Raw genomic sequence first — 69,771 nt, 5'->3', positions numbered from 1 at the left:
GGCTAGCTATTTTTGACTCACCGCCTGTTTTGTGCCTCAATGTTACTGTTTTAAAGGAGAGGCACTACAGGTTGTAGGCACAGGGGGAGTTGCAGTGACGGATTTATAGAGGGACCCATCTGCCTGGGCTGGGTAGGTGCAAGATGTACCATTTTCTCTGAACAAGAAAATGACTTGTTGATCAGATGGCGAAGCAGTGGGGTTTCAGGTGGAGGGGGATGTGCTTGGAGGGCAGTGTGCACAGCAAGGCAGCAGACCTCCCCGTCTGTCCCTGGTCTGTCTCTGTTTCTGGATGAGTCACATCCCGTCTGTCCCTACATGCAGCCAACAGGAGATGGGATTGAAGTGGAAATTTGGGCCATGCTGGTACAGTTCACACTGGCACCAAGAGTCGATTAGAGCCAAAGGTTCCTGCTCCTTCTGGACAAATAACTTCGTCTTCAGCAGGGAGGAACATGCTGAGCCCCAGGCTGCTTACTGCATCCCTGCCCTTTCCTGGCCGTATCCCCTGGGATAAGCCACCAATTCATGGTGTTCCATGGAGGCAATACCCAAAACAAGGTCATGAAAAGGGGAGGGAGGGAGGGATGAACCCTGTAACATGCTGGCTGGTGCACCTGGGGAGCTGTTTGTAGGAAGAGCATACAGACATGCTCAGACTAATCGATAGACTGAACAGCCTTTACTCCCATGGGATGCTGGGGAAGCCCTGGAGTAGGCTGCATAGAGAGAGTGAGAGCTTTGTCTCAGCCAAGGCCAGCAGTGCAAGGGAGAATTGGCTCAGGGCTTTAAAAAGTGATCAATTGCCGGATGAAAAAGGGTTGAGCCCAGTGGGGGTTGTTGCAGAACTGGTAGTGATGTGTGTGGTTTTTTTTGGAGAGGTGATGGTTTTTAAAGCCCTTCATTTGTGCTCAGGCAGTCTTTAGTGATGCAAGTTGGGGACAGTCACCAGCTCTTGGTGTCTCTGCCTGGGAATCGAGGTAGCGTGGGATCGTGGGTTTGCAGAGCTCTAGTTGTGGATTTCTGCAGAGCTTCACAAGAGGGCAGAAAACAGCTGCGAAAAAGTATGTGGCTCTGGGAGCCTGACAGTGACTTTCTGGTGGAAAATTCTTAGGGACGCTCTGGTCTGCTTGGAGGCAGAAGCGTATTGTGGATTTGCCAGGAAAGCTGGCATAAACATGTAGCAGAAAGCAAAAACGAGAGAAGCATCCCTGCCGTGAGCACCCTGTGTGAACAGTTGTGCATTTCATATGAGCAGTCACAGCTATCCTCATCCTTCTGTCTGCTGGGGAGGGCAAAGGGGATTTATTCCAGATATAAGTATGGGCAAAGTGGGAAGGAGAAATGTAGCTATGGGAGGAGATGGGGGGGAGGGGGTGTTTACTCAGGGTTGTGGGAGGCTGGACAAGGAATGGTTGACATGGTTGTGTGGCTAGTTGTTTCCTTGCTCAGCTTCTCTTGTCCCAGACATGCTGCTTTTCCTTTTTCCAGCAGTTTCTAAACAGGAACTGTAGTTTACACCAGTGCACTGGCCTGGAAATTGCTGTGATAGAGGGAGAAGATGTATGTTCTCCCTGGTGTATGCTATCTGCCAACCATCACCAGAGGTGCATGGTGGAGTGTCCAGGGACACCCATAACCTCAAGCTGCACGCCGGCTCTTGGGGAGGATGCTCTTTGGTTTCCTTAGATCTTGGCCTAGGGATAACCCTGTTGTGGCCAGATCGGAGCAACCAGCCTTGGCTCTTGGGAGCTCCGTGTTTGCCAGCATCAAGGAAGCCGTAAGAGGAATTTGTATGTGCAAAACTAAAGTGATTGCCCATATGAACAGCCTAACCTCTGCTTTTCCAGCTCCTATCAGGGTATCCAGGGTATTTTGAAACATGCCACATGTCTGGCACCAGAGGGAGAAGCAGCCAGCAGTCCCAGCTTGTCCTTTCCTACAGGCTTCAGCTGAACCCCAGGCAGCCCTTCTCCCAGTGCCAGGGGTCAAATGAGCATCTTTGAATCTCGACAAGAAGGAAGCTTGGAGTGCTGATTTTTCACTCCTGTTCTTTTCCTAACAAGCTCCTTGAACCCTGGGCTCTGACTACTCAGCAACAAGTTTCTCCAGGGCTGGGATGGGTGTTGCCTGTTATTTTCCTTCTTTCCCTACTTCTGAGGCAGAGAGGGCAACCTTGGGTGCTGGATATTTATGCTCCCCTCTGTTGATTTGTCGATAAGAGCAGAGTCTCGGAGTCCTGGCTCGCATCCTCCCCACCGCCTGTAACCCCTAGACAACACCCACCCACTCACCGTGGGAGCAGATGGTAAACGGCGCAAAGCAGACGGCTGCCTGAAATGAGCTTACAGTGTAACCCTGCATGGCAGCGCAGGGCAGCCCTTGGGTGGGGAATGTGCGGGGTTGCGAGCTAGCACAATGGGGAGCGCTGCAAGGATGGATCCAGCATGCCAAGAATTAATTCTACACTGCTGAAGTGCTGGGAAGAGGTTGGGGAAATGCAGTAGGGCTGTTTGGGCCTGGGCTTGAATTAAACATCCTGCAAAGCTAAGTCTTATCTCTTAAACCCTCATCTGTGAGGGGGGGTTTGCCTGGGATGTCCTGGCAGTCAGGCTGACTCCCAGGGGAACCCAGAGCCAGATCCAGGGCTGGTGGCACCTGGGCCACCAGTTTTCCTTAGTGGTGACTCTGGCATGGAGGTGGGACTTGGTCACATAGATCTACTTTAGGGAATCAGTGCCAAAGTGTTTAAAATAATTTACAGGCCAGTTTCACTTTTCAGTTGTCTTTTTTTTAAGGAACTAAAAATAAATCTTTAGTTGTAAAGCAAAATAAAAACACTGCCATCTTTCATTCCAGTCATTATACAGTAGCTGGCATTCTTTAGACAAAGCTTAAAATAACCATGAACATACCAGTGAAAATAAATGGGTGAGTCATGTTTGTTAATGCAGGATTAGAAGTATTGCTCTTGGCTCTCCTACTGTGTAATATCGCATGTTTCCTCAAGCAGATACAAGGTTTTGGCCAGCCTGGTGAAAGAAATATTGGGATCCATCAATTCCAGGTCCTCCTAAACGGGACCTGTGTAAGGAGGTTTTAAAGCAGGGACTATTTTTTATTTATTTGTACAACCTCTGGCACTGTGGTGGTGTAAGCACTGTGCAGTATGAACTGTCAGTAGGAATTAGATGTATGCCTCACTCTTGGCTGTGCAAGCCTGATTTTGAGGGGTTAAATGATGAATCTCACTCAAAAAAACTCATCTCCAAAGGTGCTGTGAGCGGGTCTGGCTCCTGCACTCCTGTCTGCTCCATCTTTGCAGCTTTCTTCCCTGGGTCTGGAGTTGAGAGAGCAGGCAGATATTACCAGCGCAGCAGTTTTGGAAGTTGCTCATGGGTTTCAGGCTGCACAAGGTCTGTCATCTGCTCTTTGACTACAAAGACCCCAGATTTCCCCTCTGGAAGAACTGCTAGTGCTGGCATTTGGATCTCTGCCTCATGCCTGCCGTGGAACACAGGGGGTGGCCAGCAAGGTGTCATTAAAATCACATCTCAGCCGTTTTGGGGGCTGCTGGAGAGGGTGGACAGAGCAGCTATGGATGTGGAGAGCAGTGATCCATGGTGATGTGCTGTTGGGCATGGCCTACCAGCTTGATGTCTGTCAAAGTCAACTCACTGCAGCCAAAGCAAAGGGAATTTGTGACCAGCAGGACAGATGCTGCCTTTTTCCCTGCAAGTTGCACTCATGGAGGTTTCAGGGTGGTTTAAGGAGACATCAATGAACCTATGTGGAGCAGCTGTGATCTCCAGGGCATAAAGACTTTGACAGCCCAGCTCTGGTGAATCTTGATGGTGCTCTGGAAGGAGCTACCTTTCTGACTGCCTGGAGGTGACTGTCCCTGCAGGAGGGACAGCTTGGTGCTCACACGTGTCTGCATCCCGCTGCCATGGTTCACAGCCAGCCCTGTTAGCACAAGCTGCAAGTGACAGTGATTGAAGTCAGGCAGTGACATACGGCAGTTGGGGAGGTGAGAGACGGTGGTGGTGGCTGTGTTACGTGGTGGGGGCAGAGAGCCGCTGGAGGTAGCGAGTGCAGCGTACCGGCCTTTTGTGAAAACACAGATCCAGGCAATCAGAAAGGACTCTGGGGGAGACTACCTGATGTGGAAGATGCAGAGCAAGGATTCAAGCAAAGAAACTGGTCAAGGATCTTCCTGAAGGACCTGTAGTGAGGCATGAAGCAGTCTCCGCTGAACCATAATCCATCTGCTTTCAGGTACAGGCCCACAGCTGCCCCAGACGTAGCCCAAGATCCCTCTGCAAGGGTCTTGAGTGGTGTAAGGTGGAGCTCAGCTCTGCCTTGTGGTGCTTTACACTGTGTCTGGGTATGGACTTCAGCATCATCATCCTCTCATCATCCACCCGTGGGCTGGCAAAATGGGAAATAACGAGGTACATATTGCCCCTCCCCTTTAATCTTTTCTGATATCAGCCTCCCCCAGGGGGACTTCCCTGTGTTCCTATTTTCATGCCTTTAAATATCTTAGTCCAAATATAGGCCAGCAAGAGGGATTGCTTATACTTCTAGTTAAAGTAAAAAAACCCCACCCACCAGGGGTGGGTAGCATGCCTGGCACAGTGTGATTGCTCCTGTATTTCTAGCATGATGCTCTTTCTTAGGTATTGTGGCTCTGGGTCCTTAGCTTGTGCTGTTCAGGACAGACACAAGCTGAGAACTACCACCTTGGGAGGAAAATCAGAAAAAAAAAAAGACCAAATTATAATCTCAAGAGTGCTGCTGCATGTTGCTGACAGAAAGCATTAGTGTTCAGTTCCTGGGATAGAGCTTGGCTTCATTAGAGAAATTAGTAGTGATGCATATTAATTGAGGAACACATTTTTGTTATTTATGAAGGAGAGTAATGCTTTTTCATATGAATATTTAACAAAGCACCCCCCTCCCCCCTGTTTAATTTTTCCTCGTCAAGTTCAAGTGTGTTCCTGGGAAGAAGGAGCCAAATGCGTTGCTGTGGCATCTAAAAAGCCAGCCCTGGGTTGTGACCTCCCCTGTCTCAGGGGCTTAACATTTCTCTTTGGGCTCTGTAATTTTTTGATTTTTCTTATTGCCAATGCGCAGAGGGTCAGAGCATACAGTCTGATGTGAACATTCCCCCCATCCTGCTCCTGACATTGCCTGTGAGTGGTGCCCAGGCACTGCAAGGCTGTGCAAAATCTCTTTATTCCTGCAGAGATTGAAAATCACAGTTTGAAATCCCATTCCCAGCCTGAGTTTCCGTATCAGTTGGAGCAGGACCGTGGCATTAAGGTCAGCAACAAAGTGGGTTGAGATGCTTTCTACAAGAGGTTCAGCCAATGCTGGGTGTCTCCTAGGAGAACAGGTCTGTTGTCTGCTTTCTTCAATGCCAGAAACGATTTGAAGCCAGAACTCCCGAAGTAATTTTCAGTAGAAATGTCTCAAGAAATTGTTCCTCTCCTTCTACCTCTAGACTTTGTTTTTATCCCTTTGGAGTTCTGGTGGTGGGTGGAGGAAGCTGCAAGAAATGTCAGGGCAACCCCACTTGGCTGGAGGCATAGCTGAACAGTTTGAGATGACAAAATGGCCTTTTCCGATGTCCCCTGGCAAAGCAGAGGCAGAGGAGAGCTCCTCATCTTGCTCCTAGCCCCTGGCTGCCTGGCCACGGCCACCTTGCATCCATTTCAGCTTGGTGCTGCGGTGTGTAGGGCTGCTTTGTGTTGATGCAATCAAGTTGAATTGGACCTTTGGCCAACAGGGCAAGCAACTCCTTCCTCTGTTTTCCTTTGGCTCCATAACAAAAGGGAAGAAGCCAGAGGCTGCTTTATAGTTGAAGTCATTAGGGCTGTGCTCCTGCTTCCTTGACAATGTGTTAATTGCTTGCCTGGCCAGCGGGTCTGCTGGGCTGCTTGCTGTGGGAGACTGCTGGGGCTTTTTTGTTTTTGTTCCTCTTAGGAAGGCAAAATAAATATCTGCAAGGAGCCTTGTGCTTTTCCTCATCCCCCCAGGGTTCAGTGGGAGATGGGGTGTATTGGAGTTGTGCTCCAGATGCCCTCTGAGCAGGACAACCACTAAGCACCCCTATGTGCAGAACTTTGGGGAGTAGAGGAGATAAATTCCCTCTTTGCCAGGACTGAGGATGGGTGCCGCTGCCTCCCCAGACTGGGGCAGTTTGGATCCATGTGCAGGATTCCCTTTTCCCCCTTGCTTAACTCCTGTGGAGTAGACAGAGGCTGGCACCTCGCACTGAGCAACATCTTGCAGAAGAGGAATTTAAACTCTGCTGAGCAGCTCTCACTGCAATAAGCTCCTGATTGCATCCCCTCTGCTGATGCAATGGCCCAGAAGTCATCCGAGCTGTCTTGCCAGTCAGCCTTGCGTCCACCAGCCCTGCCTGAGCAGGGGCTGCACACTCGCTCCCGCCTTGGGTGACTGTCAGCACACAACAGGCGAGGTTATTACGGGTGACAGCCTTGTCACCCCTCTGATAAATCACACACCAGTGCAGTATTGATTGTGGTTAAATTCACTGAAGACAATAAATGACCCATCTCTCTATTTAGTTTTTTTAATAGAGAGAATGGTCTTGATGTTAAAAATCCTGCCTTGAGTCCATCGGCAGCCAGCTGTGTGTATCACCTTGGCCGGCAGCTTATTTTCCTGCTGACCTGGAGCTGTGGTGGAGCTGGTGGGTGGCTGTGTGCAATGCTGCATGGAGGTGGCAGAGCCCTGCTTTGCCCACAGGCAGCTCTGATGAGGTTTGGCAGTCCAGAAGAGCAGCCTCTGACTCCTTGCCAAGCATTTTTCTTGCGTCTTCACATGGTTTGGCTGGATTGTAACCCCCAGAGGTGGAGGCAGACTGAGAAGACTTTCAGAGACAGGAGCCCGCAGGAAGGGGCAGTCTGGGTGTCTCTTCACTCCTGTTTCTTTTTCAGGGCTGTACTAGGGTTTCATTTGTCCCCCAGAGGGCAATTTTTCTCCTGTTCCCCTTCCCAGCTGGTGCAAATGCTTGCCGTTTTCTCCTGACATGGGTTTTGGGGACAGATTCCCATAAAACGTGGAAGCACCTGAAATCTAGAGGAAATGGTGAAGCTGTCTTGGCTGGTCTGAGCTCAGAGCTTCTCCATTGCATTGACCTCTTTGGGGTTTGCAAACCAGGGCACTGTATGACTAAGTCTCAGGAGGACCATGAGGTAAAAGGCTGAGATCACACCCAAATCCCACAAAAACCATCAGCACTTTTCCTGCAGACTCTGCAAGGCAGGCAATACCCTTTTGTCCCATTTATAGCTGAATCTAACAGTGAAAACACTCCGCCAGGAAGCAGAGGTCAGACCCCAGCCCAAGGGTGTTGAAATTCATCCCTGCCAAGGACGGAGAAACCTGGAAGGACCTCACTTAAACAGCACCCACCCCAAGCAGATGATACAATTTCCCGGGTAGTTCTTTCATGCAGAGACCTACTAGCCTTATAGACTTCTATAGGGAGTGTTTGCATAGGTGCTACTAAAAGATTGACATTTGTGAGTATATAGAAGAATGGAAGTCGCTGTCTCCTAGTCTTGGATGAGTCTGGATGCTGGACTTCAAATTTGAGGATGGATCCTATATACTTTTTGCACCAGGGCTTGCACCAGCCTTCCTGCCCCTGGAGCCGGCCATGGGTGGTGAGGGTGGCTGTGCAGAAGGCGACTCCGTTCCATGCCCCACTGGAGTGAATGACATGGTCCTGTCGCTTTTGCTAAAGTGACAACAAAGTCCTCAGCAGGAGGAGATGTGTTATGGTGTCATAGCTTAAATGGCAGCCTGCTTGGTGCTCATTGACTAGTCTTGTTAGCACTAGCTGTGAGATATGGAGAACCCCCTCCTCCCTCCGCGCCCCTGTGAGCGTGCACCGTGAAGGGTTTCATATAGGAAATAGAGCAGAAGGAATTGAGCATAGCATGTGTTACTTCTAAAGATAGCACGCTGTAGCTTGCATCAAGGATCCTGCCACACTCGGCATCCACAGCAACTCCATCGCCCTCCCTTCATGACGGGTCTCCCAGCACGCTGGAAGGATGCCAGACCTGGAGTTCCTGGGACTTTTCTACCCTGCTGCAGTGGACTAGAAAACGTATACATAGAGCAGGAAAATGCAGGCGGTGGTGGTGGCTCAGGTGCTGGCTGGCCGCTGGCACTGCAGGTGTAGTTTGGAGGGTCGGTGGCATGCTACCATAAAGCGGGGTGCAGAGCACAGGGCTGTTTCAGGCTTATCCAAGCCCAGCCCATCACCTGTGTCACAGCACTGATATGCAGCCTCTGCCAGAGAACAGCAACACAGCCCTGTTTTATGGCCTTGATGCTGACTGGTGGCCCCAAGTGTCATTTAAATCTGCCCCAAGGCTACCATAATATGTTCCCGAGGTGTTTTTTTTACAGGAATAGCTTGATTTCCCCAGCCGAACCCTGTTTGCTCCCACCACCCTTGGCATTGGTGTTGTGCTGGGATTCCCTACACGCAGGGAACCCCGCGGAGGCTGGCTGCAGGTGCCGTGGGGCTACCAGAGCAGATGTAGGATCTGGGCTCAGGATTTCTATGGGATTGTTCAGCACATTAAATCCAACCATGCTTGCTCGCCTGAAGGTCCTCCATCTGGCACGCTGAGTCTGAGCTCACTAGGCTGTTGCTGCTGAGAAGGGACGTGGCAAAGGGGATGGGAGCCAGGAGAGTTGTTTGTCTTCAAAGTAAATCTCAAGCCGTACAGGTCATAAATCTTGGGGTGCTGTGTGTAACCCTGCACCTCTGCAGCTGCAACAGCAGAGTATCACAGGGTCTCTCCAGCTGTTCAGCACCCTATTTTGCATCAAAATCTCTAGGGTCTGGAGTTTTTTGGGGACTTAGCTGTGATTTGCGGCACCCCTGTGCAAAGTGCTGTGGAAATACCTAGTCCCCATGAAGAGCTGGCCCTATGAGAAAGATGGGTGCAGAGGCTGACCCCCCTCTTGTAATGAAAGGGAAGAAATCTCGTAGCTCTCCCTCTTATGAAAGACACCCAGATATTGCAGAGTTCTGCCCTCTCCAGAGAGCTGGGCCAGCCCCTGCCGCAGAGCGGGATGGGGCTGACAGCTTTGCAGTGATCAAAAACCAGAAAGAGAGAGGAAAAGACAGACAGTGTACCTGGGAAAAAAAACCAATCATGTCAAATCACGTTAAAGCAACAGAATCAGTTGCTGCAGGCCTGAAAGGAAAGCACTGTCTGGGGTGAGGTCTCATGGGGTTTGAAACACATCCAGCCATGCCTGCAGAATGGATTTGCATTCTTCATGTGGCTGCAGGCGCGCTGGATAGTGGCACGCTCTTTCCATTTTGAGAGCCTTGGGGTTGAGATGGGGAAGGAGCATCCCTTGCTGTGGGTTTCCTTACAGGGAAAGCATGGGTTGGGGTACGGCAGAGAGCAGGAGGTGTTGGAGCACGTAGAAGGGGACTGGAGACATCCCTGGGGTGTCTGGTCCATCAGCCAAGTTATTAAATTCATTCTCAGTAGCAGCAGTGCTGCACTGAGGGTACTGAGCATTGCTGGGTTTTCACATTGAAGTTTGCCATGAAGAGGTGGGGAAGCATCTTGTTATGTGAAGCAGCCCCATCTGAATGTATTTCTGGTAGGCTTTGGGTCCAATACAACCTCAAATAAAGTCCTCAGTCCCATTTCTCTTGCTTTATGAGGCTGTCACAGAGCTGAGCATTAAATGCACAGCCAAGTGTAAAGGCAGCAACCCTGAAACCTTCCCTCAACTACTTTCATCTACCATAAATTATCCCCTAGGCTCAATTTTTAGTTGATTGCTGGATTTTAGTGTTTACCATCACCTGCCCTCACAGCCTCTCCCTGTTGGGATCAGAATATCCACACCTCTGCTTTTTGTCCTGTCTTTTATGCTTGGCTGCTTTCTGAATCCAAACATGGTGCAATAAAACTGCATTTACCAGGGATTAGCTGAGCTAATCCCATAAATGTAGTTTTACTTAGTTATCAGAGGCAGGTCAGCATATAGGGCTTTCTCCTTTGCTGTACCAGGTCTGCCAAAGGGTTTGTGGATCCCTCCCACAAATGAAAGGACAGGCTGCTGGGGAGACAAGCTTTTTCTTGTTTTTAGGATTATTTTGATGAGGGTAGGAAAAACAGTGGAGGTCCCTGCCTGGGCTCCCAGGTTCAGTATCCCCTTTTTTAACTTTCCTGTCTCTGCAGCTTCCAATCACTGCAGATTTCATAGAAGAATTAGTATTAAAAATAAATACAACCCCGCTTAACTGGGCTGAAGTCCCTGTTGACAGGATTTTTAAGTTTCCTGAAACAACATGTGCTTCTGCTCTAGCACTGTGGGTTTATTGTCTGCTTAGTTTTGCTTCTGTGTTAATAACCCTCCCAAACGCCAGAAGACAAATAACTCCCAGCCAGGAGGGAGCTCAGCACAATGTGTCTTCTCATGGCAGGGCTGGTGGGGCACATACCTTTCCCCTCTGTGAGTTCAGCTGCGCGCCTGGGTGTGCAGGTTGGTGAGGTGGGTAGGAAGACAAACGGAGCCGCTGGAATGGGGACGGGAGCAGCCACCTCTAAACTGGCTGCTAAGATTTGCACTTGCAAATCAATTGGTTTGGGGGGGGGTGTGTGGTCTCTAGGTGGCCAGGTAGAGGTGGTTGAAGGTGCTGTCATCTGGCACCAGTGACACTGAGAGGTGATGGAGGTTTGCATGTTACTGGGCACTCAGTTCTTTCACACTTGAGAAATCGTCAGCACTCCCATCCCAAGCTCTCCTTCACATCCCAGGCGGGGCGGGGCGGGATGGGATGGGATGGGATGGGATGGGATGGGATGGGAAGGCTGCTTTCTCCATGTATCTATGATGACTCAAGTTGAAAATGTGAGCATTGTTCCCATTGCACAACTAAACCCGTGACTGCACTCTGATGGGGTGGCTGTCTCCACCTTCTCCCTGACACTGTGTTCACACCGCTGAAGATTTGGAGAAACACCTCCAGCAGTTGCACAGCAGCACCTTAAAATAGAGGCGTGCTGGTTCATCACATCTCACCTGGTAAGATGGTGTTGTCCAGGCACTTGGGTTAGAACTAGATCCTGCCGCAGCATGAGCAATGAAAACAGGGAGAATTCAGCTGTCCTTGTGCAAAGGCAACCGAAATGAGCTGCTGTGCAGCTCCCCCAGCAGCTGTAAGCACGTGCCTTGCTGGGCTGAGAGGTGCCTGTGGTTCTGTGGCGGGGACGATGAGGTCAAATGTGAGAGATCTGCTTGTAGTTCCTGAGATGAGGCTGCTGGAGGAAATGTTATGCCTCAGTTTCCTATCCCTGAAGCGAGGCTGGCACTTTCAACTGTAGCTTTTTGAATCAAAAGTGGTCTCTCAGTAGGTGTGTAGGCACGACTTGACACAGTGGGCAGCAAAGCCTGGTGGAGGGATTTGGGGTATTGCTTTAAACTGAAAGAGGGTAGCTTTAGATTGGATATTAGGAAGAAATTCTTTACTGTGAGGGTGACGAGACACCAACACAACTTGCCCAGAGCAGCTGTGGGTGCCCTATCCCCTGGAAGTGTTCAAGGACAGGTTGGACGGGGCTTGGAGCAACCTGGCCTAGTGGAAGGTGTCCCTGCCCATGGCAGCGGGGTGGGAACTGGATGGTCTCTAAGGTCCCTTCCAACCCAAATCATTTTATCGTTCTGGACTACAGATGGATACACTGCTGTAAATGTGGCGGGGTTGCTGATGTTCCCAGCATCAGCTCACAGAAGAGATTGACCCATTGTACGCAGACTGATAAAAACACCCAGAGGTGTCTCCTTACCGTGCTAGGGATGCATGTTGGATGCTGGTGGGGATACAGTGCTTTCCAGGAAAGCTCTCCAGGAGTTATAGGCACAGCTTGTGGTCAGCCAGGACCTGTGGCAAGGAGGGACAACCTCTCCGTGGCATGGGGTCCATGGCAGGAGTTTGGGGCGTTTGCTGAAGTCACTTTGTGCCGTTCAGTGCCCCATCTTCATCACAGTGCCAGACTCACTACTGAAGACATGGGTGGTGGGTTTGCTTTTGCTACCCTTTATTTCTGGCTCTTGCTAGAGAGTTTGCAAGGTGTTTTGTTAATCTGGGGAGGGATTAATGGGTTTGGGTGGAGGCTTTGCCACAGCCAGGCTTCCTGATACTGCGTGACTATCATAGATGTATTGTAGATGCAGGGACCAAATCTCAGGCTTGGCCCTGGGTTTCTGTGTTGGGGCTGCTCAGCTATGTTGCTGAACTTTTCAGAAAGGGTTTTTTCTCAAAGCCACTGCCTGGATCTCTCAGGCTTTTGTGCCTGTTGGTTCGAGGCAAGCAGGGCTGGCAATCAATGGTGCCAGCTTCGGTTCATTTCAGCTTGCTTAATGGAATTTATAATCAATTTTCTTAACAGTCTTGGGTCTGAATGGCCTCCTAAGGACTTGGATTCTGGAAGTGCCAATTCTCTGAGCACCCTAGGAAGAACAAAGGCTTGTCATTCTCCTAGAAGCTTCCTTTGCAAAGCAAAAAACAAACCTCCTTCTGCCAGCTGTAACTATAAAATGAACAAAAAACCAAGGTGCAAAACATTTTGTCCCAAATCTTGTCATTAATGATGTTGGTAGAAATGACAGGCTTTAAATAGATATAAAAGTGGGCTGTTAGGACCTGGAAGGATGCAGCTGGTGCTTTGTACGATGGAAAATAAGCTGGCTGGCAGCAGGCTAGCCGTGGGGTTACTGATGAGAAATGAAAGATGGTATCAGCTTCCTTCAGTGTTTCCCTATCAGCTGCTGCAGATGGACATATGGAGTTTAACCACCTCTAGATAATGTGGAGGTTAAATAGACATTTCTCTTAGATGAGAGCATTCTTCAAATTGCAATTATGCCTGGGAAGGAACAAAGGCTTGTATCAGTTGGGTATTTCTGCAGTGGAGAGATTTGCATCTGATTTTAATGCACGTGGCTCTGTAAGAGAGCCTGGTTGGGAGCTGAAGGCGTCTGGGGGAAGACTTGGGGAAGTCTGTGAGGTTTTCTGCTTTCTGGAAAACATCTCCATGCTTGTCACACACACACACCGGGCGCATGAGCAGAAGCTGAGAGGCATTGGGGCTCTGTGTGTTGCCTCAGAGACAGGGGTAGTGCGTGTGTGTAGGGAGCCCTCTGAACGTGCAGGTGAAGGGACCAGGCTGGGTGTCTGTGTGTCTTCACAGCCTCCCCGAGGACAGACTTCCTGACTAGCCAGGCAGAGAGCCGAGTCATGTAGCCTTTGTATTAAAGCAGAGCTAATAACCACAGGCAGCAGGTTTTCTGGATGAACTTGTTACGCTCGGCTGAGCTCCAGTCCCTGGACCTACAAAGGTCCATCTTTGAGCCTTGGAAGTGAATGTTCCCATCCATCCAGTGATGGCTAAAAATAGTCTTTTTTCCTCTTATTTTCTCTGCATATATTTATGGTTGGGTCAGTCTGAGATGAGGAGTGAAAAGGCTGCCCAGGGGGGCTCTTCGTCCCCAGCATTGCTCCTGGGTGCTCACCTTGCTGATGGGGCTGGGAGCTGGTGTGGCAGTTTCCCCCAAACCCCATAGCTCCCACTATTTTCAGTCTCCAAAACCAGAGGGGGGGTGGGGGGAAGGTAAAGAAGTGATTGTGGATCTGAAGCCAGGATTTTTAACACATCACCTGGGTATAGGCCTGCTTGACTGAAAAATTCACAAATGTAATCCCTGGCTTTCCTAGACTGGGGGTGCAGGAGAGCCTGTATAGTTGGAGGTCAGCAGAGCAGTATAAATAGAGCAACGCAGAGATTATTAGGTAAAATGGAGAGAGTGGGGATTAATGGAAGAACCAGAAAGGATTTGGTCGCTGCTGAGCTTTCTTGGATAATGCACAGAAGCTCTTCCCAAGAAGAACGGTGCAGCGTCTTTGTGGGATGTATCAAAAGTAATAGGTTCGGCATCAAACAAAATTGAAGGAGACAAAGAAATTAAATCAACAGCTTTGGCCAACTGCATTTGTTTTGTCTTTCTGCCACCTGGACCCAGCCGGTGTTAAAATAGGATCAGAAACAAACTCCTTGACCTCAGATGGCCGAGATCGATTGCTGTGTTTGCTCCAGGATGGTGCTGAGGGCAGTGGTGCAGTCTCTGCTTGGCTGGCTCATGGAGATTAAGTTTTCTTCCTAAGCAAAATTGCATTTTCCATTCAAACTCTGCATCTCAAAAAGAATTAATAAGAAGCTGGGCTAAGCCATGTGTATGTAAACGGTAGGCTCAAGTGCTAAAATCCTTGGCAGGGAGTTGCTTCTCCTCTTGTCTCCTTCTTTTAAATGGTGGCTAAATTGCAATCGTGTTTGGAGCTGAGGCCCTAAGATTTGCAGTTCAAAGAGTATCTCCCGCAGCAGTTAAGGGGCTCTTTATGGGAGTGTCTGTAGGATGTAGCTAAACAAACTCAGCTGTGGAATAAAGAGGGAATGGAAAAAGTAGTGGAAATTTTGCACTGAGATGAGGTGTAACGTTAAAGATCTCCTCCAGCTCTGCTGCACACCAGGCTTGATGTGGGAATTACAGGGCAAGAAGTTGTTTTATATTAAACACAACGAAAAGCCTTCCTGCTTGCCTTTAAATCTGCGTTTTGTACTAACATCGAACCAGATGTGGAAAAGCCCAGATCATTGTCTTAAACTGTTTGTCAAACAAGAATGGGTTTAGCCTGTTCTTTGGGGACACAGTTTGGGGAGCATTTCCCAAGAAATGGCTAAGCGGAGGCTCTTCGTGTTTCAGAGCAGTCTTTTCCCAGGGGCAAGAATTTTTGGTAGCATGAAGCTCTTTTTGGTTTCTTTACTAACAAGTCAGCTTTTTAGAAGAGCTCAGTGTGGAAGACAGTGGGTGCCAGAAGCGTCACCCTTCCTAGTTCAGAGCACCTTTCAGGATGGTCTAATGAAGCCCAAGGCACCGGCTCGTACAGTGCATGCCACAGCTGGATCTCCAAACTGTGTCACCTTCCCTTGTTGCTCTGGAGGAGGGACAGCTGGAAATAAGGTCAACTCCTTTCCTCAGCAAGGGAGAGGACATCGATTTGTGTGAGTGGGGAGGGGATGGAAGGGCAGGTTCTTAGAAAGCGGTTTATAATCGTTTGCACTTACAGGCCGAACACATGCAGCTGGGACTTGGCTTCTCTCAGGATCTGGGATTTGGGGAGGGTTCAGGTTGAATGTTCAGTGCAACAAGCAGGACCTGAAATCTGTCTTGACCTTTAACTTAAAAAAACCCCAAACCCGCATGCTGGGGAGCTAATGAACACCCCGCTGTCCATTCTTTTCCTTCTGCTGTTCTGAGTGCCTGGGGTGAGCCCACACTCTTTGTCATGCCAAGAGGGACATCCCCACTGTGGGTGGCTGTGTTCCCCCCTGCCCTGCCATCCCCATGCCGTTCCCTGTGGCCGTGTGCCAGGACAGCTTGCTGGGGACGCATGGGACACATGGGAGTCTGTTCCAGTGGCTGCACACAGACTCCAGGGTCATGCTGCCTGTGTGGCTCAGCAAGATCAGGAGGCTTAATGAAGTCATCAAGAGATGTGTTGGGTATCCCTGAGTGCAGGATTTGGCCCAGATAATCCATCTGCCAATGAACATGTTGCAGCACAAACCTCAGTAAATCAAGAACGCTTTATCAGCGTTGGAGCCTCCCTGGAGGCTGCGTGTCCTACATAGCTGCAAAATGGCAGGAGGAGGTTACGTGACAACCTACAAACCTGCTGTCATTTTGGGTGACACGGGGCGACTTGCTGGAACCACAAAAGATGCACCAGTCCTGCACTGTCTGGGCTTGGTTTTCAACTGGGAACAGCATCATGACCCTGAAACCAACCGGGCATGCCTGTGGAGAACCCAGCTCCTTAGGTCCTAGGGAGAGCAGTCCCCTCTGCATGCTGTCTACAAAATATTAATGAAGAACCGTCACTGGAACACATTGATTTCTAATAAAATGTCCACACTTCACGTGTCCCAGTAATCCCCTGTGAACACGTGTGTGCATGCACACACACACACTCCCTCGCTGCCTTAGGTAACCAAGTTCACCAATTTCTATCCAAACTCTGATCTCACCAGAGATGCTCTATGTCCCATGTTTTCACTGGAGACAGTCTCTGTGTTTGCAGTACATCCCTTAGAACTGGATGTGAACCAAGTTTTCTGTTTCCCATGATTTCCCCCTTGGATTTTTTTCCTCTCCAGCTTTTCTGGGGATTTCCTAGGAATTGTGGTTTTCTAAATAAATTTATAAGGATGGGCAAACTTGGATGAAATCAGAATATTTCATTCTGGCTTTGACTCGTGTGAAGTATTTTAAGTAGCAATATTGTGAACAGATTTTGGGGAATGAACTTCTCTCATCTTCTATTGAGTTGTATCAGATTTTAGAAGCAGAAAAAAACTGCCTTTAGCAAAGAAACGTACCTAAGGGTTTTCAGCCAAAAAGAGTCATTTTGGGAAAAATGTGGAGGCAGGAAAGGCTTGCTTCTAGGCATTTGACGTAAAGTTCCTTATGGATCCAGCTGCCCTAAGGGAAGATATGAGCAAAAACCTGGGCAGCAGGAACCTTAATTTTGCTAAAACTTTGGAAAGTTGCTGTGACTTCGGGGGCAGCTTTTCGGAGATGATGGGGCCATTTCCCAGCAAAACTTTATATTCCTCATATAACATTTATTGTTCTGTCTCAACTGTAACATGCAGCATAGCACAGAGAAGGTTTGAGAAGAATATTGTACAAAACAAGACCGGTATAGGCTATTGCATTGTTGTTGTAGTACTAAGAAGAGAATGTTTAGGTGCTGTATGTTGAAAAATAGACTAAATAGCCTTATAAAGGACCATGTAACTTCATCCATGCACTGTAGGATAAATCCTCAACCTCCAAGAACTTAAACATTAATTAAAAAAGTATACATATCTGGGGAAACTTAATGCAGCAACTTGATTTGTCACAACATGCAAGTCTCCATGAATATTTTTTGTACAATGCTTGACTGCTTTAAGGGTTCCCATGCACTTGCACAGCATCCTTCCAGAGATGCCTTTCAGCCAAAATTATTCCACCGTGATACTGGATAGGATGCTGTTCTTTTAAATCTCTTTCATTAAATGTTCATGCACACACAGATCTCAGTTTTTTTCTGAGAGCTTAAAAAAACCCAAACACATTGGAGCTGCTACTGCACATACCTGATAGCTATATCCGTAGCACTGGGTAACTTCAGCAGCACTGGGAGTAGCAGAGGATCCCAAATATTTTTCATAGTATGATTTACATTATAATGCAAAGATTAAGGATTGCATCTGCCTTTCAGGAGCCTAGTATCTTCCTTTTGTCCCCCTGTAGCAGCAGCTCTATATAACTGGGAATTACTACATGGAGCAGCAAGGTTGGAAAGTAACTTTTAGCTGACCTATGCTGTTAAGCCAGAAGCTGGGATGAGATGTCAGGCTGAGCACAAGGAACAGAGAATTGGAATTACCTGGGAAAAATTCCCCTCCTAATCTTTCTAGGGGGAGAACAGAGGTTAGCTGGGGACCACCTGGCGCAAAGGGATTCTGCAGGAGCATCATCCTTCCGCTGCTGAGCGGCAGCCCCTGCACCAGAGAGTCCCAGGCTTCCACTTGGATGTAAATTTACTTGGTTGGGCTTTTTTTCTTTTCGCCAAGTAACCCAAGTGCTCCAGCCAAGCTGGAGTTTCCAGCCCTCCCAGCTGTGCCTGTATCCCACAGAGCACCCGCTTGGGTCTGGTGTGGATTTGGGACCTCTCCAAAGGAACAGGAGGAAATGGGCGGTCCCAGCCCAGCAAACTCCTTGTAGACTCATCTCTTACCCCTGATGTTAGAGCAAAGCAGCCTGTTTGGAGACTCAGAAGAAAGAGAGGCTTTAAATTGAAACAATAGTATCCCAGAAACCCCAGATGACCTGTCCCATGGATGTAGTAGGCTTTATCAGCCAGGGTCTGCATCCTGGCAAGAGTTTCTTCTGTGCTTTCCCACAGTATATCGTATTAGTCATCCCTAATTATTCAGCTCTGGTTGAGCAAAGCCTTGTCTCTGTCTTTTTTTCCCCCGTTGTTTGTTTGTTTGTTAGGCTGAAAACCTATATTTAAATATGAAGGGGTGGGAGGCATTTTTAATCCCAGCTGGTTAATTCCTAAAATGCACAGAGGTAAAGCTGTAGCAGACAGCTGCCATGAGAACGTGCTGTTACATTCTTCTGCTGCCTTGGGTGTGTAAAGCCTGACCTGAGCGCAGCTTATGCCAGGCTCTGCCTTGCCCCATACCTCTGGGGCAGCAACTGAGTCCTTTCTGCTATGTTTTACCATTCTGTGCTGGATTTGTGGCATACACCTGTGTAGGGATGTTTGTGAAGCCTTTCTGGATTTATATGCTTCTTTTCCACTTCAGTCCTGCTGTGGATACCCCGTCTCACCCATGCGACTCATCTGATGCCTCTCCCCACATCTTACTGGTTTAAGCCCGTTAAACTGCATGATGTTTGGGAGGCAGGGAAGTTTTGTGGCTCAGCAGAGAGGGATGACAGAGCTGCAGTAAGCTCATATGCCATGGTGTCCAGGGGGCTTTTTATGGGGGTAAGTTCAGGAGAAGAAACTAGTCAGATTTGGGGCTGTTCCTTGAGTAGCCAGAGAGACGAAGATGTGATACAGCCAGGGACACCCAGCAGCAACTGCAGACCAGACCTTGCCTCTTTCATTTGTGAGAGAAGCCAGACACGGAATACTCTCTGAAATAGAAATGCTACACGTGCAATTTTGGTATGAGGGTCCAGAGCTCCAGGAGACTTAAATGCCTGACCCAAGGCCATGTGGGAGGCGGTGACAGAGGCTTCGAGGATTCCTCCAACCTATTCCCTATCCTCAGCTCATCTTCATCACAGGCTGCCTCTCCATCCAGTTAATTTGAGCTGGGGAGGCTTAGTCTTGCCTTGTAATCTTGATTTGGAGTTTCATTATGAATTACTTGAGTCTCATGTGCCATTTTAAATTGATTCGTTATGCTAAGTACTTGCCAAATGCATAATGAGGGTCTAAATCGGTCCGTATGTAACAAGGCAGCGATTCAATTATTCCTAACACTCACGCTCTGACAAAAGCCTCGATTATTGTTGTCACTTGCGTTTTGGGACCTTCCCGCACATATACACACACACACAAAATCCGTTGGAGGCACTTCATGGTTTCTAGCACCCGCCCTGTTATTTATTATTATTATAAATGTTGCTATTTTTGGCTTCCTCAGACACGAGCATGGGGCTGGGAGTTCGCCCCTACAGGGATTTGTATTAATGAGAATTGGAGCGGCTTTCAGGGGGGATAGCTGCTCCGTCTCTTCCAATCCATTCACAAAGTCGGTGTGGAAGCTCTTAAAGACCAACGGCAGAAATGAAAATTAATCAAATGAAGGAGCTATTAGCCACAGCACATCAAAGAAAGTCTTCAGACCGAACAGCGGAAAAAGCTTTTATCTCTTTCTAACAAATGTTAGAAATCCAGCCACAACCATGACAGGCTCTAAAATGCCATTAGGGTGGTGTAAATAATTATAATCGCCGCCCTAATCACGTCCTCCCTAGATTTCAGGGCACTCCATGAAGGAAGGTCGATACCTGCAACCCACTTTACAGATGGGGAGACTGAGGCACCATTTCCTGAGGGCATTGCAGAGCCTCAGTGACAGGGATGAGGGGACAGTTTAGTCCTTTTCCCCAAAAATTTTGTGCGTCACCTAGGGAAATAGTCCCGAAGTCATCTGTTCAATGGACTAATGAATAATGGGCTAAACCAGACCCAGATGTGGGCACTGGGCCAAGCCTCCTGGCTTTTCCCTGACCCTGATTTGCAGCTCAGGTATCTTTAAATGGCAAAGCAGCCTCCAAAATACAGGGCCAGGGCCTCCTCCTGTCCCTGCTCTGTGGCTTTTTCCCTGTCCTCGAGTCAGGCTGGTGGAGGAGGTGGTTGCAGTATTGGTCACATCGAATTTTGGGGCATTTCTGCAAACTTCTTCAGAGCTCAAACAAATCCTTTCACCTCTTTAATTTGGAGATTCAGATGAGCAGAGATCAGCCTCAGGTCCAAACCTTAGTCTCTCCTCCATGCTGCAAAAAGCCAGGAGATTCTGGTAGCCATAAGCTTTTCTTCCAGGCTCCGTCGTGATGAAATGTCAGTGGAAGGCAGCACTCTGTCCGCAGAGCCGTGGCTGACACCGGGGTGGGGAGCTACCGTGAATCATCCTTATTAAAAAAGCATTTCCAGTTCAGCTTTGCAGAGATGCCTCTCATCATCTTTGCTGCCATAATGGAGCTATTAAAAGCTTCCATGTAAGGCAGGCAACAGACAATAGATACAGGCAGGTAGAGCCTGAAACCCCATTGCAGAGGGCACAGGATAAAAAGCACATTTTCTCACCCGTTTTCCATGCCAGGATCACGAGGAGGAGGCTGGATCTGCCGGCAGCACCTCCGTGGCACAGCTGCTTGCTGGGGATGGAGGAACGTGGCCTTATGGCATAGGGGCTCCTAGGGAGGCTTATCTATAGGTGTCACCTGAATGTGGGTGAGTTGGGAAGAAAGATGTGTGCAGGGGGTATGTACAATCTATGCGGATAGCAGAGCTTCTTCAATATCCCATCATATCCCCAGAACCACATTATCCACATGCCCTGGGCTCTGGCATCGTTGGGTTCCTGCAGTGCTGAACACGGTTGTGTATGTTGCAGAAATTGGAGGATTTAGCAGGATTTCCCTGTTGAATTCTGGCTTATGATAACTGTTGAGCTAGGAGGAATCTTTTGGGTTGATTTTTCTCTAACAAGCTCTGCCACCCTCGTGCGTTTCCCAGCCGTGAGTCACATCTCATCCTCTGCTTTTCCCCCTCCTTGAAATCGTCAGGCATCTCATGAGGGTTTGGGAAGATAATAACAATAATAATGCCTTGTGCAGCATTTTTGCTGGCTCTGCTCTGCGTGAGGGCTAAAAACTCACCCTTTGAGGGAAAGGCGAGGATCTTCCATCACTGCTGGGTGGCAGGAGCTGGAGTCAGCAGGAGAGGGAATCAGCACAGACATGATCACGTCTGGGCAGCTTTACAGTGTGTCAGGGGTACCTGGACAGACTTCTCATGATGGACCAAACAAATCAAAAGCAGAAACAAATCCTGGCAATTAAAAAACCATCGCCAAATTTGCTGTTTATTAGGAGGGGTGTCACACAGCTTTGCTCCCAAGGGGGCAGCTGCAGAAGCGTGTCCTGCTGGGGACCCCTGTGACATCTCGGCTCCCTCCCTGCTCCCTCCCTCCCCGAGATGCTGGAAGCCACCCTTAGGTCCTGCTCCTGCCAGCATCTCCATGTCTGCCTGCACTGTGCTCCCATTGCTTTCCAGCCAAAATGACTTTACCAGGAGGAAAAGCTGTGAGAAAAAGCCAAAGTCAACTGATTTCCTCTCTCTCCTCTGTTGTGGATGTCATTTTGTGCTTCCCCAAGAGAAGAAGGGAACAAAGTAGTGGAGGAAGCACAAGATTTGCATTAAAAAAGAAAGCAAGCAGCAGACAAAGAAATAAGGTCAAAGGAAAGGAGAGAAAAGACTTTCAATCATTTTGGCGAGAATTCTTCTTTTTAGAAGGTCTTCTCAATTTTCCTCCCCTTTCTTGCTGTCTGCAGGCTGTTAATAATTCAGTGATTTATATTTGCAGCAAAACCTTCCATCTCTGGAGTCATTTCTGTTTGTAATGACTTCAGCGAATTAATGGTGGGCACTGCCTTTTGAACCAGAATGAATTCCTTTGTGGAATTAAACTTTTCCTTGATATTCACTGATACTTTTTTTCATGTGTTCATTTATAATTGAGGCTTCTTCGTGATTTTTTTTTTAAGGGGAGGGGGTTAGAGGAAAGGAATAGCAAGACTCCTCCAGCAATGCTTTTTATGAAGGGTGAGCTGCAAAAGCGAAGCAGGCAGTGAGTCAGCATCCTCTCCTGCCTCTGCTGGCAGCCGAGCTGTTGCTGGGGTTACTGTTACAGGTGACAGAGCGGATCTGCCTTCCTGGTGTCCCCAGGCTGAGCAAGGACCTGTTTTGCCTAATATATCAGAAAAAAGAAAAAAAAAAAAAAGAAAAAAAAAAGCCAGGCTACAGGAAGAAGGCTCCCACCCTCCAAAGAAAAATCCCCAAATCAGTTAAATTGTCATCGTGGCCTTACAGATATGGGAAAGAGGAACGTGGTGGCTTTTACTTTTCCTGTGGAGGTTGCATAAGAAAAGTCATTTGAGAGAATCTTGTGTTAATTCTTAGCAGGTCTCGTTTGTTATTACTAGCTCTTGCCAAAAAGGATGTCAGTCAGCAAAATGAACCTGGCGCCTGCGGCACCCACGAGTGATCTCCTGGCAGGACTGTGTCACCCATCACCCAGCATCACAGCCCCTCGTCCTGACAAGATGGCTTAAGAAGACAAAAAACCAACTCATCTGCTACCCCTCACCCCATTTTTGGTGCATTCCTTCTTGCAAACACCCCGTGATACAAGGGGATTTCTGAGCAGGTTTGCAGGGTTTCTCAGAAATGAGCTGTGCAAGAAGGGGGATCCCAGAGAAGAAGTGCTGAGGCTGCAAAACAGAAAATCTGCTTAAAAATAAATCACAGGATTGAGCTGCAGAGCTCAGGTCTTTGAGCTCTCCTGCAGACTCCCTGCGATGCTGCACAAATTCCTTTGCTCCAAATTTGTTCTCGTTTGGGTTTCCCAGTTAGAAACAAAGCCCTTTGCCTCCTGGCTGGGAAGCGTTAAAGAGCTCCAGTGTTACCTGCAGGCTTTGCAGATCTGCCAGCACCCAGATGTTACAGCTAAACCCAAACAAACTCAGTGCCGGTGCTTGAAAACTGCATGATGTGCAAATGCATCTTCCCCACAGAAAACGACCCCCGTAACAAGATTGTTACTTCTGAGGGGGTGCTTTTTATAGCAAACCGGTCCCCAGCACTGGTGACTGAGGGTTAAACTCACCGAAGGTGAGGAGGACAGACAGAAGGGCCTTCAAGCAGAAGAGAATTTCCCCTGGACTACCAGCTAGAAAGTGAATGATGACAATGTTGGCGCTTAATGCAGGGTGGGTTGTTTTTTTTTTTTTGTTTTGTTTCAAAGCCTTGTACAAACATCAACTAATTAACTTAAGCCAGGAAGCCCGGGCTGCGGTAATGTGTTTTGCCTGGTGACCTGTGCAAGTTTTAATTTTCTATTTAGCCATTTCCTTTGAGACTGAAAGCCTGAGGACTGTGTCGCTGGGGGATCCAGCCCTCTGGAGTGTCCTTGTCATTGTAACGCAGCTCTCTTGTTGCAGCTGGGCAGCAGTCACCCTGTTTCTTTCCATGACTTTATCAAACTCTAATGGAAGTTTGATGGCTTCAGAATAATTCTGCCACAGCGAATTTGCTCCTGTGTTTGTTAGAAGGCGTAAAGCAATGAAGTGCGAAAGGGTGTTTGTCCTCTCTTGGCTCTCCCCTACCCTGCGTGTTCCCCATTTTAACCATCAGCAGTTTCACATTGGGTAAAACTGGTCGTGTGATTTCAGTGGAAGACAGAGAGCTTCCTCAGGTTGTTTTTGGGGTTAGCATAGTTGCGTGGGGGCTGTGGGTACCCAGAACTGGGTGGATCTCCCCTGATCCTGCTAGCGCTTAGGGGACTGGGATGCTCTGGGGGACAAGTCTGGCTCTCCCAGAGCTGGCTTGTCCCCGAGCTGAATGTATTGATGCTTGCATTAAGCGGCGTTCCTCCTGCTAGCTCCTTACTGACACCACATTTACTAAAGGATGGCTCTTCCCCACGGATGCCAGAGATGTGTGGTTGATGGAAGTCATATCCCACTTGAATACAATGTGATGGCAGTGCCTTATTCCTTGTTATTTGCTCCTGGGCTGTGTCGATCAAACTCCTGCAAGCTCAGATTTCATCTCTTTCCTTTCTAACATGATGTTCACTGAAGTAGCAAATGAAAAGTCACAGAAAAATTGGGAGGATTGGGGAAAGGCAGAGAAATCCAAGAGACAAAACGTGGTTTGAAAGTCCTTGCCTGCTTTCCAGGCAGTGCAGTGGCTGTCACAGGGATCCTGTGCTCGAGTGAGACAGCTCAGTGCCCTCGATACATCTCCTCCTTGCCCAGCGCCTACTGATCTAAATGCTGGCAGGGCCCCGTGCCTGGTGCCAGGGCAGAGAAGGGTTAAGGCAGGCTCCATCCCCACTACCCAACACAAGAAAAATAACTTGGTTTCTCTGTTGTAATTTATTTTTCCGAATAGAACTGGCTAACGAGTGGGAAAAAGGTGGAGAGTGCTTGTTTTAAAAATAAACATTTGAGCCCATACAAGGGATGCTTTGTGGCACAACGGTGACTTATAGGTTCTCCAGTATTTCTATGCAAAGCAAAATCGTATTACTTAAAACCAGAGTTGTTTGTGAAGCCAAAGGGAGTTAGGTACCAATTCACCCTGAATATCTTGAGCATCCCCTGAAAATATTATTGTGAAGAGACTGATCCCATATTCTAGGGCACACTGCTCCGACCACATTCCTTTAGATGGAGAGCGGTTGCTGGGTTTGTTTGTAGGGGCTGAGAGTTTTTGCTGCCATGGGATTGCGTTGCGGCTTGCTCGGTTCAAGGAGGCTGCGAAGGCTGTGCCTCATGCCACCTCGCTGGGTGACTTTCACCAAGTGACATCCGTGAAATAAATTATTCAGGGGGCGAGTAGTCACCCCTCACCCACACAATGCTTTTTGCTGCCAGAATTAGGGGCTTTCACATCTTTATCCGAGGCTGCATCTGACTCAGCACTGACGCTCTCCCAGCGTCACCTTGAGCTCTCAGGAGTCCCTTGGCTTTCCTCCTCCGTGTTGCTGAAATGCAGGTCGTCTTCCACTCCTGCAGACATTTTTACCTTTGTAATGAAAACACAGTAACGTTGCCCTGTTATCTCACTGGATTTGTGGTTAAATTGCTTTGTCAATGTAATTTTATATCTTAATGACCAAATAATGGCATGCAACAGGATCTGCATAAGAAGTCACTGGGTATCATTTTGCTGTCATTGTGAAGGCCTTGGAACATGATCCCCATTACAGTGGAATTTGCATTAACATTGCTTGGCCACCATAATCCCACCCAGTTAATCACATTTTTAGGATATTAAAATAGGTCTCACTATATCCTGAGTTGTAACCCCTAGATATCCAAAGGGTTGGATGGGATTTAACTCAGGCAGCTCTGTTAAAGCTGATGGAGTCACCAAGTGAAATAACCGAGAGATGCAGAGTAACTTGGGTGACCTTTTTTAGTCACCAAACCTTGTACTTTGCTGGCCAGGCAACACTCTTGCTAAATCCACAGCACCGTGGAAAAAAATATGAAAAATAGCTCCTGTCCATGCTCAGTTATTTTGGGTTAGCAGTTCAATTTTCACTTCCCCTTTCTGTTAACAGTAATGACTGTTCTCTAAAAACGTGCTGCCTTTGGTAGCTGGACTGCAGCAGTCGGAGAGGATCCCAGGGCGTTTGGGTCCTCTTGTGCTTGGTGCTAAATGCCCTGTTAAAGAGAGGAATCGGTTATCTCTGCGGAGCTCACAGCGATGCTCTTCACCTGCGCTGAGGGCTAAGCAAGCCACAGTATTTTGACAGCACTGAATTTTCCTCTCACTTCCAAATTTCAGTATCTTCTCATTTTCTGCAACCATGAGCACAGCAAAAGGCTTCTGGCATAGGATTTAAATAGACTCTAGGTGGGAGGCGAGAAATATTCTCTTAATGTACAGATGAGAAACTGAGGCACGGAGAGACTGGAGGATTCACTCCATGACTGAGGTACACGCAGAGTCTGACTAAGAGGGGGACAGGAATAGGGACTGTGTGCTCCAGAGTTAGAGCATTAGATTCACCCTGGGAAATCAAGATTCAGTTCCCATCCCTCCTGGTACCTCCCTGGGTGGCACTGTCAGAGAATTTGTCTGACCCCAGGTGTTACCCCAGAGGGGCAGCCCTCATCGGATGCTTCTGTGGCTTGAGGAGATGAGACAGGACGCCTGATTTCTGGGAATGGGGTCGGTGACCCCATCTTAGTGTATGTTGGGATAACATCATGGCTCTCCTGGAAGGGTGTGTGCTTCGGGGCCTGGGGGGATGCTCCCACCTCCCCTGTCTGCAAGGGAGAAGGTGAGGGTGGCAGGACTGGTCGGTCTGGAGCCAGAGGTCCCATTGTTCAACTCATTCCCCAATTACTGAGCAAATAATAATAATTAAATCAGGGATAATCTGATGGGGAAGAGCCAGACGAAGGCGACAGGGAGGGCAAGCAGCCAAACCTGGCTGAAGCAAGCTAAGCAGAGCAGGGTTAGAGCATCCATTCATCTCTTTTAGCTGTGTGATGTATGGATTGCTCCAAGTTACTCTTGAAAAGTTGGGTTGATGCTGACCTGCCTGTCTGACGCCAACAGTCCTCTGCAGTCCTGTCTGCAAAGGTTTCAGGCAGTGATGAGTGACCCTGGTGACACCCCTGAGCCTTTCACCGTAATGTTTGTCCACGTTATGAGCGGCAGAGGTAGAGCTCATGTTTCCGAGATGACATGAGAAACCTTGCCAGTGAGTTAATGCCGTGCTGCCTTGATGTAGCAGTTGGGGCTTCGTGCGTTCCCCGCTGTGGGAGGAGAGACAATACATTTACAGTGCATTAAGGTATTACTGTAACAACGTTTGCACTGAAAGGTTTCTGATCCTCAGAAATAAAGAATAGCAGATTTGCCCCAGATTTATCAATGGAGGCAGGGTTCCCATTCAAACGCGAGGGAGGGGAGAGCGAGTGAGATCCTGCTCGCTGCAGCAGCCAGGGTGGATGCCAGACTGCTCTGCCCAGCTGCCTGGTGCTAACATGGGAGAAGCAGGGATTGGTGGAAGAAGAACAACCCCAGAAGGCTGCTTGAGAGGTGATGGGGTTCAGCGAGAAGGAGGCAAGATTTCAAAGTGGAAGCATGGTGCTAAGGCAGCTCCATGCCTGGGAGTAGCTGAGGGTCAGGGTGAAGGTCCTGAGATGTTTTGTGCAGCCCATGTCCCTCTGGGGGGATGCTAGGGGGGTTCCCCTCATGGTCTGGGTCTGGCTGCGGGAAGAGGAAAGTTGTGTGTCCCCTTTGCTTGGGAATCCACCCTAAGAAGGCCATTAAAGGAGGGAAAGTGTGATGCTTGCTCTGCTTCTTTGTAGAAACTGCATCTGATCTTATAGGTCAGCCTGTAGATCATTGCACAGGGGGATTTCTTAAATAGCCATCAGGAATAAAATTAATTTTGTTGAGACCAGATGCAGCAGAAGAGCTGGATGAGAAAGCAGAGGGAAAGTTGCAGAGGGAGGACTGGGACATCTCGCATTAGACAGAAAAGCCACAGGCTTGAGGAACAGGTTTGATGCTGCACCTCGCACAGCAAGTTCCCAGCTTGCAAGGAAGCACTGGCTGGGCTGGACATTGCAGAGATGTCCCTTCCCCTGGGCTTTTGTTCCCTTGCCTCTGCCCTTGTGCTCAGACCTCCTGGTTTTGGGATGTGACCTGGGCCACCTCTGTTGCTGCTTGACAAATGTGGGGCTTGATGCAGTGCCTGCATGCAAACCAGTGTGGGGAACACGTGTGTGGGAGGCAGCAGCTGATGCAAAGCAGGAGGTGATGCTATTGCTGCATCCCCGATGCTGAACCAAACTTTGGCTGGGGACCTCCCAAAGAGGAAGGAGCTGAGGATGCTTTGCAGTGGAGGAGGTGATCTGCCCCTCTGGCTGCTCTTTGCCTGCAGCGATGGCTGCTCGCCTGGCACAGCTTAATTGGCTTTGATAGGATTACGGGGAAGCAGTGGAGGAGTAAACAGGGCCAGGAGGCTACACAGTGCCTGGGGCTGCCCGGCTGTAGCCCCTGGAGGAATCCTTTGAGCCATTTTGATGCTGGACCACAGCTGCCTGGAGCTCAGGGGTTAATGTCTGCTGCTGTGTTGCAGCTGATGGGGGGTAAGGACTTAATCCTCCTCCTGGGTTTAAGGGAAGGGCTTTTCCTAGCAGCATCTCAAAGGTCTGTGGCTTTCAATAATTTCTGAAGAGTTTGCCCCTGACTGAGATCTGGAGTAAACTGTTGCAATTATGGAAGTTACGCCTTGTTGCCATCAATACCTTTTGTCATCAATAAATGTTTATAGTTTAAAGCAGCCTTGTTTGTTTGCCTTAGACCAGATGACAGTGATTTATTGGCAGAAATCCTAGCAAAGAGATGAGCCAGACAAGTTTTTAACTGATATATATATGTATGTACAGAGGAGATGATGGTTATTTAATAATCATGAAACCTATGGAAAATAGAGCCTCAAACCTGGATATGAACTGTTGTTTCCAGGAATTTTTTTCAATCTACAAGCAACATGAGCAGCTCAAAGGTTAATGAAGCTCCAGGGCTTTGCTTCCTGCTTTATCTGGGCTTTGGGATGGCTGGGAGATGCTGTGTGTTGGAAAGGAGGAGTGGACACTCTTGCCAGGAGCATGTTGCTGATGAGCACTATTAATTGCTGTAGGAATGATGGGGGAGCAAGACTGGAGACCTGTTGCCCCAGCTCCCTCCTCCCAGGAGATCTGGAGCCTCAAGCAAATCGGGACTCAAAAGTGTGGCTTCAAGCCAAGGAGGGAGGTGGCAACAAGCGGCATGTGTCCAAGTCTGGGGCAAGGTGACATGGCCTGGAGACAAGTGTCCCTGCATGTGATTGTGGGTGAATCTCTTCCAACAGCCACGCTGAACTGATGCTGATGTGGAAAAACCCAGCGCTGGCCATGGCAGCGCCAGGAGGTTGGTGGAGATGAAGACAGAGCAGGCAGCTCACTGAAAGGTGGGTTGGGTTAGGTCCCACGCCCAGGTCCACATTTTCATCCGCAGGACCTCGCTGAGGCTCATTCCCGAGGAAACCTCCCTCATTTCTAGTGGCAGAGGGTTTTTTTCCCCTCTGTCAGCAAAGGGGAAGGTGGGCTCGGCTCGCTCAGACCTCGTCCGTGCTGTTAATCTGCCAGTTAGAGTCTGGAGTCAGCTCTTACACCACTATTTATTGTTGTTCTCCTCCCTTAGGTTTGTATATTTTGTACATCTTGTTTCTAATTTAAAGTATAAATAAGTTTGATCCTTTCATCTGTTTTTCTCCCTACCTTCTGGAGGCTGTGCTGGTTAAAAATAACTGCGGCGATGAGCTAAAGCGGGGCTGGTGGAGGGGTTTTAACCTCCGTCATGGCAGGACCATCCGGCTGGCACTGGAATGGCAGCGTGGTTGCCCTCCGAGCCTCTCCCCAACCCTCATGGTCAGGCTCTTTCCCAAGCTGGGAACTCCCTGAATTGCCTAAACCCCGCTTGGCACGTGGCTGGGGATTGAAGTGCTTCTGCTGTCTGGGGAGGTAGGGGGTGTTGGGAAAATGAGGACCCACTGTGGGGGCTGGGGGGCACAGTGGGTGCAGGGATCAGAGGTTGTCCCTGATGCACATCTCCTGGGAACGGAGCATTTTCCAACGCTGGGCTCCTGCAGAGGAGGCTTTTGCCTTAAAAAAAAAAAAAAATCCCTTTTGACCAAATATGAACTATTTGCATAAGAAGATGAATTGAATGGAGAAAGGAGGGAAAAAAAAAAAAAGCCTTTTGGCTTTCTTGCAGGAAAGTCTGAAATGCAATTTGGGGTCAGACTGAAGCTGGCTGAGGGCTGGCTCAGCTTCGCTTCTCCATTTATTTTGCTGGGGGGATGCACATGCACACGTGTGTGCAAACACACATGCACACACAGACACAGGCGTGCACACACACAGGCACATGCTCTCTTCTCTAGACAGCAAAAAAAAAAAAATCCCCAGCACTAGCCCAGACGCTGATTCAAAACAACTGTTGGTGGCTCCGGCCGCTGCTGTCTGCTTTCCATTACCCACAGCCCCGCCGCGGCTCGAAATGGTGAAACCAACAGGCAACCCCCCAAATTAATAATCAAAATTACATTTCACCTTCCCGGGGGAGGGACAGAAAAACTCTTTCTAGGCAGCGGTTCTGCAAGGAAAAAAACCCCTCTCCCTGCTTGCAACCCGCTGAGCATCAAAGGATGCTCCCCCGGAGGGGACCAAAGCCCCTCGGTGCGTGGCGGGGTGGGGGTCCGGCTCGGCAACCCCCGGGCAGGGGAGGGGGTGCCTGCAGCTCGCCGGGGGCCGCGGGGCAGGGCCGGGGTGCTGTGGGTGTCTCCGGGAGCAGTGACTGAGCGAGGCGGTGCCAGGGCTGGGGGCGGATTTTTTGAGAAGAGCCTCAGCGCCTCAGAGCAGCGGCAGCCGCTGGAGCAGTTGCGCGGCTGTTTCTCCCTCTCCGCCCGGAGGAGGAGGAAGAGGAGGAAGAAGAGGCTTCGGCTGCCGCCTCTCCGATCCTCCCTCCCCCCTTCCCCTTCCGCCCCACACCTTTATGGACGAGCGCCGGAGCTTGCTCTACTCTCCGGCTGCCTCCTCCGCCAGCCGGCATCCGCGGGGCGGCTCGACCAGCCACCACAACCTGGGCTACACCGAGCAGCTGCCCCCCGCCGCCCCCCAGCCGCCCCCCGACCAAGAGGAGGAAGAGGGGGAAGAAGGGGAAGAAGGCAGCATGACCGTGGTGGGAGGCGGCGGCGGAGACCCTTTGCTGGAAGAACCACAGCATCCTCATCCTTTGCTGGGGGGGGACCGCTACGATCACCCCCCGACTCCGGCCGCGGTCCCCGCCGGCCAGCCCGCGGGCGGTGGGGAGCACGAGTGCTGCGAGCGGGTGGTGATCAACATCTCGGGGTTGCGGTTTGAGACCCAGCTGAAGACGCTGGCACAGTTCCCCGAGACGCTGCTGGGGGACCCACGTAAGAGGATGCGCTACTTCGACCCCCTCCGCAATGAGTATTTTTTCGACCGTAACCGTCCCAGCTTTGACGCCATCCTCTACTACTACCAGTCGGGTGGACGCATCCGGCGACCCGTCAACGTCCCCATCGATATCTTCTCTGAGGAGATCCGCTTCTACCAGCTAGGGGAGGAGGCCATGGAGAAGTTTCGGGAGGACGAGGGTTTCATTCGGGAGGAGCAGCGGCCGCTTCCCGACAAGGAGTTTCAGCGCCAAGTGTGGCTCCTCTTTGAGTACCCTGAGAGCTCTGGGCCAGCCCGAGGCATTGCCATCGTCTCTGTCCTGGTCATTCTTATCTCTATTGTCATCTTCTGTCTGGAGACCCTGCCTGAATTCAGGGATGACCACGACTATGAGGGAACTGGAGGGACCTTCGGGACAGGCGGTGGCCCTCTCCCACCTGATGTCTTCACCAACTCCTCATCCTCAGCTACTTCCATGGTGTCGTCCTTCACCGACCCTTTCTTTGTGGTAGAGACTTTGTGCATCATCTGGTTCTCCTTCGAGCTGCTGGTCCGCTTCTTTGCCTGCCCCAGCAAGGCCACCTTCTCCAAGAACATCATGAACATCATTGACATTGTGGCCATCATTCCCTACTTCATCACGCTGGGCACCGAGCTGGCTGAGAGGCAAGGCAACGGCCAGCAAGCCATGTCCTTAGCCATCCTCAGAGTCATCCGGCTGGTCAGGGTCTTCCGTATCTTCAAGCTCTCCCGGCACTCCAAGGGGCTGCAGATCCTGGGGCAGACCCTCAAGGCCAGCATGCGGGAGCTGGGCTTGCTCATCTTCTTCCTCTTCATCGGCGTCATCCTCTTCTCCAGCGCCGTCTACTTCGCAGAAGCCGATGACCCCAGTTCAGGTTTCAGTAGCATCCCCGATGCCTTCTGGTGGGCGGTGGTGACCATGACCACGGTGGGCTATGGGGACATGCACCCCATCACCATTGGGGGCAAGATCGTGGGGTCTCTCTGTGCCATCGCAGGGGTGCTAACTATCGCTCTCCCCGTGCCTGTGATAGTCTCCAATTTCAACTATTTCTACCACCGGGAAACAGAAGGTGAGGAGCAAGCCCAGTACATGCACGTCGGGAGCTGCCAGCATCTCTCGTCCAGCGAGGAGATGCGGAAGGCTCGCAGCAATTCCACCCTCAGCAAATCTGAGTACATGGTGATCGAGGAAGGGGGAATCAACCACAGTGCATTCAAACAGGCTGCCTTTAAGACAGGCAACTGCACAACCACAAACAATCCCAACTGTGTGAATATCAAAAAGATCTTTACGGATGTTTAAAAAACCCACACCAAAAAAACAGCAACAAAATCTAAGGATGCGGTAAAAAAATAATAACAATAATAATGCAAAGTGACTGTGTACTCGGTATTGTGTGGAACATGCACCATCGTCAGTCTGTGTGTGCCCTCGTTTTTATACGTTTATTTTTTTAGATCCTTCCTTTCTAAAGATAAAAAAAAAAAAAGGATTAAAAATTCTCCGAAGAAGAGGACAGCTAAAGGGTAAAGAAAAGGAAGATGAAGACAAAACACACTCACTGTCGAAACAGGTGTTTGTTCTGCAACGTGTTGCAGGGCTGCTTTGTTTTCTCGGTTTTGGGGACCTCTCGTTTTGCTCCTGAATTTTCTCCCTCCCCTTCCCTAAAGGCAGCGTGTAGCCGATTTCCCTTCCATCACATAAGCTCACTTGTTGGATTAACAACCCTGGATTGAGTGGGGAGAGGAGGAAAACATGTTGCAGAGCCTACTGCAAGGGGGTTGGGAGGAAATAACCATTTAATTTTGCAGAGAGTCTCTGTTACCACATTGTTAAATGACGCTTAAATTGAAACGTGTGGTGTGCCATTACAGGCACATCACAGATTCCCTTCTCTCCCCTGTTAGATGATTTCTGAAATTCTAATCTGGTCAGAGACCTGAGTGCAATCAATGCTGATTTAAATAGAAAAAAGAAAAAAAGAAAGAAAAAGCCCTTGTTTTGTGTTCTTAATTCCCTTCCCCTGTAACCCTATGGTATTATTTCATCCAACGCCAAATTTGTGGCCGTGCAGCAGGTCTGTGTGCGGGGAGGAGGGAGGCAAAAGGCAAAATGGAATGGTTTCAGGAGCTGACAGGGTGCAGGGAGCGATGCCAGCATGGACCGGGGGATGCAGGATCCGCGACGGGCTCCTCGCTGTGGCTGTGCAGCTTCTAACCCACCCAGCTGGAGACAAAGGGATATTTCCTCCCTTTTTTGCAATGCGTTTGGGAGAGATGCAGCTGCTTATCGCAAGAAGATTAAAGTGGCGAACACGCCTTCCAGCGGAAGTCACTAATTCGGACCGGAGTGATGCAGTTGCCATGGTGACCATGGTTTCCTGGGAAACCCCTAAAGGTTGTCATGGCATCCCTTCTCCCATCCCCCTTGGTCCTCGCTCTTCGCACAAAAACCTTTCCAGATGGTTCCAGCCCTGTCATCCCACAGGACACCGTGGCTCTGCCCCGCAATGTGACCCCATCCTGGCACCCCCTTCCTGGGCCACATCCTGGCTGCAGCTTCCCCTGTGCCGAATAAAGCACCCGTAGGCAATAAGCACACCACGAACTCACCTCTCCCTCGCAAAGGAGCTCACACCTTGGTGGTGAAATTGGGGGATGGAGTCTCCTGCAAACACGAGTTCCCGCTGCGCCGACAGTGACCCTGCGCTCCCCCTGCGCCACACGAAACCCGGCGGTTTCCCCAATCCCAGTGTGAAATGGCACTGGGCAGCCAGCGGGAGAGCTCGGCTCAGAAACCTCGGCAGATTTTTGAAACAAGGGGGACAGATCTATAAAGAGCAGGATTGAAAAGTAACCAAAATTCTGCCAGGGAAAATAGACCCGCTTCTTCTTCACATGTGCACCAGAGGCCACGGGACATCTGATGGGATCAGGTGAGCTTTGCACGGGGTAGAGTTTAATAGCATCATAAAGTAACGTTGCTTTTTTGGGGGACAAACCTCATGTTTTCCACTGATTAGTTGTTTTTTTCAGCTTACCCTGCTGCTCTCGGGTCTTTTTATGCACGTTAGGTAAAGTGGGAGAACATCCTATAACTCCTCTGATTATATTTGCTTTTCACTTTGCTTTTTAGTGCTGTGCGTAGAAGGTAAACCCTGCTGCTTTTCTGCAGCTGGATTTCTTCAGTTCTTTGCTAGGAAGGTCATTTGCAGCAGTTTAATGCTTTGGTCCGGCCCCTGCCACCAAAGGAGGCTGAAGGCAGGGCCTGGCTGCTCAGCTTCGAGTGCCTTGGCTTCAGCTCTGCTCTGTTTCACTAGGTTTTGGGTTAAATAAAACCAGATTCATTCAAGGTAGGGTACTGCACAGGGCTGCTCTTAAAAGCCTCCTACAGCAAAGAGAGATTTGACCCCAACCTGTGCAAGTCACATCACGCTCCAGCATGTGGAAAGGGGGATTTTTCCTGAGAGATGCCAGCCATGCCGAAATTGGAGTTTGGCTAGGATTTTACCCAGACTTAAAAGGATTGGGACAGTTTGTAACACTCTCCCTTAGACTTGCCTTAGCCCCAGTTAATAAACCCTTATAACCAAAATACCCATCAGAGCAGCTTCTTGGCTAATGGTATGCAACAGCTCTATTGGAGCTACTGTAGTTTTCACCAGCTGAGGATCTAACAAATGATCTTTATTAGGAAGATGATCTGGAGCATTGCAGAAGGTAACTGGGATCCCTTGTCCAGGATAACTGGGATCCCTTAGCTGGGGTAACTGGGAATACCCCAGTGTGTCTTTTCCCCAGGCTGCCAGCAGGCTGTAAAGTAATTTCTGCCTACAAGCTCTCACTTTTTATTGTTGTTAAAGCTTTTCCACACACCTGTTCCTAAAAGGAGGATTTGAGTTTAACAGCAGTGGAACAGTCCCACGCTGGAGAGTTTGCAGATGAGTTTTGTGTCTGCATTTTCCCCGTGGCAGCTGCACAGGGTACGGAAACCACGTGTTCTCCTGTAAATGGCACCGTACCATTTTCAGTTTCTCTGTCATCTAAAATAAGCAGAAACCGTACAGGTTGTTAGTTTGCTTTCCTGACTACTCCCTGCCTTATTTAGTAGGGGCAGAATAATTTCAAATGGATTTTATTGATGGTAGAAGATGCTGTATGGGAGAGGTGTCAAGGAAACCACTTCGTCCTCTGGAGTAAAAGGCAGTTTTGCTCCAGTACCCAGTGGTATCGCTGAAAAATATAAAAGCACCACTGCTCTGTCTGTCAGATACACCCAAACAACTGGATGCAGAAAAACAGGGATATCTTTTTGATGGTCTGCCCCATTTCTGTCTGCTGCTTCCCTCTGCGCTGTCTGGTTAGGTGCTGTTCAGCGAGAGAGCTGCTCTGTTCCAGCACGGGCTGACGGCTGCTCTTAAAAGTGGTTGCTGCGTGTGTTGTACCAGGAATTGGAGAGATCGCAGAAAGATTGCCCTCTTTGCAGCCAGCTGCTAGTTTAACTTCCTTTGCTCTCCTGCAGTGTGCCTCCTATTAGGACTTCAGACTGTTTTGACAGTCACTGGGGAGTTAAAGATGAGCCTCAGCCTGTGCAGCGTGTTGGACTTGACTGGTTCTAATGTGCTTAGAGGGGGCAGCATTAGGAGATTAGTATTAGCGGAGCTGCCTGCCTGCTGTCTGCAAGGCGAAGGGCTTGCCTAGACTCGGTTTATTACATTAGAAGGAGGAAAGTGCATTACTGAAAGCTGCTGGCTGACATTTAAGATCGCACAGAAAATAAGCAGGGGTGAGGCGGGGTCCCTGAAACGCGTGGTAGTCCCCGGCATAGACTCCAGACCTTGTTGTCTGCATGCACGGCGTGGCAGGGATGCTCTCTGAAATATTCTCCTCCTCCCCTGTCCTTTGTACCTGTCATCTGAGTGGCAAAGTGACACTGCTGGCACTGGAGGATGGGAACAAGGATGGGAGCCGGCTGCCTCTGCCCCAGGGGTGCAGCCCTGGGAGGCTGTAGCTGCCTCCCTGGCTGCTTTCTGTGTTCAGTTTATATAGGGGCACTGGGTGGTATAGAGCCTTTCCTACCTCTTTTTGCAGGCTCCTTTCCCTTTCCTTTTGCTTATACTTTAGGACCTGTTCCCTTCCCCTGTTTTCAGCCCTGGATGCCACCGTGAAACACATCCTTGGTACAGCGAGACAGGGGACATGCAGCAACCCTAACCCTGGCCTCTTCACTTGGTACTTTGACACTATCACCTTTTACTCTTGCTTATTTGCCCTTTTTCGTGTGTGTTTTCAGGCCTGAACTCTTCTAAAAAGACTCTGTTGTTCTCCAGCACAATAGGTGACCTTCAGGTGCTTGGGGCGGCCAGAGGAGCAGAACAGTATCCATCCCACCCCACGTGTGCACACACACAAGGGCTAGAGATATCTCTTTCCTCCAGGAGGGTTAGATTTCTTCCCAGGCAATTGTTCCTGCTCCATCACTTGACAAAAGGAGTTGGGTTTTGTTTTTAATCCCCAGTTTATGGACAGTTAAGCGGAGACAAAGGGCAGACAAGCAGCTTCCCCAGCAGGAGGGAAGGAGGCATCCAGAGGCATCATGGAAGGGGTCTCTCCTGGCAGAGCTCTAGGGCAGGGAAAGGGTCTCTGGCAGCGGTTGCTGTGTTCGGAGAGTTTTCTTCCTGAAATCTGTTTAATTGTGTAGTTTGGAGCCCTCTTCCTGCCAAGCTTTTAAAGTATGCGTATCTTGGTGAGAGCACATGGCAGCTCCCATCACAGCCTGGCAGGGCCTTTTTTTGTTTTCCCTTTTAAAATGCTTTAACAAGTGATGTCTGGGTAGGCTGCAAGCAGCCAAATAGGATTTAAATGCAACTCATTTTGCCCTTCAGTCTTAATTGCTCTATGTACCGGGAAGAAGAGCTCAGTGCACCAGCATCATTGTGCAAAGGCAGTTGTGTGGGCAATGGATGTGGGGAAATAGGGACTTTCTAAACATCAGAGGATGCTGTGGGCAGGGCAATATCCTATAAAATGTTGCCTTCACTGCTACAGAGCTGGTACTGCTCTTCGGCACCCTTCCCTGCTATGGCTCTGCACCCCCAGTCTGAACGGGGTGCTTGGCTCAGCTTTGGGGGGGTGTTGCATAGCTGGAGGATGTGTTGAGGACGGGATGCTGCTGCTTTTACCGTTTCTCCCAGTGCTGTTTACCCGGCAGAGGCTGCAGGAACAGAGCACCCACTGGGGCTGGGCGAGCCCGATGGGTGCCGTGCTGTGGGTGCAGGGTGGTGGGAGCCCTCTCCCGGTGCCGGTGGTGGGAGTCGGGAATGAGCGGGAGGGCTGGAACCGTGCGATGCTCTGGCAGGAGGGTTTCCTTGGAAACAGTCATGGGACTCTGGCTGTCGATGCTCTGACAGGGACATTTTGGGGGTGTTTCAGGGTGGGTGCCCCGAGCTGCCTCATCCTGGCTGGGAATCGCTTCTCCAGCAGTGGGGAGGGGTTGTGCTTCATTTTGGGGGGTGGTGATAGAGGGTTTTCTTCGGGCAGAAGTAGGACTGGCATGAGGAGGGGAGTACAGCCCTGCTGGAGGGCAGAGCCATCCCATGGTGGGGGGCACGTTCGCTGCCAGAGGAGCCCTGCAGAGCAGCCCCAGCCCCATCTCCGCAGCATCTGGCTCTTGCCCCAGCCGAAGCTCTCCCAGCTCAGCTGTGGTTGAGCCTGGGATACAATCAAGACTTTTTACTCCTGTGCTTGGCTTCCCAAATGGAAAATGAGTAATGGTGTCTCTGTCAAAGCGATATTCATCCCACCTGACAGGACGCGTGTTTGCTGCTTTGCTGGGAAGGCGTCAGGGCTCCTGCTCTTTGTCACCTGGCAAATCCCATGTTTTGCTCATGAAAACTGTCCTCTGTGTGGAAGAGGGATGCATGTGGGGTCCCACACCACCCTTGTAGCTGAAGCCCTTCTACCCCTCTTGCTAGCAAAACTCAGCCACAAATGCTCTGAGAACCCCCCTCCCCTGAGCCCCCATGTGCTTTTTTTATCCACAAAAAAAGCGCTGCTTTGTGAGACTCACAAATTCTGGGGTTTGTCTGTGGCTCACCACCACTCAGAGCCTGAATTTTTGGTGCTGAGGATGCTCTGCAGCAGGGCAGGGAAACCTTCACGCATGAACCTCCCCGCAGGCCACTGTCAGTTTTCTCCTTCTTATGAACCAAGACATGCTCAAGTAAATTAAAACCTGTCTCCTGTCTCGTTCAGCTTGTCACTCGAGTTAGGAGCAGCTAAAATACTTCCCGATCGCTGCTCTTCCCCTCCTCGTAACGGGAACAGTCCTTACCTAACCGCGCTGCACACTAATACCAAGACCCCTGCTCAGTGTTGCAGACAGCAGCACACACTGCTGGGTTTGTTTAAGAATGATTCATTTCCTTAAGACTTGTTATTCAGATGCTTTTCTGAGCATGTTTAAGCTCTGTCGTGTCTGTTGCTTTTCTACAGTTGTTGCACTTCATTTTTAGCATCTTTAACGCATACTGGGTGAAGACTTGGTTTGGATGCATGGCTCGCACGCCTAGATTAGCGAGTGGCTCTCTGCTCTCGCTGGCAAGGGATGCAGAGTGCAATCAGGTTTATTTTCACATTGACCAGCACCAGCTGCTTTGCTTTGCTTCCTCTGAAGCACTGTCATGAATAGATACGGAAAATCCTTTGGGGTTGTGTCATGGTTCAATCGGCAGCGGAAGCACCGAGGGCTCAGCCCCCACGGGGGTAGTGGGACTGCTGGCAGCAGGGTCTGTGCTGGGGGTCTTGCTCTCACGGGAAGCTGGAGATCGCAGCGGGGCGTGGAGAAGATGAGCACACACTTTGCAAAGTGGTTTTTTTGCGTTTGCAGAGAGATGTGTTCGCTGTGCGCCTCGGTTGCAGTCGAGGAGCTGAGTGCAGTGCAGGGTGGTGGGCGATGCTGTGCTGCTTGGAGAGATTGCGGTTGTTAGTCCATGAAAATGTGTGTCCCTGCACCCCTGACCTGCAGGGTGGGAGCACTGTGGTGTTTGCTGTTGGCCTGCTGGGTGGCTTTGGGCAGGCCAGCTCCTCCGGACCTCGGTTTCCTCATCTGTAAATGACACGGAGCAGCTTCATTAAGTGCTTGCAGTGAGACACGCTGTGGATGGAAGAGGCAGTTTTGAAACACAGGACAAGAAGTGAAGAAGGCATTGCGGAGTTCAGCTTCCTTGAAGCTTGCAAAGCCTGCAGACCCTCCCCCTGATACCCCACTAACTGCAGTTATTTCTCCCACCTGGGGGAAAGCCCCGGGTTTCACCCAGCCTCCTGGGGATGCCGGCTCTGCTCAGCTCCCTCCCCCAAACCATCCTCCCTCCTCTCCTGTGATTTCTTCACTCTGCATCTTGGCACTTGCTTTTCCATCCTTATGGCTCATTTCTCCTGGAATCTCTGTGCATGTATAGTTTAAATCCCTCTTCTCCTTCCTTGCTGGTCTCTGCTTGGAGCTGCCACAGCAGCTCCATAATGATTTGAACCTCAAGCTGTTGCAGCAGGTAAGAAATGAGATGTAAGAAGTTTGGGCTTAAAATGAACCTGCCTGCTGCAAATTTGAGCTTGGAGGAGGGATGCAAAAGGAGTTTGCTCTGAGCAGGGTGTAGCATTGCAGGCTAGAGGGGTTTTCTGCCTCTCTGTGTGCATCCCCGAATTAAAGGAGGAAATCTTTCTGCAGCATCTGAAACAAGCCTGGGCTGTTTTCTCCTGGGGCACGGAACCTTTCAGCAATGTCTCTCCCATCCTGGTTGCAAAATGCCCTGAGAAAGCAAAGCATGCACAAGGAGAAGTGAACCAATGAAAGCAACCTGGGTTCAGCTGCTTTTCCGACCTGTGACTCTGGGAGTTTGGCTTTATTGCTCCGTTCTCTTAACCAAGCTGCCAGGCAGCTCCCTTAGAGGAGAACATTGCACAAGCGCTTACCTCTATCAGCCAGACATAGAACTCAGTAAGAAGAGATATCAAATTAATATGATCCATTTTCCCTAACCCTGCGTTGATTGGCATCGATTATAGCTTCCTCTTTAATTCTGTATTAAGACTCCCAGCCATTCCAGCATAGTGTTTGGGATCAGCGACAGATGGCCAGACCCATGATTTTTGCAGGTTGCTTTGTTTATCCCTTAAAAAATTGGCCTAACAGGAGCCATGTTCCAGTCCTCGGGATTTTCACTAGGTCCAGGGCTCAAGAGATACTCAGTACTTGCAGTCTCATGAACTGCTTCACCACCTCTGAATGCTTGGATACAAGTTGTTTGGCTCGGCTGGTTTAAAAACATTTAATTTTTGTGACTGCTCTTTAATATCCTCTGTGTCTCTTGGAGAGGAGAGGATTTCGTCACCCGCATATGATGGGAAGACATCTGGATCCCTTCAGAGGAGCTGGAGCAGCACTATCTCCTGAATGCTCCTGACTTCTCACTCCCACTGCTGTTCTTGCGGAATTCAGTGAGATAACGTCACCGTTAGGCTGAGGATGTGGGGTTTCTTTCTACAAGGGCAAGGACACAGCCTGAGAAGGCACCAGGGTACCCCAAAGCACAGGATTATTTGCCAGGTTTGAGAACATTGTTATTTACCGCTTAATCTGCAGAGCCCCAGCTCTGCCGTCTCCTCAGCCAAAGCAATGGTGTCCCCCGGGCCGGGCGGGGTGGAAGGTGCTATTTGGGTTTTATTTGTGTAATACTCCAGCAATGCTGGAGGATCCTGGCACTTTGACCATTGCTTTGCAAAAAAGCAGGAGCCCTTCCTTGCTGGCAGGTGGGAGGGGGGCTTAATCCCCCCCAGCAAGCCCAGTCCAATAAAGCATAAACCCCAGTTAGCTTTAAGCCCATGAGTAGTCCTTCTGGCACTCCCAGATAAGCTGGTGCTCGAATAACTGGCTGGTCTGAGACCCTTGCAAGGAGCACTAAGCCCCTCTGGTAGCTTATTTCCCCCCCGAGTGCTGTGCTGCCTTGCAAGGGGCTCTTTGCTCCTTGTGGGAAATCCCACCTCTCTCCTTTCCCTGCCTGCCTTTAGCATCCCTGCAACACCCAGAGCGTGGGGCTCACCCTCCTCAGTGCAGGGATCCTATCCCGTCTCGCATAGCTTCATCCTGACTCTCCCTTTGGGGAAAATAGGCTCATTTTAGGGGATGAGCTGGGACCAGGCAGCTCAGGACCAAGAACCTTCCTACACTTGGCTCATCACCGGCTGCTAATGAAGCATCCGGCTCACGTGATGTGATGTGGTGGTAGCGCTCATCTTATTAGTGTGCACCACACACAGGTTTTATTATAGTTAATGAACCTTGCTATAGGAAGCTTTACTAATTCCCACTTGAAAAAACACCATGAAAGGGCCGGAATTTGGGGGGGGTGACTCCTGCTGACTTACACAGGGCTGAAATCCTCAGGAAATTTGGCCGTGCCCATCCCCATGTGGGTGCAGAGCCAGGACACAGTACAGCAGGAGGTGGGATGCTCCGATTGCTGCGGTGTGAACTAAAGGCAGAGCATACATTTTTGGGAAAATGAGAGGAATATAAGTAGTTGCGTGAAGTTTCTAAGAATTTCAGCGTCTTCAAGACAGAGCAGAGCATCTCACTGTGTTCAAATAGGAGTCAGGATGCGTTCCTTTGCGCTGTAGAGTTACTAGGCTTCAAAGCCGACCTGTTGCAATGCCAGCTGGGTTCACGCATTCCCAAGGCTCGGCAGCTCTGGCACCGCAGAGATTGGGGGATTTTTTTTTTTGTCCTTTGCTAGACGTCTCCATCCTGACATCAAAATGGAGTCTCAGGTTTGAGCTCTGCGGGAGCGACTCCGCGGTCCGAGGGCTGGGTGTGGGATCCAGCCCGGCTCCTGCTGTCCCCTGCATCAGATTTATTAGATCCACCAGTTGCTTAATATCATGTGAATCATACCGGGTCAGAACAAACCCAGCTTGATTAAGATAAAAATATGATGAGAAAACCCCACTTTGTGCTAATCATTCTGGATTTGGAACTTGTCATTAACGTGAGATAATAGTTAATAACTAGAATATATTTAATGAATCTTTTTTCTATCTTTAGCTCGCTTTAGGCTGCATTGCATTTAGTCTGTTAAAGAATTTTAATTAGCAAATTTTCACTTTACATTTGTGGGGAACGGGGACGTGAGGTCAGAGGGGACCAATGTGCAACATCTCTTCCACTTTACCTTGAAAAAAAATAATAACCTGTTGCTTGTTTTCCAAACCAGGCTGTGCATAAAAGTGGTTCTTTGCTCTGCCCAACAGATAACAGAAGAAGTTTCAAAATTAAGACCTTCAGGACTGTGTTGAGAAATAAAACGTCTCCAAGAAAATGGCAAACATCACGGACACGGTGACTGATGCTGCTGTGGACCCGACTGACAGAGGGTCTGTCCTCCCCAGTTAAATCCATTTCATATTTCATATATATATATATATATATGAAATATTTGCCACGTTATCTGTGTTTTCTAACAAGTGCATTATGTAGAAGGGAACATATTTGCAGCCAGAAGATTATCTTCCAATCATGTGCAATATAACGAGACTGAACACAGCCAGGAAAATGGAGGAGGGGATGTGGCTATCAGTTGGATGTTATTTCAGTCTTTTTTTTTTTTTTTTTTAATTTAAAAAAAATCTCTTGAAAGATTAAGCAACCGGAAAGGAAACGTTAACCGGAGCTGCTCATAAGCAGTCCAAGTGTTTTCCTCGAGGTGGGAGGGAGATGGGGGAAATTCAGTTGCTTTCACTCTTCCCTGTCAAAGGCCACGGGCTGTTTTCAGCGCTGGGATGTGAAATTTCTGTTCCCTCTTTCTGACTTTCCTGCAAATGCTCTTTATAAGTAGGTATGTACTGTACCAAAGGCTGTGATTTATTTTAAGTCCTTATTAAGAAAGTAACATCTCCACTGATGGTGAGGAAAATTGTGTCACACAGTCGACAAATTGTGCCTTCTTTTCAGGATCGCTCCATGAAAAACTACGGAAAAATCGAATTTCTAGAGGTGGAAAAGGTACAAACCCCCAGTCCTGGCTGGTTGTGCCCCTGCTTCATTTCACAAAAGCCTGTGTGCCCTTCTCTGTTGTTCCACTATCAGTCCTGAGGGAATATTATAGTATTGTTTTGCTAATACTATAATAAATGGGAAGTCCATCACTCCTTTGCCCATCGCTGTTTCATTCTGCACGCTGAGTTATTTTTTGTGGCAGGTTAAGAGCTGTGGGTTGCCTGCACTCAGCTGCAAAGCTGTTAAAACTGGGATTTCCCTGACCTCACTGCATTTCCTAGGACCCTATGGCTAAATATTCTCCCAGTGCAAAGGGATAAATGGTCTGCAAAGGTGTAAATGCCAAACGGCAAAGGGGTCCATGGTCTCTCCTGCTTCAGGCTCCCCGCTCTCGCCCCAGCCTCGTCCACCTCTGCACGCTGCCTCTGTCCCAGTTTTGAGACTAAACCCGCCCCCCCCCCCCCAGCACATACTGGGTTGGAGGAGCAAGGCAATACTCGCAACAGCATTGGAGTTCTGGGCAAAAATAATGTCGGTGGGACTGAGCAAGCATGGGAACCTCTGCGTCTGCATTGCAATAATTCACCGGCGATGGTTCGGGGAACGTTAATTCGGACTGGACCAAACAAAGCAAGCTGGAGCTTGCTCTAAAGCAGAGGGTGCTCACAGGGAAGTGACAGGAGGCAAAATCTTTAGGCATGTGAAACAAACTCTTGAATTCATGCCACTGACTGCTTTGGGTCCGTGTTCAAAGACAAGCCTTGGGGTCCCCACTGGGTACCTGGAAAGTAGAGCAAGGACCACCCTGCCACCAAAACCTGGATCCTTCCCTGAGCAAAGCTATTTACCTGCATTTCAAACCAGATCCTGGGCAGGAGGAGATGGGGAAGATACACAGGAGACACATGTGGGATGCTTCAAGTCACAACCCAAAGGAGGATGCACCTAAAAATAAACACCCTACCTGGAAGAAAGGCTGGGAAACAGGAAAACTCAGGGGAATACTTGTGGCAAAGCAACTGGCTTTCTGCACCAGGCATCTTTCCTTGCAGAGAGCTTTGAAGACGAATGAGACCCAAGTGGGTTCCTTGAGCTGTTCCTGAATGATAGTTCAGGGCTGGGATTGCTCTGGACCTGCCTGTGGTTCAGCATCCTCCTTTCTGGCTGTCTAAGCCCCGCACACAAACTTCAGCCGAAATTAGGATTGAGAAATTCCCTTAATGGTGGGGAAATAATGTGGTTCTTAAAGGAGTGCATTGACTTCGGTGAGGTCACGTTTTGTTTTGTTGGTTTTTAAACACTGATAATTTCTTGGCTTGAATTCCTCCTCCTGTCATGGCATATGCGTCATTGGTGATGAAGACCTTGTTCATGGGAGCACAGCTTGGGGGGTCCCAAAGACAGATGCCTCTGGGGCTCTGCGTGGGTGCAGGCTGTGGAGAACAGGCTGAGATGGTGAGAAAAGAATTAAAAATTAAAACCCCAGCAGTTTTAGTCAAAGCTGCGTCACTGGCCTTGGGGAATGAAGAGCAAATATGGATCTGGCCCTTAGTGGGCCATTGCAGCTGGGGCTTGTTTGCATTTATTCCCAGCATGGTAGAAACCCTGTGGTCCCTGGAGCTGTGGATAAATGAATTTGAAGGGCCTGGTGCTGCTGGCACCTGGTTTTAGCACAGCTTTTGCAGCACAAGGTGCAGAGGGAGCTGGGATGGGGATCTGGAGTGCTGGAGGAGCCTGAGGAGCAGATCTCCAAGCCCCAGAGACGAGCTGGGGGTGCCAAGGCTCGGCAGAGGGATGCTGGAGAGGCACAGAGGTGAAGCACCCTGTGGTGTGACATCAATCCGGTGTAAAAGCCCTCTGCACAAATTAAAGCTAATCGGAGTGATGGTTCTCCTTAACTTGGGGTTTGGCCGTGCCCTGCCCTGAGGCCAGCCTGCGGGGGGGTAGGCAGAGGGAGCTCCTCCATGGGATCCTCCAGCTAATTGCTCTGCTGGCAGATCCCTGGGGATCTGGCAGTAACTGCAGTGCTGCCGCAGCCGGAGCGGTTTGAGGATGGGCTTGCAGAGCTCAGCCGACAGCATCTTAACATGGATAACCGAAACCACCTCCCAGGCATCCATCCCCTGGCTGTGCCCCCCCAGGCTGTCTCATCCTGCAGCTCCCTAGCACCAAAATTAATTAATATTCACACGGTAAAAAGCCTAAGATCTTAAAAAAAACACCTAAAAAACACAAGAAAAAGTCTCCGGTGTTTGGAGAGTGGGGGCTGAGTTATTTCCATCACTGGAAACCCCAAATAACCGAGTGGTGGTCTGGTCTCTTCCCCATTGCTATGGATGGAGCTGCTGGCAGGCTGGGGTAGGTGGGACTGGGCTTTTTTTGGGGCGCTCTCACCTCCAAAACCACTTAGGAGCTGCCAAAGATATTTGTTTGCAGCCTTCCCTGCAGTGTGCCGGGTTTGTAGCGTGCACATTAACAGGAGGAGTATTGATTTTCTGGATTGCAACACAGACCTGGATGTTGGGAAGCCCTGGTCCCAAAGGTGTAAAATTTAGTTTCTTTTGGAACATGACCTAGTAGCCCTTAAAATGGGGGATAGAATGTATCAGTACTAAATTTATTTTTATTTTTCACAGTGTTACAGAGAGCTTTTTTATGGCACGTGTGTATGTAACGTAATTATACCTCGTCTGTTTTCAAGAGCCACTTTGTTAAAGCGTCTCTCTGTTATGGTTCAAAAATGTATTTTGATGAGCAAAGTGATGGGAAAAACAGATCCCACCACCCGTTTGGGTTGGTGGATCCCAGCGGTCCTGCTCCCGGCAGCAGAAATGCCCCGTTCCCGGAGCAGAGCTGAGCCCGTGGCCACCAGCTGCTCCGCTCCTCCCGGCCAGCACCGAACCCACCCCGAGGACATCTCACACCAGTGACAGTCTTGCCAAATTTCAACCTCTTCTCAATATTGTACATACTGGCATTGATGATGTTGCTCCACGCTGTTGGGTTTCTTTTGCTTGGTCGCTGAGCCAGCTAATTGTTAATGTGCTTTTTCAAAATAATTGAGAGTTTGATAGTCTTTAACTGTCAGTCCAGTATATTAATCTGTGTTGCCACGACTCTGACTCCAGCCTTGTGCATTTTAAAGATAACCATCGTATCGGGACAGCCGTGTTGAAATGTCATTTGGAGCGGAGGGCTGGATTTGGCAAGGGAAGACAAATTAAAAATGTATCCAGTTGATTAAAAAAACCAAAAAAGGGAGCGATTTAATGATGGCTGACATCAAGAGAAGAGCCAAAAAATAGCATGCATTGATTCCCATAATCATCCGAAGACAGGCTGCTCATCTTTATTCATAGCCCTTCCGAGCCGTGCTCTGCGATGCTGAGAGCATCTCTGCCATGCCATGCACTAGACGTGCTCTTCAGATGCTGAGCACGCAGAGGAGCTGAGCACACCGACGTTCCTCCTCTGCGCCGTCCCTTCCCCCTGTGAATTTTAGGGTGCAATTGAAGTGATGAGAGCTCTGCCGTTGGGTCCATCCTGGTGGATCGGCGGGAGAATCCGAGCTGGGCTGGTATAGGGTCACGTAAAGCCACTTGTTTTAAGAACAGGTTTGAAGATTGTTTTGAGAAGGCAGCAAGATTAGAAAGCAAAATATCTCTGAAGGTGTTCAAGGGCGCTAAGGAAGGCTCAGCCTCAACCCCACGGGATGGGGCTCAGCGGCTGGAGAAGGCTCCCAGAGCCGACGTATGAAGATCCATGAGGCTGCTGTGCTTGCCCCACGAGATTTTTGGGAAAAGTCAGGATTCCTGTGATCCCATCCTGGCCTCCAGCCTCTTTCCGCAGGTGCTGGCAAAAACTCCTGCAGGATTAATGGCTCAGAAACCAGCCTTTGAGCACCCTGGAGGCTTCAACTGACGCGCACGCTTGGATGTTTTCTGAGCCAGGTGTATCAAATGCTGTTACTGCTGCTGAATCCTTGTAAAATTACGGAATTTGTGGGATAGCATTTTTCTCCCCTGAAAAACTTGGGGAGCGGCATGCTCCCCAGTCTTTTCCTTTCCTTTCCGTTGCACAGCCAGCTGGAAAGTTGTCCCTCAGGCTCAGGTGAACACCAAGTAGCAGCCCTGGGTGAATTAAATGACATAGCTCTGTAATCCCCACATTTTTGTCCACCAGCCTCTGACACAGGTCAATTAATACGTTTCTTTTTCGCATTTCTTCTGCTTTCTCCAAGATGACATCAGTGCATCTATAAAGGGAATGGTCTGAGGAACCACTGTGCCCAGCTGGTGTTTTCCCTTACACATCATCTTGCTGACCATCACAAGGCTGGGATGCTGATGCTGTGGTTTAAATGCATCGCTCCCATCCCTGAGGATGATTTCGGAGCAGGACAATTTATCTGGCATTACACAAGTCATTGATAGAGCTGGAGTTGCAAGTCGAATGGTATTAAGGGGAAACGTAGCTGGGAAATGGTAAACCAGTGCCTGAAATAGGGCAGTTTGAATGCAGAACGACGTGTTTGCTGCCACATCCCTCGTGCTGCCATTAGGATACTGGAAATGTGACTTGATTATTCAAATTGCTCAGGTCTTGCAGGAAAATTGCCTGCACTGCTGAAGGTCAGCCGTTCCCATGGCTGAATTTAGCATCTTGCAAGGAGAACGGGCTCTTAATTCATCACCTGAGGTCTCAAAACATTGCAAGTGGGGGGCGTTGCATCAACCATCGACCTCCAACACAGGAGCTGCTCATGTTTCTTAATTTCCCATCCTTTACTATGCAACTTACCTTCACAGCATCTTCCTGGGACCGAGACAGCTGGATATAATTTTTGTCTTTGCTTTCCCTCGTTCGTGTGCGCAGCTGGGTAAGGCTGAAACGTTTCCATGACTGTCTCAACTGGAACACACGTTGGGTATATGTGACAGCAAAATATTGCCTTGTGAAATTCAGTGCATCAGGCTGAAAAACTAAAGCCTTCTCTGCAAGAAGGCGAAATCTTGACTAATTAGGTGCCATAGAAATGATGCAATTTTGGACTGGAGATGTAAAGTGCAGTCTTGTTACTCCCAGTTCATTTTCAGCTCTGGTTTTGCCAGTGAGCTGTGTTGCGATTGTTTAAACTTGTTCTTTTGATACCAGTCTGATGCTAAAAAAAGCTGCTGCATCCCATCATCCTGGTGACCTCCACCGTGGTGTGGACCTTGTGTTCAGTTACCGGTAAAAAAAGTGATTGATTTTTTCTGTTGTTGTTGTTGCGTGATTTTTTTACCTGACGTTGAATTTATTTTTTTAATGTTTTTTTTTTTCATTAGAACTTGAAACTGTTATTTCATACGCAAAGTTCAATAAAATGGCTGAAACATGCAGCGCTTGGTGTTTGAAACTGCAGTGGGGCGGAGGGGAGATGTCGGGGATGCAAAGGGTGGTGCAAGGATGAGGTTTGAGATGCATCCTCTGGGTGAAATAATGTTTCAGAATGAAATAATCTGCAATTTAATACCATTCTCAGGAGTAAAATGTTTTATTTCTTTAGAGAAATAAAACCTTTGGGGAAGCTCTGCACATTGCCAGCATCCCAACCAGCCGTCTGGAGAGCTGTGCTGTCTTTATGGACTCAAAAATTCCAGGCGAACCCTTGAAATTTTGGTGACGTGTCATAAAAAGGGATGTCACTGGTGATGCTTTGGCAAAGGAAACACAAGTGGAGATGCTCGCTCCAGAGCTGACCCCTTGTCCTCATCGCAGGCGGGGATCTTGCGAAACGAGGTTCGAAGCTCATTTGAAAACCTTGCTCTTGGCTTCGTCCCACGTCTTTGAGCTTCACCCAGAAGTGAACGTGGCCAAATAATGTCAGAGCTTGTTTTGGTTTGTTTTGTTGGTTTTTTTTTAGATGACCAGGTGTCTTAAAAATATTGAATTGAATAGTGAGAATGGAAAAAGTTAGGATTTTACACACCACCTTTAATCGGTAGCAGCTGTGATCGGTCTCACTCCTGCACAACCACAACCTTCGAGGAGAGGATCTCCAAGAGCAGCTGAAAACTGGAGACTTTTCTGGGTCCTTTTGCTTTTAAATCACCTGTTTCTGGTATTTGTGGATTTAATTTAAAAAAGTAAGGTGCACATTCCTGGTTGGGGGAAAACAGCTGGAGACAGTGAAGAGAGCAAAGCCGTGGCTCAGCCCAAACCCCAGCTGAGATTTGGGATGTGCGTGAGCAGTGGGGGCTGGAGCTGGTTCAGGATCAAAGGGGATAATGACAAATTATTAGAGAAGGTGCTAAAAACCCAAGATTGGATGGAGCTTTGAGCAACCTGGTCTAGTGGAAGGTGTCCCTGGCCGTGGCAGGGGGTTGGAATGAGATGCTCTTTAAGGTCCCTTCCAACCCCAAACCATTCTGTGATTCTGTGAATTTTACAAACCCCCTTGTTTGACCCCCGTCGGCCTCGGGAGGTCTGACAGGGCCACAGGAGTTCCTAGAAAAGCAGCACTGAGTGCTGGGACTGGTTGGGGTGGCTTTGTCTCTCTTTGCTCTCTAGGTTTGCTGTGAGCACCAGGTCTGCTGGCGAGGTTGAGCTGGATGGTGGATGACCCACGATGAGCAAAATCAGCTTCAGTGTGATTATTTCCCAGTTATCTCCAAGTAGCTGTACTGGGTGGGACCAAACTAGACCCCAGGCTGTGTTGGTGTCAGGGGCAGCTTAAAGGCTGCAGGACGGAGCCTCTCTGGTTCAGGGATGCTCACAGGGGGGTGGGTTTAGCAGCTCTTGGTGCTTCTCTCTCTGCCGTGACCTTGATTTCTGTATCAACTTCCCCAAGGGTGGTGGTGCCTCCCGCTGCAGGTTTCGGTTGGTGTGTGGTTAACAGGGGAGGTACTTCAGCATCCGCCAAAAACAGGATGTCGCAACGTTTGAGATGCAGACAGTGGCACGAATACCAGGGGAAGGACGGGCACAGGGACCGTGTGTGGCACAGGCCACCTGGCTTTGCTTGAAGCAAGCAGGAGACACCTTCTGCAGCCCCAGTGATGGGTGGGGGTGATGTTCCCATACCCAACCCATCACTGGGACCCAGGAGTGAACCTTGATTTGGGGTCCACACCCAGACCCCATGGGTCTTGCGGGGTTTCCAGCCCATACTTGGGGTGATAAATGCATGGAGACATTGCACCGAAGAGCTGCAGAGGGACTGGACGTGGTGACGACAGCAAATCACCCCCAAGCCGCCTTTTATTTACCAACCTGTTGTTTTTTTGGAGGGAGGAGCTGAGAGGCTCGCAGAGCCCAGGGCTGGCACAGTGTGACAGCAGGGTGGGTGTCTCACGCTTCATCTCCAGCGGTTACAAACAGCAGCAGGTAAATGGCCGTAACAGTGCTGGGTGTTTGGAGCCACACATGGAGCAAACACTGGTGCTGCCCAGGTTTGTGAGGTATAAATTAATCTTAAAATAAGGGTCTGGAGGAGCCTGGCTGCGGCAGGGCTGGTTTCTGCTCTTCTTTAGGCTGATATTTGGCTCACCTCCTCACCCAAGCATAGACATCCCCGCAGCAGGGATGCCGTGGTGGCATCCCTGCGCATCAGTGTGACATGTGCCATAAATCCTTCGCTTGGTGCCTGGAAATTTGCTGCTTGGAAATTTCCCTGGGTGCCATTTCCTTCTTGTGTTATGAAGCAATATTGATTAATCATTCCCTACTCACCATCTCACCACTACGCAGGATTTTAATGGCCTGTGTCGTATCCCAGAGCATTCAGCTCGTCCAACTGTGACTTTTCCAGGATGCTGCAGAGGGGCTGTTCCAGCTCGGAGTCAGGGTTCTGGGTATTCCCTCTCTCCCCAGACCTGCCTTGCTAAGCACACCTCGCATTAGATATTTCGCTTCCTATCTTTTGAACAGCTCTTGGTACCCAAAAGGATCTTCCTTTCTTTTCCAACCAGTGAGGCTGCATCCTTCTGCAAGGGTGGTTGGCCGTCCCTCTGCTGCCATATTCATCCATGGGATGGCTATCGTTTCCCACGTGGAAATCTCCTTTGCTTACCACCACCTGATCCTGGAAATTGGTTCCTATCAAATTTATTGATATAGCCTTGAATTTCTGCTACCCATGCTTCGTTGTCAGCACCTCGCCATGCTGGGCTGCAGGCAGCGCTGACCCCGGGGCCGCAGGCGCCGTTCCTGCCCTGCCTGCGCTTGGGAAGGGTGGAAGCAGGTGTCACCTCCTGCTCTCCTGGGTGTCCCGGTCTGAGCCACCTCTTGATTTATCCATCGGCGTGAACATGATGTGCACCAGCAACGTAGATGGGATGGAGACACCAACCGACAAACGTCGTTATGGGGGTGGCAGGTGCTTGGCTTTGGGGGGGGGGGGCAGAGGGGACCACGCTCTCCTTGTCTGTCCCAGATGATGGCCATCACGGCGTGGCTTGCTTGGCTGCATTTGGGCAACCTGTGTTTGTCCCAGCTGAGGGCTGAACAGGAGCCAAGGGGCTACGTGGGGCTCTGTGCCCTCTGTGGTTGCAGGGAAGGAAATATCCCCCTGGCTTCACGGGGTCGTGGAATCCCATAGGATGCTGCAAGGACGGTCATTCCCGAGGACACAGCTCGCAGAGCGGTGGGGATTTCGGATGCTCCCAGGACCTTCCTGCAGAACAGAAGCATTTCCTTTATACACCAACATTTCCACAGTCCCAGAGGAATTAAGTACAAATTAAGGGAACCACCAGGATGTGGACCACCGACCTGAGCAGGGATGAAGCTGAACCAAGTCACCAGCCACATGGGTGGTGCCACCACTCCTGTGGGTGCTCGGTGGCGGTGACAGCGCCGGTGGGTGCTGCTTGTCTGGGAAAGCATGAGCTGGGAGCAGAGGGTGGGGAGGGGGAGAAGGGGAAGCCGGAGCTAAAAATAGCTATTTTTGAACGAAGCGGATGAAAACCTCTTTGAAGAAGTGAGGGGAGAGGGGGAGGGTTTCCATGGAAACGGGGAAGTCTGTCTTTTCCCAAAAGAGGGGGTGGGAGATGAAGAAATAGTAAATACGGTAGAGAAATGACGGGGAAGAGGATGCTGCAAGTTGGTGGTGTCCCCCACGGATTGAGGGGACGGGGCTGTGGGGTCTCAGCGTGCCTGGGTCCCGCAGGGAGCTCTGACAACTGCCTGTCCGTGTAGCCTTGGGCATGTCACCTGCTGTCCTCCCCCCTGTCACCTGCAGCCCTGCGGCTGTCACCTGCCCAAGTCACCAGAAGGAACAGTGAGCTCAGGGAGATGCTTGTAGGGCCAGATCAGTGTCACCACAATGGGACATCTCCAGCCACTCCTGGCAGCTGGGCAGCGTGGTAAAATAATGAATTTCCTCCAAAAAACTTTGAGAAAGTGCACAAAATCTGGGATTTCTTTTTTCTTTTAGGAAATTTTCCACCGTGGCACGGACAGACCCTGCAGGGAAAGGAGCTGGGATGGGCAGCAGAGACATGGGGGTCTTGGCCAGTGAGTGAGGGGGCTTATGGCACGGTTGGGGGCCAAGTCGGAGTGGCCCGGCACGGCACGCCATTTGGCACAACTCCGAGTCTGGCACAATCCACAGTTTGGTGCAGCTCATGACTTGGCATGGTTCACAACCTGGCACGGCCGTGGGGCTGGCGTGCCCCATAACCTGGCCCAGCTCAGGATTTGGCCCAGTGGGCTGGGCTCAGCGGTGGTTTGTGCTGTGCCATGCAGTGCCATCTCGTGGCTGAAGCCACCATGGTGCCACCGTGCCCACAGTGCCACCGTGCCCAAAACTGCCCTGGTGCCCACGCCACCGAGCCGTGGGGAAGGCGCTCCCTGGCCCGAGCATCCCCACTGGCTGCATCTCCCCCCTGCAGAATCTCCGCATGGGAGGAAGAGAAGAGACGAATCATCCTCTCAAACCCCTGTTCCTCCTGGCATGTTTGCAGTCCTCCTGCTCCCCGGGGAGGGATGAACATCTGGGGTGGTGGGAACATCTCAGCCCACTCCGTGGCTCAGCTCTGACTGTCAGCAGCTCTTAACCCCCACCCAGCACCAGCAGACACTTGGGCTGAGACCCACGGGGTCTAAAAAGAGCCTCTGCGGGGCCGCTTGTCCCATTTGTGCCGTGGTGGGAGATGCTGTCACCCTGGTCATCACCTGCACGGGGAACCAGCCCCAAAACTGATGGCTAAAAGCAGTTGTGCCCCGTTAGGGCAGCGCAGAGGGGACCCTGAGGTCACCTAAATGCTCCCCCAAGGCAAAGGCAATCTGCCCACAGGTACTGGCTGTCCCCACTGGAGGCTTCTCCCCTTATTCTTCTCCTTCCTAAGCTCAACAACAAGAAGCTTTCAGCTCTTGGCCCTATTTCCCTGCTTGTTGGTGAGCATCACCCTCCTGGAGCTGGAGGAGGAGGGATGCTCCATGGGGCAGATGGGCAGGGAGTGGGGCAGAGCAGAGGATGGTGAATCATCACCAACCAAACGAGGTGCTCCTCGCCTCTCCTCTCCTTGGGGTCACGGGAGCAGCCCTGGCTGGGCAAAGCGGGCGTTGGGTTGGCGTCTTGAATAAAGGCGCTTTTGGACCCCTGGAGCGACTCTGCTCTCTCGGTCCCTTTGGGGCAGGAGGACTGGAAGGACAGAGGGGCACGGCTGGGTCCCCTCGGTGAGGAGGGGGACACAGGGGCTTGGCTGACCCCTTCGATACAGCCCCAGCCCCGCGGAGGGATGGGGGGGCTTTATCCACGGGTGATGCACAGGCTTGCGAGCTGGTGGGCTTTCTTTCCAGAGCTGAAAGCACTCGCGCCTGGCTGGAAGGAGGCTATTGATTCCTTTTCTGTTTGTTAATTTGGCTTGTCCTGTCTTTTTTGTTTGTGCAAGTGAAATAAAGCGGCTTTGAGAGCCTTTTAACCGGCGCTGCTGGAGCAGCCCAGGCAGGAGGCAGCTTTCCAGGGCCGGTGCTCCCCCTGCGCCAGCCCGGCACTGGGTCCATTAGCCGTCCTGGAGCGAGCAGCAGCCTGGCATGAAATAATTGGCAATCATCTCGCTGAGCTCCAAAGAACTGAAGTTCTTTACTGTCTTTCAGTCGAGGTAAATTACTTTTATTTTCAATGAATGGTGCCCAGCTCCTCTCCAGACCGCCTGTCCAGGCTGGTGGAGAATCTTTGGAGGCAAAGATGTTGCAACTCAGCAGTCTTGACCGAATGAGAATTCAGATTGGTACCCAAAGGAGCTATTTTAAAAATCATCAGATATTTTATTATGAATACCACCTTGGAGAAATAGAGAGGCAGAATGTATTTAATCTTAACTTTGCAGGCAGGCGATGTTTGCTGGTTTCCCTTTGGCTTTCCCAAGGGACCAGGAGAAACCCCAGCATCGCTTTGTGCTCCTTTCCCGTGTCACCCTGGGCAAATCCACGAACCCTCCCCTGTCTCCCCAGGTGGGGGGAGCTGCTCTGACCTGTCTCACCACGGTATTTTGGGATTCACCAGCAGCATCTGCTATGGAAGAGCAAGTCCTGCTCTGTGAGTCTGTGTCATTTTGTTCCCCAGCTGTCTTCATTTTTAGATGCCATGCCACTGCATCAGGGTCACCTACATATCTTAGCGTCCCCTCCTTTTGCCACCAGGCACTGAGACATGGGTGCTGGGGGGCCAGGAGCTCGGTCCTCTGATGTAGGCAGCGGGTGGGAGGTCGGGTGCTTTCACTGGAGGGTGACTCACAGCCCTGGGAACTCGCTTACAGCTTTCACAGCTCCTCAAATGACAGGGAGCCCAGTTATTTCAACCCCTTCAGCTGGAAAACCATGGCTTGGATGGAGATGAGGGCTCAGCACCCTGCCCCATCCACGCCCTCTCTGCTTGGCACCATGGCCAAAACCATGGTCCAACTTGGCTCTTCCTCCTGGCACAGCTGCTGGTGTCTGCTCCAGCCTTCAAATTCCCTCTGGCTTTGCAGAAGGTGGCACAGGGTCCCCAGGAGGGTCGCTACAGGGAGATGCCATCACCTGAGGCTGTGCAGGATGTGTGAAGGTGGTGGGACAGGGTCTGTCCTCCCTGGGAGGGAGTGAGGAGCAGCTGGGTTTACACAAGTGCCCGTCCGAGGTGTCCTGAGCAATGTGGTGTGGGGCTGGCTGTGGGTCCTGCTTTGCAATGTGACACAGGGACTTGAGTCCAGCTGTCCTGGATGAGGCCAGTCCGGGGGACAACCCTGCCCTGTGGGTTTCATCCATGTCCCTACAGCACCACGTCACGGAGCATCTCCCAAACCCACCACTGGCAGGCTACGGGGCGGGGGGAAAGGGAAAAAAGTGCACATTTTTGATTTTTGGTTGGATGGTTGGCTGCAAGGCCACAAACAGAGGGTCTGAACAGCCTTTGGGGGCTTCCTGGGAAATAAAAGCAGTAAAGCAAGGGAAGCTCTTCTGCTTCCTGGTGGGACCTGGCCACTGGCTCTCCTGGTGCCTGGGATATCCTCACTCCGGGTGGCTTTCCCAGGGCCACACGCATGCAGGCGGGGTAAGGTTTCCAGTTTGGGTGACTATAAAGTCCATTTTGAGAAGAGAAATAATCCAGAAGGGACTTATTTTTTAATGCTAATATTGATGCAAAGACATCGGCTGGTGAAATCCGTGTAAAACAGACAAGTGGGTGCAGTGCATCAGCTCGTCTAGTTCTCGGAAAGGCTGGGTTACGTCTGGAGTTGTCAGCGTGGCTGAGGGAGGCAAGTGCAGACACACAGACTATAATAATAGCTCCACAATTAGGATAGTAAATCAGGAGAGTGTCACTCAATTCAGAGAAATTCCCCTGGTTTGCTAGAGACGGGGTTTTGGCTCTTTGTAAGGAGCTGGTGCTGTTTCTATGAAAAATCCCCCCAGTTTTGCAAAACCTTCGCAAGGCGGCAGCAGGAATAACAAGTTGGAAATTCAGCTTCACTCGAATTGTTCCCTGCCCGGCCTTAGTTTCTGCATATTGCATAAGAATTTGCCTTGGGGAAATAATTTGCTGGATTCAACCTACCCTGCTATGGCAGATCTGCCTTCAGAAAAGGCAGAAATGATGCGGATGAGATCACCCCCCTTCACCCAGGGCAGCCTCCTGTCCGGCTGGATGCGAGCGGTAAGGAAGCCCATTCACAGCAGGGAGCCAAGGATTCCCAATTTTCCTGTGGGGTTTGAAATTCATTTTCAATCTTGGGATCGAGCTGGGGCTCGAGGAAATGGCTTTGTGTTTCAAGATGGAGAGGTGTGTTGGGAGGAGCAGTGGGCAAGAGCATCCCCCTCACCCCCCCCAGTGCTGCTCCCACTCCGGCTCTGTGCATCCCGCTGCTCCTGGCACCTCAGGGAGCTCGGGTCACACAGTTTAGACCTACCATGTCCCCACGTCCCCCTGGATGCCTGGGCGTTACACTTAGCACTGATTTTCTTGGGTATTCAGCGTGGTCCATGCCCTCCCATCCCACCTCGGGTTCTTGTCCCTGGGGCGACCGCTGTCGGCACCGGCAGCTCCTTGCAAATTTGACCCCTGGGAATAGGAATATTTCCCATTGCCTCCTCCAGCCCTTGTGTCTGCTGGGTGCCAGGCGCCTTGCAGGACTTGTTGCTGCCCCGATGCTTTTTGTGGGGCCACAGGGTAATTGCAGAGCAGTCCAAGCCAAAGCATCTCCCTCGTGGCCTAAGACAGGGATTGATCCACGGGTTTTGTATGGCAAGTTTGTAGGAGCTTGGCCATCTCCCTCCTCTGGGCATGGGAGATCCCTCCTTATGGGGAGAGGTCAGTAAGTGTGAAGTGATATAAAATTATTGCGATTTACATCCTCATCCCAGGCAAGAGCAGAGCAGCATGGTCCCTGTGACTCCGATCCTGCCCCATTTCCTTCCCCAAAGCTGCATGGAGCTGGTGGCTCCCCATCCTCCAGATCTCCCTGAGCAGATCCAGGCTATTACCGAGAATATGGCATGGATCGGAGCCGCATGGTAAAGCAGCATCACGTATCCAGGGATATGATTATTTCCCAGTGGTTGAAATCTAGGTCTCTTGCTTGGGAGGAGGGAGGCAGGAGGGGTGGGGTGGGGGGAAGATGCTCATATTAGTCTTATGAATATTCATGGGGAAGCTCTGCTGCCTTCGGAGGGGTTGACTCCAGGGGTACGAGTTTTGGGGGCCGTAGGTGCGAGGTGCTGGCGGCGGCACGGAGCGGAGCGGCTGCTTGTGCATTCGCCGCATGCCTGACTGCAGAGCCAATTGTGAGTTGGTGCCTTTTTCTCTTCCCCCCCTGCCTTGCATCCTTCCCCCCCCCCCACCCCTGCTCTCCCCCCTGCCGCCCTGCTTCAACACAGCCTGGCCATACACCCTGCAAGCGGGGGGGGGGGTCCCTGGTTGAGTGGCAAACGCGACCTTGTCCTTGACACCCCTCCGAAATGCAGGCACGGCTCCTGCCTGCAGCCCTCTGTGCAGGCAGGGGGAAAACTGAGGGTCTTTGGGCAACCCCCCTCCTTTATGGTCCCTCCCCAGCCCCCCAATCTGCATGAATTAACCCCCAAGATGCTTGGGGGGGGGGGGGGGCGATGGGGAGCAAGTAGGAGAAACTGAGTGCTGGGATGTGTGATGTCAACTGGGCTGATGCTGTAACCATCTCCGAGAAGCACTGAGCATCACCGCTTGGGTTGGGGCTGGGAGGAAGGAGCCTAGAGCTCAACCAAATACAAATCAACATGTTAAAAAAAAAATAAAATTAATAAAAAAGTAAATCTCTGCGCTGTTAAACAAACCTGGGGTGTTTTGGGAAGGGAGAAAGGGGAGGAGAGAGTGTATGGGCAGGAGAAAAACTTTATTTAGGAAAAAAAAAAATATTGAAGGTTGGTTGATTTTTGGTGAAATGGGGGTCTGTGGCTGCCACATATTTTTTTGCAGCAGCAGAAAGATGGTGTTTGTGGTGGTTTAGTGTGATGCTCAGAGGAGCCAGGGAAGGTCAAATCCAGCTGAACTCCTCAGCGGGTCGCTGGGGAGCAAGCGGTGGGGGGAAAATGCAGGAAAAGGAGAAAAACTGGGACAAATGCAACCTCCTCTCCTGTGGGCCTGGCAGAAAAGGGTTAAGCGAAGCGGTTGAATGCTGCAAGCCTTGTCAGGGTTGTACTATTTTTTCTAGTGCATAAGGAGAAGGGAGAGGAGGGTTGCACGGAAAAGGGAAATTTCCAAGAAAAGAGGGATCTGCGGCAATATCTGCACCTTGGGGGATGAAGAGAGGAACCAACAGGCATAAATGGCCTGGAGACGGCTGAAATCTTTGCCGAGGAGATTGGGACCGCGGGGTTATTTTCCACCTGCCTCCCCTACCCGGTTCTGTAATCCTGGCTCAAAGTAGACAAGTCGAGTTGGAGCTGAAGAAGGGAGGTTAGAGGGTTTTTTGGGTTTTTTTTTTTTTCTCTTTGGGAGGGAAAAAAAAAAAAGGAAAAAAATGAGAGGTTGGTTGGACCTCTCTGGGTTGAGCATCTCCATGGTGTGAGGCAATGCAGGATGATGTAAATGAGCACTCGTTAGGAGCGGGGATGCTGACGACCCGGCACCAACCGGGGACCAGAACCTCAACATCCCCATGAGAGATTTTGCCCACCGGAGTGGAATCCCCACAGGGTGGGTCGGATAGGGGGGAGGTGGGGGCAGCTTTTGGGAGGATGGGGAGGGTGGATGCAGGTCGCGTGGGTCCCACGGTTGGGCCCACAATACTCGGGGGGCTCCTCGGAGCCATCTGGGGGGGCAGGTGGCCTTGCAGAGGGGGGGTGGGGGTGGGGGGAGGGCAGAGAGGGGACCGGCGGGGGGGGTCAGTCTCGTGGCTGCAGCCAGAGCCTCCTGAATCCCCCCGGAAGATGATGCGATGGCGTGGGCGCTGCGCCCACTGGGTACCACCGGCTGCTCGGCGCTGGTGGGAACCCACCGCGGCTTTGCAGAACCTCAACGGCCCGGGAGGGGGGGGCTGCGTCGTTCCCCCCCTCCCCTTTGCCTGGCACCGGCTCCCACGGGCAGCACGGCCCCGTGGCGCTGAGCGAGAGCAGAGGGAGATGGGGCTCTGGTTTTTTCCGCCGTGCCGCTAGCGCGCTCTCGCCCTCCTCTCTGTTGCAGTGCAGGTTGGCCAGGCAGCGGGCAACCAGCTCGCAGGGAGGAAAAAAAAAGAAAAGGGGGGTGCCGGGGGGCGCTGGGGCTTTGCAGATGCTCCTTTCGAGCCCCCAGCAGCTTGTTACCTTCTCGGTGTTTTTTCCAGGCGATGCCACACCTCCCGAGGACACTGGGGACATTGGGTTTTGCTGAGCTTAGCATCTTTTCGCCGGCGTACCGAAAGCATCAGACAGACGCTCGTCTGCCCTGAAGTGCAGATCTGCAACAGCTACCGAGAAGACCCTGTCTCTCTGTCTCTCTGTCTCTCTTTCTCTCTCTCCAGTCCAAACCATTACAAGACCTGACTTCCACCATCTGGGAATCTAAGCCCTTTTATGTCCCTTCTCCTTTTTCTACGATGACTCACCATTATTTTTAACTTTGAAGAGAGAGGAAATTATGGGGATCTTGGAAGCCTGTATTTCTCTCTAGGATTTCCCCAGGGTCAGATAATCGGTGTTACTAAGAGACACTAAGATTTGGCTTCTCCAGGTAATGTGATTTGTTTTCTGTGTGCCATGGTGGTTTGCAGAGGATGACAGGAGCCGGGACACCAGCGAGGAGGGGGACTGCGGTGGTCCGCGGGGCAGCTCGCACCGGCGGCTCCGGCTTCGGATTCGGCAGGCAGGGAGGGCAGCATGTGGCCTGGCCACTTTCTGGCCAGGGAAGAGAGGATGGGGAAGGTGTGGAACTAAAATCCAGAGTCAGAGCTTTCCTAGAGGGTAGATTGCCTGAGATCGCACGGTTAAATGTTAACCCTTAGCTGCATGCCTGGAACTGAGCTGAGCCTGCTCTGCCTCTCCCCTCGCCACGCTAGGGCCGGAGGGGGGGATTTTTCATCCTTCCTTTCTCTTCCCTTCCCCCTCTTTTCTTCTTGTTTTTTAAATTGGGATTTTTATTTTTAGCCAAAAAAAAAACCCAAACAAAAAAACCCCACAAGTCCCGCTTTGCCCGGGCCAGTTTTTCCACACTGGTTTGGACTAGGGGACGGTTCCTCAGGTGTTTTCTCTCTTCCACCTCATGGGTTTAGATGGGAGTTGTTGAACTCTGTCCCAAGGAAAGCAAATTCCCCCCCCCCAGGAAGGGGATAGACACGCTAGTGAAGAGACCTGCTCTCCTCCCCCCAACTTTATTTCATCTCTCTCTTTCTCAGCAGGGGCGATTTTCTTTCCTTTTTTTTTTTTTATTTTTTTTATTTTTTTTTTATTTTTTTTTATTTTCTCTTTTTTCTTTTATCTCATCCCTTCGCCTTTTCATGAGACACTTCCAAACCTACGTACCTGTCCTTCTGCAGGATAGTAGCCCTGCCCTGAATCCGATCCCACCACCACTGGGCCCTGGGAAGAGTTTAGCCTAAGGATTTCTTTTAAACCCCAATATGACAGTTGCTACTGGAGATCCTGCAGATGAAGCTGCAGCTCTTCCCGGTCACCCGCAGGACACGTATAACCCTGAGACCGACCATGAATGCTGCGAGAGGGTGGTCATTAATATTTCGGGTCTACGCTTTGAGACGCAGCTCAAGACGCTAGCCCAGTTTCCCGAGACCTTGCTAGGGGATCCTAAAAAGAGGATGAGGTATTTTGACCCGCTCCGGAATGAGTATTTTTTTGATCGGAACAGACCCAGCTTCGATGCGATTTTGTACTATTACCAGTCCGGTGGGAGGTTGCGGAGGCCGGTTAATGTGCCCTTAGATATCTTCTCGGAAGAGATTCGTTTCTATGAACTGGGGGAAGAAGCGATGGAGATGTTTCGGGAGGATGAAGGCTACATCAAAGAAGAGGAGCGGCCGTTGCCTGAGAACGAGTTTCAGAGACAAGTGTGGCTGCTCTTTGAGTACCCCGAGAGCTCAGGACCTGCCAGGATTATAGCTATTGTCTCCGTCATGGTGATTTTAATCTCTATCGTCAGCTTTTGCCTGGAAACGTTGCCCATTTTTCGGGATGAGAACGAAGACATGCACGGCAGCGGGCTGAGCCACCCCCCCTACTCCAACAGCAGCATGGGGTACCAGCAGTCCACCTCTTTCACAGACCCCTTCTTCATCGTGGAGACGCTTTGCATCATCTGGTTCTCCTTTGAGTTCTTGGTGAGGTTTTTCGCCTGCCCCAGCAAGGCTGGGTTTTTTACCAACATCATGAACATTATAGACATTGTGGCCATCATTCCCTATTTCATCACCTTAGGGACGGAGCTGGCCGAGAAGCCAGAGGATGGTCAGCAAGGCCAGCAAGCCATGTCCTTGGCCATCCTCCGAGTCATCCGCTTGGTGCGGGTCTTCAGGATCTTCAAGCTCTCCCGGCACTCCAAGGGGCTGCAGATCCTGGGGCAGACTCTCAAGGCCAGCATGCGGGAGCTGGGCCTCTTGATATTTTTCCTCTTCATCGGTGTCATCCTCTTCTCCAGCGCCGTCTACTTTGCCGAGGCTGATGAGAGCGAGTCCCAGTTCCCGAGCATCCCCGATGCCTTCTGGTGGGCTGTGGTTTCCATGACGACTGTTGGCTACGGAGACATGGTCCCCACGACCATCGGGGGGAAAATAGTGGGTTCCTTGTGTGCCATCGCTGGCGTATTAACGATTGCCTTACCAGTGCCCGTCATAGTGTCTAACTTCAATTACTTCTACCACCGGGAGACGGAGGGAGAGGAGCAGGCTCAATATTTGCAAGTAACCAGCTGCCCAAAGATCCCCTCTTCCCCTGACCTAAAGAAAAGCAGAAGTGCCTCTACTATTAGTAAGTCTGATTATATGGAGATTCAGGAAGGCGTAAACAATAGCAATGAGGATTTTAGGGAGGAGAACTTGAAGACAGCCAATTGCACCCTAGCTAACACAAACTATGTGAATATCACCAAAATGCTAACCGATGTCTAGTCGCTAAAATCTAGTAACGTGTTTAAAGCTGAAGTGGAACAATTGCAGATATTGAGTGCTGCTCTGCATTGTAGTTAATACAGTATTTTCTACGGTGTATATTTGGTTCTGCATGGGAAGCAATAGCTGTGTAAGTGACTTTTAACCTTTGATTTCCACACTGAATAAGCGTTCATGCAAAAAAAACCAAACAAACAACCCGCCCCAAACCATTTCGTTTCCCTTCTCCCATCCCAGGCTTGTGGGTTTCCAAAGATACGGAGCGGTTGGGCATTTCGAGCAACAGGATGGGGATGCAGGGGGCAGCTCCCGGCCGTCCCGGGGTACCACGAACGCCGGTCCCCGGCCTGCGGAGCTGGGTGACAGTCCGTCACAGGCGTGGGGAACGGCTGGGAAAGGTGGGGCAGAACTGAATGAAGGGAAGAGGCAGTTGTGTGTCCCGGTTGCCTGAAGGCTCGGCTTTCCGCCCCGGGAATGCCAAGTGCGAACGCATCGCCCAGGCTCATGTTTCATAACTGAAAATGCTGCATGCTGCAATAGTTTCAGCCACTGCAGTATGCCAGTGTGAGGCCCAGGGGAGGGATAATTAGTATGACGGCACATTATTTATTAAGTCTTAAATTTTCTACGCTAGGCATCGGGAGGGACGAGTAAATAAATCAAGCGCTTGGATTTTATTTATTTATTTAGATGACAATTCCATCACTAATATTTTCCAGGATCACCAAAGACACCTCCACTGACACATCGAAAATGAGTTGGAAAAAGCATCTTTTTTTATATCTATATATAAAACTGGAGCAACTATGCTGTGGCCTATAATATATTTATGCTGCAGTGAAATTTAACCAGTAATACACAGTACAGCTGCATGGATATTTGTTGCATGAATCTGAATATTTAATACACACACAAATATATATTTTCTTAGTAGACTATACAGTATTCATGTTTATAGTGTTTATAGATCCTCCGGTGGCTCGAAGGAGATTCATGGGAGTTAAAAAATCTCCATTATATTTAAAAACTGGATGGGGAAGGCACATGCTGACAACAGTTTGATAGATAACAAGGCAAAGCCTGAGTGTCCGAGCGTCCAGACACAAGAGCCAAGTAATGCAAGCCAGGGAAGGTGAGCTGAAAGTGAAACACCTGCACTCATTATGGGGCGAGTAATTAGTCATTAATCTTGGTGTCATGAGCAGAAAGCACCGTGGGTCAGAGAAGGCACGAGGAGCAGGTGGAATAGCAGGTACCAGCTCTCCTGACTTGTTTGTTCAGCAATTTTCAGCTGTTTCCCGTATAATTATCGTGTGTGTGTGTATAGATATTTAGAGAGCGACACTAGGGCCGAATCCTCAGCAAATGTGAGCGCTTGGAGCACTGGGGGAGCTCCCGGTTCAGGGGTGCCGGGATGGTGGGACATGGGCTGGAGCAGGATGCCCTGGCCCGCAGCACCCATGGGACAACCAGGGCAGGGTGCGTTTTGGGCTGAAAACCTCCTTTTCAACCACATAGAGGCTCAGGGCTGGTGGTTTATTCCTTTATGGTGGAAAGGGCACGTGCTGAGGGGGGGGCTGGATCCGTGCTGGCACCTCTGAGCCTTTGCTTTGCGTTCTTCCAGGATTTTTAGGAGGGGTGAGGCGAGGTGCAGAGACCTTGAGGTTATCTCTGCTTCTTCTTCATCCCCGGTGTTATTTGGGGATAGGTGGGACCTGTTGGTCCAGGGGGATCTCATCCGCTTTCCCCATCCCCGTCTGGTTTTCCTTGTGTTTCCCCCGCCGTTGCTGACAATCCCCAGGGATGGACCCCCCGTTCCTCTGCCGGGTCGGGGGAAGAGGGATGCAAACCTCTTCCAAGGTCTTGGTCAGGCAAAGCCTCCCCGGGGTGCAGGATGGGGTTCAGCAGCCGGTTGAGTTGGGGTGTATTTGGGTTGGCGTGGGGCACGGGCAGCGCTGCACTGCTGCGGTGGTGGGAACCGCACGGCCGAGCACCCAAGGGACGTCCCTCAGACCCGTCCTGAGCTCAGAGAGGGGAACCACACTAATAACAATAAAATAAACGGTGCTAGCGTATTCTACAGCAATGGTTTAAAATGCTGCTTTAGGGACGGATCCACCTCTTGTGCCGACATGGCTCCACTCAGCCAGGTGGAATCACTCCTCACTTTTATTTTATTGATTGATTCAGGCCTAGCTATAATTAACACCAAGTGTCCACAATTAGTGCATGAGAATCCTGGCTTCTGCTTGGTGCAGAGGACCAGCAGCATCAATGCATTGGGTCTCAAAGGTGCTCAGCACCACACAGCCTGGGGCCCCCGGCCTGTCTTTAGTTACATCTCGTTATATTAGGAACCCTCTGCTCCCTCTTTGCTGCTGCAGCTCTGAAATGGGAGCCCCTGAAACCCGTTAATGTGTTATATACACACACAAAAAAGAAGCAACGCAACTGAAAGCAATAAATTTCTGCTTCTGAAGCTCATCCCGTCGAAGGGGATGGGGCTGGAGGGAGTCACCGGCTTGGGCACCATTCCCAGGGCAGTCAGCCAGTTTCCATCGATCCGGCTCGCGGTGGGTCCGTGGGGACGCGAGCTTGCACGGGGAAGCTGCCTGATGCACCAGGATGCTGATGCACCAGGATGCTGCCCGCTCACCCGTGGGTGCCCCTGGCACCAGTGGTCCCATCCATGGGGTGTGGGAAGCACCGAGCGCGGGTTGCTGCGGGGTTTTGGGGGGATGCTGGCACACAGTGAGACTTTGTGAAGGGTTTGGTTGTTTAATGCCCATGGGCTTCGGGTGATTTTGGTGGTGGTGGTGGGGATTACCAAAGTATTGGGCGCATCTTGGGAGCATGAGCACGGCTGTGGTTTGGGGAGAAGGACGGTGACGGGTTTATTGGGAGGTGTTGTTCTGGGCACGGTGTCCCTCTGGGCTTTCTGAGGCTGGACAGGAGGGGAGAGTGGATCCGTGAGCAGGATCAGGCCCATCCAAACCCGCTCAGGTCCCAGCTGCCTTGGGAAACCCCAGAGCTGCATTGCAGGAACAAACAGGGCCAAGGAGTAAAAGGCCACGTTCCTCCCGTCATCACCAATGTGAGCTGGCATCTGTCCCCATGGCAGGGGTCAGCACGGCCGCTCCCTCCCTCGGGACAGACCCTGCACCTCTCGCACTGACCCAGGCAGATGTTCCTGGGGAAGACCAGCCTTGGTGGGAGCGTGTCTCTGGGCTGCCCTTGGCACGGCGTTTGGGAAATAGGGAAAACCTGGATAAGTGCTCAGATGTTTAGTATGGGGCAAACAAGGTCCACGGGGGCCGTGGGCTGGAAGCGAAGCATCAGGCTGCACAAGGGTCCAGGTTTCTCCACTGCACAGAGAAATGGTTCCCCTAAAGCTTTTAATGGGATTTGTGCCTGCAGGTCGGAGCTCTAGTGCTATTTCTAGCTTTGCTTCTGACTCACTGATGTGATCTTGAACCAGTTTTTCAGGAGGAGACTGTGATTTTTTTGGGAAAAAAGAAATATGGTTTTATTTTTTTCTTGAGGAATTTGGTTTGAAACTCTGGGCCCCTTTCTGTGGAGATGCTGAGCATCCCAAACTCCCCTTGACTCTGAAAGGTGCAAAAATGAGCTGCAAAGTGGCTCAGACTGAGGATGCTAAATCAGGGACCAAGGAAGGGGAAGGTCCTACCATCCTCGTCGGATTTCATCGGGCCACCTAACGTAGGTACTCTGGTTCCTCTCCTCCTCCCATGGAGGTGTTTGCCTCTCTCCAGGCGGGGGATGGAGGACTGAAGCTCTCTGGTTTGTGGAGATGCTCCTGGGTTGGTACCCAGAAGGGACAGCACCTGTATTTTGGTTTTACCCTTTGTGCTTTGTGTTTTGGAGAGATGGAAAGTGGTGGTTACAGCACGGGTTGTCTTCTAGGACCCAACCACGTGCCCAAGCCTGCAGGCAACCCATCAGCCCTTTAATATCTTCCAAAATCTCTGCTAAGGGCAATGGGGTGAGGCTCGTGTACCAGCTGGATGCCAGCAAGCGATTAGGGCTGCTAGGAAAAAATTATCTGTGTGGGGGAAAGTGTTTAGTTGGGAAAACTAATCTCTGCGGTGACGTTTTGTGTCCAGGTCCTACAGATTTGAATACTGAGCTATACGACGAAAAGGATCTCTAGATTGGCGTTATGAGAGTGTAGCATGTGGGTGTGTAAATATGGACATATTTATGCGTAAATACACAGAAGGAGAGAAGAAGACAGAGGAGGAGGAAGTATTTCAGGAAGGGCCTTGCTTTGTTATCAGATAATTCCTGGGTCAGCCCTTGAAATTGCTGCCAAAGTCTTGTAGCTTTTCCAGAGCTTGCAACACTCTCAGGGACGGGCCCAAGCCAAGGAGATGCGAATCTGGCCTGGGAAGTGGGAGCATCCCGAGGGGCAAGCAGCGTTCGGCTCCGTGCACCCCTCTGCAAACCAGCAGATCTGCAGCATCTCTGTTCCCGATCCCAGATCCCCGGGCTGGTGGCTGTGGCTGTGCAGGGAAAGCCCAGCAGAAGCCGAAGGGATTTGTTTGCGGTGCAGGCGCTGTGCTGCACTCGGGGGTTTTCGACTGGTTGGATTTTAGATCCCTTTGAACCACGCGGGCTTGTGGTCCCAGGGTGGTGGTGAGAAGCATCTCCTTGTTTTGGAGCCGGGGTGGGTTTATATCAAGGTCTACATCCATGGAAGGCCTGGAAGGGGGGGTCCCAGGGGTTTCTCCTGTCAGTAGGAGCTGCTCAGTGTGCTGCTAGGGTGGAAGAGGCTGAGGAAAGAAGGAGTCAGCCCCAAACCTTTTCGTTTTGTACCCAAAAAAAGGCTGTGGCTCCCTCCTTGCACCCCTGGCAGCATTTGACCTCCTCCGCATCTAGCACATCCCTCAGTCCATCCCCTTGGGGGGCAGCTGCTCCCCTCTGCCAGGAGCCCTGGGGGAGGGACAAGGGTCCCCTCCGTGCACCAGCCACCATCCTGCCCCTGGCCAAAGCACTGGCCTCCCCCAGCCCCCGGGTGAACGGCGTGCCTCGGTCTCCTCGTGGTGTTACTGCATTTGGCTGCCCCAGTATCATCCCCCCTTCTCAGAACTGGGCGCTGGGCTCCTGCCTCGTCCCATCGTGGGGGGAGATGAACCAGCCTCCGGTAGTGTAAACCGTCCCTGGGAGCTCAGTGCTGATTTACACCCAGGGGCAAGATCCCCCAGCCCAGTTGTACGTGATGAGAGGAAAATTCCTTATCCATGTTTCTCCTCCGGCGAGGGGGAAGTGGGGGGGGTTGGCTTCTAGGAGCTGCTGGACATGGTATAACCACACAAGGTCCACGCACGTGGACACTCGCGGGGACCACGTTCCCCTCCCCAGCCCTGCCCGTCCTGAGCTTGGGGGTCAGTCAGTCTTTTGGACTTTGGTTTTATTTTGAAAAAAATTAATTTGTTTAATTTCTTTTAATTTTCTGCCGCCTAGAAGACTGTAATTATCTATTTGCACTTGCTCCCTTGTTGCTTGAGATTGCGCTCTTGTCCTCCAATGTCACACGCCGAAGCGCAAGGGGGGAAAAAAATGGGTATTGGATCCACCCCGCGTGCGATGCCGAATTTGAGCGAATCGATAGGAAGAGGAAATCCAAGAAGGACTCATCCTAAGGATGCTGGAACTGAACCTTTTGTTTCCATGGTTACGGGAGAAATGGGACCGGGAATGGAGAGAGGCCTATAAACTGTTCAAGGAGGACTCGTGGGAATTTCAAGTCATTTAACCATGCGTTTGCTAGACACAAATTTAGACACCAGCTGTATCCGAATTGCACAGTGTGTATAGACGTGACTGCTCTTATTGACGATGTGGGGGTGTCCCGGGGGTTGGGTGGGTAAGGGGCTGAGGGGCACCCCCGTCAATAAGGCTGACCGTTGTATATAGGTATATAGATCTGTGTACATACGTATTCCAAATGAGCATTTGCTGTCTGGTTTATCATGAGTGTATATAATTTATTCTTCACAGAGTATCACGATTTTTGTAAATATCAGCACTAATTAAGAGAAAATAAATATGTATATTATTGAGGAGTTATTTTGATATCGGTTCTGTGGCGGGTGGGGAAGAAAAAGACAAGCAGCTATATTTTGGGTAGTCTGGGTATTTTTTTGCTGTACGTGTCAACCTGCTGGGAGAAAAAGGAGCAGCCTGAACTGTGGGAAATTCAGTTTGTGCTCCACCACCAGCCAGTCGGCGAGGGCTGCTGGGGGGGGGGGGGGGAACCCCTTGGGAGGAGCTGGTGGCTCTCGGTGGTGGGCACTGGTGAGGACAAACATGCTACGTGGTGTGTATGGGACACCCCCCTCTGTGGGATTTGCTCCAAAAAATATCTCTGGCAGCAACACAGGCGAGGGGAAGGGGCTGGAGCCAGGGTCAAGGACATGGTCCCCATTGTTCTCCACTCCACCAATTTGGATATTGGCTACATCCCTGCAGGTAACAGGCATGGGAGGTGCTGGGGGACAAACCTGCTCTTGGGAAAGCCTGGGGAGGACCCGCTGGGTACCCGTTTCAGCTGGCATCTTGGAAGAGGGAGAGGCAAATGGGCAGGGACGGCACTAGTAGCCCGTCCTCTGTGGGGCTGCAAACGTCGTGTCCCCAGAGGTGCCTCCCAGCAGGGAACGGGGACGGGCTCCCCGGGGTGGCTTCAGCTCTTCTGGCAGAGCCACGGTTGGGGTGCTCCATCCCCAGGGAGAACTGTGGCTGTGTTTCCTCTTGCTGTTTGGTCTTGTCCTACGAGTCTCTCGGGGCAGGGTGGGCGTCGGGGGCACTGGGTATGTGTGCTTCGGGGGTTTTCCTTTCGCTTGGTGGCTTTGACAGGCGGCGGTGCAGCTCTGGCCTTCTCTTCTTGCAGGGCAGAGCCAGGGTAGCCCATCTACTCCGTGCTCATGGGATGGAGAGCGAAAGGTAAGAGGAGGAGATCCTCCTTCCCCCACGGCATGGGCTGGTCCTGCTCCGCTCTGGGAGGTCACCCCACCTTGTGACCCAGGGGTCAGCCCGCAGTGGTCACCCTCCACCTCGGGCCCCCCAAATCCCCCCGTCTTGGCTGTGGAGGAGCCCCTGGTTTGGGCTCGGAGTCACAGTCCTTGGGTTTGAGTGTCACTTGTGCCAGTAAGGCCACTGGGTGACTCAGGGGATGTCGTGTGCCGTACCGTGCCTCAGTTTCCCCATCTGTATCGCAGCCTGCTACGCTGGCTCCAAGGCCCCAGCAAATTGCAGAGTTTATGTCAATACTGGGACAGTGAAAATGTGTAAATGGGCGGCTGAACCCGTGGCTGGAGGGAGGAGGAATTTAAGAGGAGCCAGTTCTGAACATTTAAGTTTGGAAAACCATTTCAGCGCACAAAAAGCAATGTAAGTATTTACGAGCGATGCATCCCGAGTGAAATGTCACAGTGTTTGCTATAACACTGAGTGGAAGCAATTCTGAAACTGGACTAGATTGTGTTCCTCAGCCCCATTTCAAAGCCCAGGAGAAGCTCCAGCTGGCTTTGGCAGATGCCAAACCCTTTCCTTATCCGTGTCCCCTTGGCTTGTGGGCTCAAAAATATCCAAACACGAAGCGGTACAAGGAGTTTGCAGAAGAGTCTGCTCTGCACAGGCTCTCTGAAG

The 69,771-nt window shown here is 50.7% G+C and overlaps 2 protein-coding genes across 4 annotated transcripts; both read left to right on the top strand.

The window, feature by feature from the left end:
• The first annotated feature begins 30,404 nt into the window (after nt 1–30,404).
• LOC102053038 (potassium voltage-gated channel subfamily A member 3) lies at nt 30,405–48,453 on the top strand. Of its 3 annotated transcripts, XM_027816532.2 has the most exons (3): nt 30,405–33,959; nt 42,328–42,450; nt 43,028–48,453. In XM_027816532.2, exon 1 carries the CDS (start codon nt 30,575–30,577, stop codon nt 32,324–32,326), a length of 1,752 nt encoding a protein of 583 aa, XP_027672333.2. In that variant the 5' UTR covers nt 30,405–30,574; the 3' UTR covers nt 32,327–33,959; nt 42,328–42,450; nt 43,028–48,453. The 3 variants fall into 3 exon arrangements, with proteins under 3 accessions (XP_027672333.2, XP_005447072.2, XP_027672334.2); XM_005447015.3 differs by having other exon boundaries at nt 42,328–48,453; XM_027816533.2 differs by having other exon boundaries at nt 42,291–48,453.
• A 9,606-nt stretch (nt 48,454–58,059) lies between these two features.
• Nucleotides 58,060–68,189, top strand: KCNA2 (potassium voltage-gated channel subfamily A member 2). The gene is made up of 2 exons (XM_055728397.1): nt 58,060–58,706; nt 59,332–68,189. Exon 2 carries the CDS (start codon nt 60,604–60,606, stop codon nt 62,101–62,103), a length of 1,500 nt encoding a protein of 499 aa, XP_055584372.1. The 5' UTR covers nt 58,060–58,706; nt 59,332–60,603; the 3' UTR covers nt 62,104–68,189.
• The last annotated feature ends 1,582 nt before the right edge of the window (nt 68,190–69,771 follow it).

Source organism: Falco cherrug, chromosome 16, assembly GCF_023634085.1.
Source record: "Falco cherrug isolate bFalChe1 chromosome 16, bFalChe1.pri, whole genome shotgun sequence".
NCBI lineage: Eukaryota > Metazoa > Chordata > Aves > Falconiformes > Falconidae > Falco > Falco cherrug.
The sequence above is the reverse complement of the archived record's forward strand: the minus strand, read 5'-3'. Positions and strand labels throughout refer to the sequence as shown.

Excerpts from the sequence above, each read along its gene's own strand:
- LOC102053038 (XM_027816532.2), top strand. The coding sequence starts at position 30,575 with ATGGACGAGCGCCGGAGCTTGCTCTACTCTCCGGCTGCCTCCTCCGCC.
- KCNA2 (XM_055728397.1), top strand. The coding sequence starts at position 60,604 with ATGACAGTTGCTACTGGAGATCCTGCAGATGAAGCTGCAGCTCTTCCC.